We start from the raw sequence: 72,089 nt of genomic DNA, 5'->3' as shown, positions 1-72,089 counted from the left end.
AAGGTAAAATGGTAAGCTTAAAGTTAAATTATTTTCAAATATAGAAATGTGTCATTCTTTTTTTTGACAGACTAATAAGGAAAGTATATCATATAAATTGAAACGGAGGGAATAGTATTTTATCTCTAGTTCCCTTTTGGTACACACCATGAGGTCCCTGTTTGTATAGAAGATTGGGTGCCTTTCTTAGAGAGCCATATTTTTGTATTGATATACGGCTTGTATATGGAATTCCCCATCAATATAAAAAAAGTGCACCTAAATCCAATGTCAAAAGATAAAAGTTTTTGTAACACACATGTAAACTAACAAGAATCAAAAACAGAAAAAGTGGCAAAGCTACCACAAATACTACTGTTCTCGATGGACCTCATTGTTGATCATTCAGTTAATTTATTACTGAAGGTGTAAATCTTCCGGGAAAGAAACTATTCATGTAAAGGTTTCATTTTAGCATGTTTCAATCAGGGAAACGGCCCAAAAAAAAAAAGAAAGAAGAAGAAACAACTACAAAAGAACCATGTATTTTGAGCTCATAAGCTTATTGCAAGTTTATCTTGATACAATATTTGTATTGCCATAGCACCATCTTAGTGCTAAGCTTTTCTATAATATATACGTTCCTTGCCTGTTCCAACAAAAAAGAGCTTATTTGCTGGAAATGGCAGTTTGGGGAATGATGGCAAGTTCTTTATCCAGAAGGTCGTATTTGACAAGAAAACACAATTTTAGGGATGAAATTTCCTAGTACGTATGCCCAAGGGTTCTGGGTTTTGGTTGTACTAGTAAGAGCGCATCACGTGATATGTAGGTTAGATGCACATCACGGGTGCAAATAAAATTCTGGTATTTATGTGGAGAAGGGTAGAAGGGGCCCCATGTTGTACAGAGTTTCGAACCGGGAACCACTGGCCCTTGGAATTTTATCGATTATTTTAGAAAAAAAAAACCAAATCTTATTATTGTCTTGATTAACCAGAAAACTGGCACTGGAAACCAAAAGGTGCACCTTGTGGAAGAGAATGGAAAGATATATTGGTGAAGCAATATACCTACATGTGAATAAGAAAAAAGTGGTGAAATAGTGGGACTGCTAGTTGCATCTTGAAATTATAGTGGAGGTGGCAAGATTAAGATGAGGACTTCAAATGCCTTCCTTTTAGGACAAGGCACTAAATGAAGAAGATACTGATGCCCTCTTCTTCAGATGTGTCAATAGAAGTGCTGCAGAACACGAATGTTTTGAAAATACCCATGCCACTTCATTGAAGGACAAGCTTTCTATAAAAACCTTTACAAACTTGATCATCGAGCTAGAGCGAGCGCAAATAGATGTGCTGGATATAGAAGAGACGGTTAGGATAGGTTTTCTTCATTGACAATCACTCTTTGAAAGTTAATGACTTAAAAGCTTTGAAGCCAACTCTTCTAATGTAGCTCGAAAGTTGCAGCAAGGATTTATTCAGTTTAAATAATGATGTCGGCTAACTAAATATTACAATCATAAATTTTAAACTGCGTATTGATGTATTTCATGTTGCAAGAAATCAAATATGGGTAGCACGACTCCAGAAGAAACTTATATGATGAATCCCTCTTAAATATTTGTTCTGTTGGTTGAAGGTCTATTGTGGTTTGACTGGTATAAGTGCTAAAGTTGCAGCATGACTGCAGGAGTAACTTTCATATGTCGAACCATGCCTTTTAAATATTTATGTTGAGTTGTTTGCAGCTTTTTTTTTTTGTGTGTGTGATTTGACTAGCATAATTGCTAAGGTTGCCATGGTATTCTGGTAGCATACCCCTAGAATTCTTTCTGGACTCTGCTCTTTTTAGTATCTGATTGTTTTATTGTTCTTAAATTGGTTACCTGCTCCGTGGATGTGTGCTTCCTTTTCTGTATGGGTTGAGAAATAGCATTGCCTGTGTGGCTCTGCCTTGTTTTCCAAAATTTCGTTTTGCCTGGTTGGTACCACTGAATGTGGCTTGCATGAAATCTTTATTGCTTGTTTTTGGGGGAAGGTGTTGCTACTGATACTGGAAGAACGAGATAATGGCGATTAACATATCACCCCTGGGTTGTCTTAGCTTCTTGACCTTTCTTTTTAGAAGAGTGATGAATAGCTTTATGCTAAACTGAAATAGGTTATTATGCCTGCAGTAAGGAGAATAGGTAATCTGCATTTTGCTGGTGTCATTGCCTAAGACTTGTGCCATCATTCATAACTTGTCTAGGCTTTGTGGTCTCAGGTTTGTAGAATTGAACAATACACGATGTGTGTTCGGGAAACATTTGAAGTTCACTTATAATTTCTCTCAAGTTATTAGGGAAACTTACTTGAAAGTGCTCTCAGATTAACATGAATGAAACATTACAATAGCAGTGGTGTTACTCGTGTGCATCTCGAGTTCTCGACTATTCCATTGGGTACCTACATTTTTTCACCCATACAAGCATCAAATAAGTATATCTGGACCATCATTTGACCACTTCTATTTCGTTAGGTATATGTGTCTTATTAGTATTAGGGGTCGTTTGTAAGGTGTATAGGAATAGTATTGAATAAGGTATTAGTAAAATTGGAATTAGTTATGCTGAGATTATTTCTTATCGGTTCTTTTGGTTTGATGTATTAAAAATAACATGCATTGCATAATTTTTTTTAAAAAGTTGTTTGGTGACAAATAATCTCGACATGTGTTGGAAAGGATTTGGAAAAGGTTTTGAAAGAGCAATTCTGTCTTTATATATGCTTATTTGTTATGAATAGAATTCTATTTAGAGTGAATGTCTATCTTGTAGAGAGTTTTACTTTGTGACTAAGTCATTCTCCCCCCCCCTATAAATAGAGGGGTCCTACCCCATTGTAAATCATCCCAAAATTCAATAAGAATTTCCTCTCTCTTTCTCTGCAATATTGTTCTTTTACTTTTATTGTTTTATTACACGTTATCAGTACGAGACTCTACCGTCTCAAGAAGCTCTTTGAGAAGATTAAGGTAACTTTTCTCCTCTTTTTAATTATGACTGACATTATGAAAAGAAAGTTCATTGCCCTTGAAATTTCGGGCAAGAACTATATGACATGAGTGTTGGATGCTGAAATCCATTTAGATGCAATGGGTCTTGGAGACGCCATTAAAGACAAAACTAAAGCATCCACCCAAGACTGTGCTAAGGCCTTGATTTTCTTGCGCCATCACCTTGATGAAGGGTTGAAAATAGAATATCTCACAGTCAAAGATCCATTTGTTTTGTGGAATGACTTAAAGGAAAGATATGACAACTTAAAGTTGGTCACTCTTCCACAAGCACGATATGATTGGGCTCATCTGAGGCTCCAAGACTTTAAGTCTGTTTCTGAATATAATTCTGCAATGTTCAGAATTACTTCTAAATTGAAACTTTGTGGAGATACTATCACTGATTATGATATGCTTGAAAAAACGTTCACAACGTTTCATGCCTCCAATATAGTCTTGCAACAGCAATACAGAGAGAAATGTTTCAAGAAGTACTCTGAGTTGATTTCTCTTCTCCTTGTGGCTGAGCGAAATAACGACTTGCTCATGAGAAATCACGAAAATCGACCCACTGGGTCTACACTATTGCCTGAAGTGGATGAGGTGTATTCCCATTATACTAAGCGTGGAAAAGGCCGTGGCCCTATTCGTGGTCATGGTCATGGTCGTGGTCGTGGCCGTGGACAAGGAAGAAATTTTCCTGGTGTTAATCACCCCCCAAAGAAAAATAACCACCAAAAGTGGAAAGGGAAAGATGAGAAGCCAAAGGCAAATGGTTCAGAAACCGAATGTTATTGTTGCGGTGGAAAATGGCATTGGGCAAATATTTGTCGTGTACCAAGACATTTGGTTGAGCTTTATCAAGCATCTCTAAAGAACAAAGACCCTGAAGCTAATTTTGTCTCTGACAATGATTTTGACATCACCCACTTGGATGTGGCAGACTTCTTTGAGCGCCCTGAGGGGAAAATAGACTACTTGATCGGTGATGGATCCGTGGTTAAAGAAGATTAAGTAGTCTGATTTTATTTTATTTTGCTTATTCGTATTAGTTAGCAAATATACATCATGTAATTATCGTAGTTTACATGAGTAGTAGTTTTAATTAGTATGTAGAATTAGTATAATCTGTCATTGAATAAAGTTTGATAGTGGTCAAAATTTGTAGTCGGTATCAGTTGTAATTTATCAGTTGAAACTATTTGCTAAAGTTTTTAAATCAACTGACACTATACGAATTTTTAAGCCAGGCGTGAATCCATGTTTGCTACTGTAATGCAGCAACATAAGTTAGTCTTTTCATCTCTACTAATCAGTGCTAAACTACAAATAAAAACAACTATTATTCGTTAATTAAGAGCATAACGGTCTAACCTTCAACTCCCCCTTCAATTGTTTCAAGAGCATCATATCCGTAAAGTGCATGCCTTCTAAAACACACTCCGTACCAACATATATTGGTCCTTGTATACCATCTAAGCCTTTCATGTTAATCTGTAAAGAATTTCAAGAAATTTTGTTTTCTAATCAAGTTGTTCAATCAAAGATTGTGCCTTACAGAATTTTTTTTTTTATCTCTGAAAATACTAATATTTATTCGTATATTTCTTTTTGTATGTCAACCTATGAGAAGCAAATATGGATATTCCACAAAGCAAACTTGGATCAAAGTTCAATTGTAAAAATATTTGTTTAATTGATTTATGTACGACACATACAATATTCAAAGAGAAGAAATATTTCTCTCATTTAAATATGTGTAAGGCAGATGTTACTACAATTTCTGGTAGTAGTAAATTAATTGAAGGCTCTGGAAGAGCTACTATAACTCTGCCTAAGGGAACAATACTTATCATAGAGAATGCAATGTTCTCCTCCAAGTCCAAGAGGAACTTGTTGAGATTTAAAGATATCCGTCGAAATGGATATCATATTGAGACAATAGATGAGAATAATCTTGAATATCTCATCATTACCAAGAATTTCTCTGGCCAAAAGAGGGTTATTGAGAAGTTCCAATCTTTATCTTGTGGCCTGTATTGGACAAGAATTAGTGCAATTGAGGCACATTCTATCGTAAACCAAAAGGTTACTGATTCCAATACTTTTTTACTTTGGCATGATCGATTGGGACACCTTGGATCAATTATGATGAGACGAATTATAGAAAACTCAAATGGGCATTCATTAAAGAATTTAAAAATTCTTTTAAATAATGAATTTTCTTGCACTTCTTGTTATCAAGGCAAGTTAATTATTAGACCATCACCAACAAAGGTTGGAATTGAGTCCCCTGCGTTTTTGGAACGTATACAAGGGGACATTTGTGGACCTATTTACCCACCTAGTGGGTCGTTTAGATATTTTATGGTCTTAATAGACGCATCTTCTAGATGGTCTCATGTGTGCCTATTGTCATCTCGCAACCTCGCGTTTGCAAAATTAATGGCACAAATAATTCGACTACGGGCACAATTTCCCGATAATCCAATTAAGTCCTATTAGACTTGATAATGCTGCTGAGTTTTCATCCCAAGCATTTAACGATTATTGCTTATCAATTGGGATGAAAGTGAAACATCCTGTAGCTCATGTTCACACTCAAAATGGTCTTGCAGAGTCTTTAATTAAACGTCTGCAATTGATAGCAAGACCGTTACTCATGAAAACGAGGCTGCCCACTTCTGTTTGGGGTCACGCTATTCTGCATGCAGCAATGCTAGTTCGTCTCAGACCGACAAATTATCATAAATATTCCCCGTTGCAACTAGTTTTGGGTCATGAACCTAATATATCCCATTTAAGGATTTTTGGATGCGCAGTATATGTGCCTGTAGCACCGCCATATCGCACCAAAATGGTCCGCAAAGAAGGTTAGGAATATATGTTGAGTTTGAATCGCCCTCCATTATTCGCTATCTTGAAACATTAACGGGGGATTTATTCACTGCTCGATTTGCAGACTGTCGATTCGATGAGACACTTTTCCCAAAATTAGGGGGAGAAGTTAGTGAAACCAAACGGGAAATTTTGTGGAAAAATCCATCATTATCTCATCTTGATCCACGTGCCTCTATTTGTAAAAGAGAGGTGCAAAAGATTATCCATTTGCAGAGAATAGCAAATCAAATGCCAGATGCATTTACGGATTTGAAAAGGATAACAAAATCGCATATCCCTGCAGAGAATGTTCCAATCCGTATTGATGTCTCCGTTGGACAATCTTCTAGTGTCATAGCTAATGAGTCAAAAGCACGCCTAAAACGTGGTAGACCATTAGGTTCTAAGGATCGAAATCCTAGAAAAAGGAAAACAAATGATCAAAATGACACTACGAAAGAATCTTACGAAGAAATCCACGATTTAATAAATTCTAAGAATCATGAGGAAACCACTGAGCCCGAGACTCAAGAAAATAAGGAACTATCAATAAATCCAATCGATATTGAGACAAATTTGAATCGAGTGGATATAGTGGTGGATTATGTCTTTGCATATAATGTTGCATCTAGCATTATGCAAGAAAGTGAGGATCTTGAACCTCAATCTGTTGGAAAATGTCGACAAAGACTAGATTGGCCAAAATGGCAAGAAACAATCCAATCAGAGTTGAATTCACTTGCAAAACGTGAAGTTTTTGGGCCTGTAGTCCAAACACCTAATGGTGTTAAACCTGTTGGCTATAAATGGGTCTTTGTACACAAGAGAAATGAGAAAAATGAGGTACAAAGATATAAGGCACGCCTTATTGCACAAGGATTTTCACAAAGGCCTGGTGTCGATTATGAAGAGACATATTCACCTGTTATGGATGCTATAACTTTCCGTTATCTCATTAGTTTTGCTGTCCATAAAAGCTTGACATGCATTTAATGGATGTGGTTACCGCCTACCTTTATGGCTCACTTGATAATGAGATATACATGAAAGTTCCCAATGGATCTAAAATGCCAAACGCACATAATTCAAAGTCCCGAAAAATGTTTTCAATCAAATTGCAAAGATCGTTGTATGGTCTAAAACAATCAGGACGAATGTGGTATAATCGTCTTAGTGAGTATTTATTAAAGGAAGGCTATATAAATGATGTCATTTGCCCATGTGTTTTTATAAAGAAAACAACATCGGAATTTGTTGTACTTGCCGTATATGTTGATGATATAAACCTTATTGGAACTCCTATAGAACTCCAAAGGGCAATTGATTATTTAAAGAAGGAATTCGAGATGAAAGATCTCGGAAAGACAAAATTATGTCTTGATTTGCAAATCGAACATTTGGCAAACGGAATTTTTGTTCATCAATCTACCTACATAGAAAAGGTATTGAAACGGTTTTACATGGATGGAGCACATCCATTAAGTACTCTGATGGTTGTTCGATCACTTGATGTGAATAAGGATCCATTCCAACCTCAAGAAGAGAATGAAGAGCTACTTGGTCCTGAAGTACCATATCTTAGTGCAATTGGTGCACTAATGTATCTTGCCAATACTACAAGGCCTCACATTACTTTTTCAGTTAACGTCTTAGCAAGATATAGCTCTGCTCCCACAAGGAGACACTGGAATGGAATCAAACACATATTGCAGTATCTAAAAGGGACTACCGATATGGGCTTATTTTATGGCAATAATTGCAGTCCTGATCTTGTTGGTTATGCCGATGCTGGGTATTTATCCGATCCACACAAGACCCGATCTCAAACAGGTTATGTGTTTACCTGTGGAGGCACTGCCATATCTTGGCGATCGACTAAGCAATCAATTGTGGCTACTTCATCTAATCATGCCGAGATAATTGCTATTCATGAAGCAAGTCGAGAGTGTGTGTGGTTGAGGTCTATAATACATCTTATTCGAGACAAATGTGGTTTGAGATGTGACAAACTACCCACGATTTTGTATGAAGACAATGCAGCATGCATAGCTCAATTGAAGGGAGGATTCATAAAAGGAGATAGGACAAAGCACATTTCACCAAAATTATTTTTCACACATGATCTTCAAAAGAATGGTGATATCAATGTGCAGCAGATTCGTTCAAGTGATAATATGACTGATTTGTTCACAAAATCTCTACCGACGTCAACCTTCAAGAAGCTAGTGCACAAGATTGGGATGCGAAGGCTCAAGGATGTGAATTGATGCTCTCATCAGGGGGAGTTAATGCGCGTTGTACTCTTTTTTCCTTACAAGGTTTTGTCCCACTGGGTTTTCCTTGCAAGGTTTTTAACGAGGCAACCAAAAGGCGTATTATTAGATATGTGTACTCTTTTTCCTTTTCTAGATTTTTTTTCCCATTGGGTTTTATTTTAATTAAGGTTTTAATGAGGCACATTACTTATCGAGTAAGCATTCAAGGGGGAGTGTTATGAATAGAATTCTATTTAGAGTGAATGTCTATCTTGTAGAGAGTTTTACCTTGTGGCTAAGTCATTTTCTCCCCTATAAATAGAGGGGTCCTACCCCGTTGTAAATCATCCCAAAATTCAATAAGAATTTCCTCTCTCTCTTTCTCTGCAATATTGTTCTTCTACTTTTATTGTTTTATTATATTATTCATGTATTAAAAATTATGGTATTGTTAATGCCATAGTTTACGATGCATAAGAATAGTACTGAATAAAGTATATAACAAATAAATGTATTAGTTATGCATATATTGAAAAACACTACCTAATAAGGTGAAAAACACTACCAAATAAGGGATTAAATATACTGAAGCTAATACTTGTATTTCCTTAGCACATCTTACCAAATGACCCCTTAGTATCGAGTATCTCCATCTAGCCCATCTTGCGGAAACTTCGAAATTCAATCCGGTATTGCATCTTCTACAATATAAAAAATAAATGTCGGGTACCTTGTCTATTTGTTTTTTTTTCTTCCGGCCTCTAATGTGATTTTTTAACTAGTCCCATGTTCTTCAGTTCAACTTTATCGTTCGTTAAGCTACACTTTTTGATGCGATATAGTATACGATGATTTAAAATTGAAGATACACCCTCTTTGGTTCCGAAGTGACCCACAACATACCGAAAGAGAAGATGCACTTTATTTATTTACTATTTATATTATATTAGTTAATTTGACCTCGCTTCTCGCGGTTACAAAATATTATTATTTCATCACGAAATACTTTTTAGTACTCGAATATTACAAATAATTTAAATTGAGCTTTGCGAAAACTAAAAATATTTTTAATTTTGCTTTGAAAGATAGTCGAAGCATATAAGTTTTAAAGCTCCAATACTAAGGTACTTTTCGATATTTAATTTTTCAAAAGCTAAACCATAAGTCATATCAAAACAAAACCTCTAAAGTGAACACAAAAAGATAAAAGCCACGACGACACAACAATAGAAAGGCTAAAGTAACAGTGTCGTCGAACCTGTTCATGCTTTCGGGAAAATAGAATTGACTAATAATTTGATTACAATAAAAATTAAATATATTTAGGCCATAAATCTAAGATATAATAATTTTATCACCTTTCTGTGTGACTGAAGCTGACGCACACCTCGTCTAATTTTACTAATCAATTCCGATGGGTGAATAGCACCATGAGCCTTCCTTTCAACCAAATACTACTGTAAATTCTTGTGTTTTTATCATATATCAAACTTTTGACAAATATTATCAATCTTTTTATTTAATGTTAACTTGCATTACATCCTTGTAAGAATAGTAAATATATAAAAATCATTATGAGCGATAAAAATTTTGTATACAGATGTCTTTGTAATTCCCTTAGAGAGAAGGGACATGTACGCTGAATAACTCTGTTAATTTTCATAGAAGGACCAGTATAACTCAATATACTATATATACTTTTTTCCTTTTATATTTGATTCTCAAAAGCAACAGAAATCTCCAAAAGAGCGTTGAACGACTATATATCCAATATCAATTTCTGAGGCTACAATGAAAATCTAATATAGTTTAAACTTCATATCACTAAATTATATATAAGCAACATTTATAGATATTGTTGTCGAATGCTCGTTTTGGAGGAAGAGAAGTACCAGGAAGTTGAACTTCTATGCAATACCAAAATCCAAGTTTATAATAAGAATCTAATATGTTCTAAACTCCATAACACTAAACTATATGTAAACAACATTTATAGATATTGTTGTTGAAGGCGTGACCTCGTCTGCTAAAAGTGAAATGGTATTTTTCGTAGAGCTGCAACTAAATTAAACTCTAATAGTGTTGATGAACTGAAACTTTAAAATTTGGTTTGAAACGCTGTTGTTTTCGAGAAACGTGAAACAATGCTTTTAGTCCTTCATAGCTTAACTGTCAGAATTTAGTATAATTGAGTATCCTATTAAAATGAGAGGAGAAAACTCAAAACTGAGAAATTAAATAAATCATACAAAGACAATCACAATGTTCATCACACTTCACTTAATATGTCTACATTCCAAGTAGTGATTGGGTATAAAATTATCTTTGTTATCTATTTTTTCTGTTCACCCAAACAACTTTTTTAGACACGTATATTTTCTACCATCTCGTTTTTTAATAATTATTTATAGTTTTTTAAAGTATTATACTCAAAGACTTTTATTATTCTAGTTTAGATATATTTAATTTTTGCTCAATTAGAAATTATAAATTAAATAATTTCTAAATAAATTAAATAATTTCTGAAAATGGAAAGAGGAGAAAATACTATTAAAAAAAGTTCATTTTCTTATTTTAAAAATAGGTGAGTTACTTGAACTTGTTTTATATTTAAATACAATATTAGCTTCAATAGATAAATTTCAAATGGAAGCTAACATATAGAAAGGAGAGAGCCTCATGACACCAATTTCAGCCACTAATTTCAATTAACGAATGACTGATTTCAATTATGAAATAATCTCAACCGAGAAAATCAATATTACCGCTCATGAATAGTTCAAATTAGCACTATCAGGAGCCTACTCAAATACCATTTGTGAATATCTCTCTATTTAAATCTCAAGTTCTGAACACTACACTATTCCAAATAAATATGCACATTCTTTTGTATACATCCAGTGCATCTCCATCACTAAAGATCTTAACGAAAACTTACCTCTTTCCAAGATGATGTTACCTTCCTCATAATAACATATGTTACATATTCTAATGATTATTTGAAACTCAGCATAGAAAAAAAATCTTAACAAATAAAAATATCATCATTTTTAAGAAAAGTGAAGATGCCAATATAAACCTGGCCAATTGGGAAATGTAAAATTTACACTTGACTAACGTCCGCGCATAAGAGAAAGCCTTTCTAGATCAAAGCTACAATATCAAGGATCTCTCTGTCCTTGCGCCCAAATTTCAGGCTTCAAATCTTGTCTTCTGAACCTGAAAACAACCAAGTTTATGCAGGATATTTGTGAAATCAGTACAACTACAACTGCTATATTAACAAAAAATCCCAAAAATACTTATATTTTCTAGATATCAGATAGAGAGAAACAAAATATGTAGAAATCAAGATGTGGACTGGAAATATGCAAAACAGTAATCTACATAAGGTTGAAATTCAAACGCCGACATCCATTCAAATGGGATAAGTAAGTAAAGGAGTAAAAAAATGCATGTTTGAACGAAGGTAGGAGAACAAACTTTTTAAAAAGGGGAGAGGATGCATCCACTCAATAGAGATGGACAAAATGTTTGAAAGATGACCAATGAATTTTAAAGTCAAATATGAAAAATCTTTTCTGTTACGTACCATTTGCTATATAATTGCTACGGATCTTTTAAAATGTGGCCGTTGGGTTCTGGAGGAACGGTTGGTTATCAGTTGTAATGGCTTTTGGAATTCATTTTCAAGAGACATGACTTTTGGAATCCTACATTATTAAATTTTTTTTTTTTAAAAAAAGAATGGGTGGGAGAAATAAGAAAAAATGGAGAAAAAAGATAATTTGAAATCCAGGCTTAGAAGAGTGCCACGTCACCGGGCTAATGCCCCTCAATTATAGATATATATAGATTTGACAGGTATCAAGAAACACTGTGTATATAAAATGTCACTCAAGATTTCTAAGACAAATTAAATCGAACCATAATCTAATACTGCTCATCAGTCATCATTTTATTTCCCAAAAAAAAAAAAATGGTATTACTTATAATCAGTTAATAGCAAAAAAACAATTTAAGAAAAAAGGTTAGCGCCATTAGGAAATGATTGATTTTAGCACGAAGCAAAGCAAAGTGAGGCAACGTGGAGACATTTCAGCGAGAAGGCAATTTTGTGGTTGATAAACACCACACATAGTAGTAGCCTGCCTATTATTCCAAATAACAATTGTACGTTCCTACCTTCCCCTGCAATACAATGGAGGGAGTATTGAGGCCTGTGGTCTCAAAAATTTCAGATGCCAAACCAATGTTCAATCTTCAGGCCTTTCCCTTAAACAAACATTTTCTTCTTATGAAACGAAACAAGCAATTAAGGAAGCCGTCAATCAAAGCCTCCGCCACCGAAGAAATTACAGCACTTACTACTACTTCAGACCCAGATATCACTTGGCAAATTGTTGTTGGCTCTTTGGGTAATACAACTCTACTGTTTTTTTTGAATTTTGCGATTAAGCACTTTATTTATTTACTTACTATTTATAATTGCCTTTTTAGTTCTTATTCTACTTTATTGTTTTTCCTGGGATAACGAATTAGTGGATGACTTTTGCAGCCGGTGTGACACCTTTTGTGGTTGCGGGAATCGAGTTCAGCAAGAGAATTGTTAAGTGCCAGTTCTACGTTTCAATTGAATATGTGCTTCGTTTTCAAAAATCTGATTGCTTGTCCCTTTTTAATATGGCAGGTGAAACAAAGGAAATGTGAAGTATGTGGGGGCTCAGGACTTGTTCTCAAGAACAACAAGTTTTATAAGCGATGTCCTGATTGTGGTACTATATATCCTACTACTCTTACTCTGTTTTTCAAATCCAAATGAACATGCACTAGAACGAACATGTTTTCATTTGTTTTCTTTGATATGAATTAATTAAACAGGTGGATTTCTACCCTGGCAGTCTTGGAGAAGATTCTTCACTGGTTAAATCTTTGTGGAAGCTTCACGCCAAGTTTGATTATCCACTCTATACATGTACTATACTAGGAAAAAGAAAATTCTCGACATGGATCTTCTTGTACATCAAGCATAATTTGGCTTTGGTGTTCTTTCCAGTATACTGTTTGTATTCATTTACATATACAGTCAGTTACCAAGCTGCCTTAGAAACTGGAATAACACTACTAACTCTTCTTGATTAATAGTTTTAAAAAAAAGTAAGGAAATATGAATTAATAAATCCATGACCACCCCCACCTTTCTTTCAGCCATCCCTATGAGGTTATGCCCCGCTGATTGCTAAGTGCTAACGGGTAAAAATTAGGGAAATTACCAGCTATGTCCATTTATAAGTAGCTCATTACTAAAATTGGTCAATTGATAAAATATTACTAATATTAGCCAATTAGTTATTTGTAGCAAAAAAATATCAAATTTTTGCTTTGTTTTGAGTGAGTTCTATTAGAATAAATTGGACACAACTTAAGGAGCTTGAATGTCAGTTTTGAGATGATTTGGTGAAGTTTTGAGGTAGTTTGAATTAAAAATCGAAGTAAAAACTGAACATAAAAAAAATGATATGTGCATCACACTGTGTATCATTTGTGTATCATATTTGTATCAATTATGTATCACATGTATATCCATGTAACCTGTGTGTGAGATACATGCGTGATACATGTGTCGCAGAAGACTTTTTTGATACAAAACCAGTCCAAATCACCTCCAATCTTCCTCAAATTTTGTATATTGACTTATCTATATATTTTCAATGAATTTCAACTATACCCATTGAATAAGTTCCTTTTTTGTTTAGATTTTTGGAATATTGTATATATTTTTGTATTTCATCACCTTATTTGCTACCTCATTCATGAAATTTTCTTTCCGTTTTGTATCTAGTATTGCTAATCACGCTTAAAAATATGGAAGGTGATTTTTGCATGTGATTATTTGAGAGAAATAACCCTATTATTTGGTTTTTCAATTTTTGTTGGCCAGTTTTAAGTCTATGACTAATGGCTGGAGGTTGGTAAATTGAGATTTATTTGGGACATTTGTGTAAGTTTCCGTAAAAATTACCTTCACCAGGTATTTATACCAAATCATATTAATTTATCATGATTAAGTGATTAATTAAGGTGAGTGTGTGTATTAATTAACTATGATTTAGTAATAATTATAGTTGTGAAGACATATGTCGTGTATTTATTGGTTTGATATAAATTGTACACATGATTTTAAGCAAATGATGTCAGCCTATATTAGCAGGAGATTATCAGGTACCTAGGTTTGAACCCCCTATTTAAGGTATACCTGTTTTTCAAACGCTTTCGGGGAAAATACACACAAAGCCTTGCATGATCATATGCAAATAGTAAAACTTGCGCAAAACACTTAAACGAAAAAGGATGCAAAGATCAAACTTGAGTAAATGTTTAAACAAAAGTACGCAGAAAGGAAAACTTATACAATACTTGAGCAAAAAGTATTTTTATTTACAACGAATGTGCCAAATGGCACAAGTACAAAAGTTGGGAAAAGAAATCAAAAATTAAGCTGCTACATCTTTGGAACCTGGAGGGAGAGAAGCATCCGCGCCCCAAGGAGAAGTGGGTAGATCCGTCGTCGGCTCGATGTCTTGGCCTTCATCATTTTGGCCTTTAGCATCATCGCCTTTCGGTTCCTTTTCAGTTCCCGAGAATTCAGAACCTAAACTAGAAGAATCGGTAGCATCAGGCCTGGCCGGAAGACCCCTTTTAGCGGTTGACTCCAGCTCGCAAGTGTTAGCGATGTCGACATCAAAGCCAATGACACCTGCTTGATCACTTCCAAGTTTTTTCTCCTCATGCTGTACATAGCATATGTTTTTTCAACAACGAGGGAAACCGCTTGGTGCTTGAGATCTTTTTTAAGTTGGTCGACCTTGGCAGAAAGATTTTTCCGTGCGGATCTAACAGACCGGAGGCTGACATCGAGATCATGGACAATAGAGCTGAAAAGTCCATTATGCTCAATGGTCTTCTTATACTTCTCCAATTGGGCATACTTCACCCTGGCGACAACAAGCTCTTCAGTTTTGGAGTTCAAGGCTGCCTCCAAATTATTTAATATTTCAGCGAAGGCAGCCTCGTGATCGGATGCAGCAAGAACGACACTATGGACTCCAGCCCATTTGGCCCTAGCCTCTTCAAATTGAACCCTCAATGGAGCGATCTCTTGGCTAAGGATCTCTACTTCTTCTCGCTCTGCTGCAACCGAGCCTCCAACACAACAACCTCAACAGCTTTAACTTCAGATTCTGAGAGGTGAGCAGTAGTTTGGTCCCGCTCGGCCAAAAGTTGATCCCACTCGAAGGTAAGTTCCTCCTTATCTCGAATCAACCTTTGGAGGCCCTCGGAAGCAAGAAAATTGGCCTGCAAAAAAAAGTGCAAACTCAAAATTACTATTATAGCAAATATAGAAGAAATAGCGAAGGGAACGAAGAATATACCGTTGCGGCATTGTTCAACAAACACTCTCCCGAGAGAGCTTGTATCTTTTCCCAATCTTTTTCTAAAGCCAAAGGCTTCATACAGTTAGCAAGTTCCACTGGCAAGACAACATGGTGCATTCGGTAGAGATCGAGAGAGTAACACTCCTCATCTTTTGCGGATTTTCTTAGGGGGCGGCATAATTTTGCCCCAAGTTCCCATGAACTAGGAACTGGGGAGAGGGACATCCTCTTCTCAGACAGTTACGGCCGGTGGAGAAAATGTAGCAATTGCTGGTGAAAATGGTAGAGTTGGTGAAGAAGGAGATGAAGCTGATGACATTGAAGGATGAGAAGTAGCTGCGGCAAGAGCAATGCTGGTTGTTGGTTGCTCGTCAACCGAAGACGACAGGGACCTAATACTCGGCCTCACTGTATCGGGCATAACGACTAGGATCCGGAAGCTGGAGTTGGCATTTTGCACCATCTCAAACTTCCCCCAGAGGCATCGTCCTCGGTTTGTGTAACTAACTCAACAGATTGAGCAGTCTGTTGAACTGAGGAAGGTCTTCGTCTTCTATGTAGAGAATTCCCCTCCTTGCTAGATGCTCCATCATCATCAATCATCACGGTGCCTATGGTCAGCCCGGGCGGGGGGCTTGTCACCATAACTTTTGGAGACGACTCGGGAGCGACATTCTTCGCTCTCTTATTGTTTTCCTCGACCGCAAAAGAACATCTTCTCTTTAGTTGTTTGTTCTCCGGTTGGGGACTCCGGCAAGAAGCACTCGCACCAGAATCAGGCCCGGAGATACATGTCTGTGTAGGAGCCTCGCCGCATCAACATGATTAGACAAAACGTCCTTCTCGGGGACGATAACTGAGCCTTGGGGTAGACCTGAATTCAATAGGAGAGAAGGGTCAAACAACTTCCTTATATGAATAGGTAAAAACAAGATAAGTTCGACTTACCATAATTTTGGGCTTCCACCCGTATTTAAGGGAAAATTCTTTCCACGTGGGGGTTTCGGGCATGGTAACATCCAATTTTTTTTGGACCCATTGGTCCAAGCCTTCAACCCTAGGTGGAACCCACCGAGTCGCTGAAATAAGTAAAAGAAGAAGGGTCAATAATGATGTGGAATGATCTTTAGCAGAAGAAAAAAAATGATAGACTTGCAAGTGTGGTTCCATAATTCTGGAAAGGCTGGAGCTGTGGCCGGGATGATGTCACTGGTGGCAACTGAAATGAACCCTTCCATCCACCCATGGTCATTGTCATCATCCATGCTAGATAGCAGAGCATGGTTGTCGCACTTGCTGAAATTTATCATTCCCCCGCGGAAGATCTTGGGGGAATAGAGGTTCATCACTCGAGCTAGGGTTAGCTTTTCTTCCCTCTCCTAGCACAGGCGCCGAAGACAAGCGATTTTTCTCCACATAGAAGGACTTACTTATGTCAAGCACACTTGGTAGCGGAGGCAGAACTCCACGATGACGGAGTCAAGCTCTCCACTCAAAGAGAACTTTCCGAAGTGAAGGGATACGTGTAAAAATACATAAAACCCTTCTTGGGTAAGGTTATCCGTTTCGCCAGGTAGGGAGCAACAATTTCCAAATCTTGATAGTGGCAGTCTTCCTTCACAGCAGAGATACTGAAAGAAGGGTATACACTAATAGCTCGCGTACGAGGCTGAGCAAAATGATACTTCTCTTCAAAATCTTTGGTAGTGACTAGCTTCTTTGGGATGATGGTGCTCACCGTAGGAGGAGCAACATCATCAGCTTTCCCTTTGTTCTTTGAAGAACTAGGGTTTTTGGAAGAAAACTCCATTATTTATCAGAAGGAAGGTTTTCTCTCAAAGAAGAAAGTTAAAGAAAGGTTAAAGACGGAGTAAGAGTTGAGCAAAGAAAGTTTGAGAAAATTTAGAGTATTATGAAGTGTAAATGAAGGAGGTTGATGCGTATAAGTAAGGTATAGGCAGCTAAAATCGTGGCCATAATTACCTCGATAACTGGGAAAAGTGATGCTAAATCATGGGATGACGCATGTTCGGGGCATTAAATACGTAGAGACGTACGTCTAATCAACCGTCAGAAACTTTTCAGAGGGGGTTAGTGAATTTTCCGACAAAAAAGGTATTTCTACCAACTTCCCAATGACACAAAGTTATGCCACCGGAAAGCAGGGGGACTATCTGTATAGGATAATATATGTTTATATTAAATGATAGTATGAGGAAGTGACACGTGGAGCCGAAGATAGGTGAATCCGAAGGCAACGATCTTGTGTGTTACCCGAGAGAATGATACTCATAAAAATGAAATAAATGCCTGCCGCTCGATAGCATCTAATGAGGAATATTCTACATCATTAAATACGCGGCCCGTTACAAAGAATATGACATTCACTGCCTGCCGTTACACATTCTTCAATGGCCCTCATAATTGACATTAAAGAGGAGGTTGATCCTAGGACCTTGTTCCTTAGGTGCAATTATAAATAGTGAGCTCTATTATCATTGTAAAGGATACGAATTATGTGAGAAACATATGCTACACTTTATTCAAAGCTCAATATAATTTTATCTTCTTGTTTATTGATATCGGTTGCTACTGTCCCCAGAAGCCCTACTACCAGAATTACTTTTTTTACTATTTTGTCTCCATCCAAGACTAAGTATTATATTTTTGTCTCGTTCATCTATTATTTTAGGATCAAATTAATTCACTTATCTATAAACCACGTATAACCGTTTTACGGGTAAACAAAACTTTCCCTTTTTATTTTGCTCCTTGCGAACCTTGCTTAGCTTTTGTATTTTGAATTTTGGTTCATTATCGATAAGGCAAGATTCATGTGAAGAATAAAATTAGATGAAAGCACTAGACATGTCAGAGTTAAACTTCACATATGACAGTGCCAATCTTCAGATTTTTTTGTCTGAAGTTTGGCCTGATAGTCCCATTTCAAATATATTTGTCTGAAGTTTGGCATATTAATCCCGAACTTCAGATATATTTTGTTCGAAGGCTGGCATGGTTGTCGGAATTTTCTCTTTGGCAAGCCTAACTTTAGACCGTATATTTTGGAATTGGATGAATTGTTAAAATTCGAAGAACAGTTGAAGAACTTCATATTTGATTTTTGAAGTTGCATTGAAGAGATGAAGTACTTAAGATTCGAATTTCTGAAATTATATATGAAGGATAGAAGAACTTTCATATTTAATTTCTGAAGTTGCATTGAAAAGATTGAACAACTTCAGATCCGAGCGGGTACACTTTGCAAAATTCTGTGCAATGCGGTATAACTTTAGACCGTATATTTTGCAATGCGGTATATGAAAATGCCCCCCAAATTAGTAAGAAGGCGTTTGGCCATAAGTTTTGGAATTTTTTTTTCAAAAAAATAAATTAAATATATGTTTGTTTATAGAATTAATTTAATTTTTGAAAAATTTTGAAAACTAAAACTTCAAATCTCAAATTAGCATAAGACCTCTTTTTGGGCCAAATCATGACCATTTGAGATTTTCTAGTCGAAAAAAAGACTTTTTAAAATGTTAAAACTTGCCCCAAAATTTATGTTCAAATATATTTTAAAATTCATATCGAACTTGGTCCAAATCAGCTTTTTGAAAAATTATTTGGGAATTTATGTCCAAAATAGGTCGTAAGAGTCGGCTATTTGAATGTTTCAATCGTGCTCTATTCCGGTCCATTTTGGGAAAGTGTTTTACTGTAATAGGTGCATGTATTTTAGGTTGGTCATGGTAAAAGCCGTAGAATATCATTTTGTTTGTCACGACAATTTAAAAGCACCACCGTGGCAACATGGTGGTAATATGGTTCGAACGGAAAAGGCCTAAAAATGTCACTCAACTAACATAAATGGTCTATCTATGCCATCCGTTAAAAGGTCGCCATATTCATGCAACTAACGTTATACTTTTGGCCTATTTATGACACTAACGTTGGGCGAACGGCACAAATAGCCACTAAAAGCTGTGGTTTTTATTTTAAAGCCACTGTTTTCAATGTATTTAGACTTTAGCCACTCCTTTTAAAAAACTTATACCTGACTGGACGAAAATACCCTTCTGGTATAACTTATACCTACGCTATCAACACAAGCAGCAGTTACACAAAGAGAAGAAGCGAGCAACAGCAGCAGCGGCGATCAACTGAGGACGAACCACCATTTCTCTTCCCGATTTCAAAAATTCAACAATCTAATCCGAAAAAACAACATAGATAAACAGTAAGTTGTAATTTCATGTGTTTCTATCAATTTTTATTTCGCTATAGTTATACTTTTTTAGATCTGCATTGATTTGGTTATATATTAGATAAGAATTTGATTTTTTTTTGAATTTCTGGATTGATAAATTTATAGACACCGCCTCCTATGATAATTCTGTATTCCGGACATAGTGTCTTCATTTTGGAAATTGAATTCAAAAAAATAAGAACACTATGTCCTTAACTTTGATTCTACTGGCCTCATTTTGCAAATTGAATAAAAAAACTTAAGGACAAAATGTCCTTCACTTTGTTGTTGTTCTTCTGTATACAAAGTCCTGTAGCTTGAGTTTCAAATTGTATGTTTTAATTTCTGGTTCAAATGTTAAGGACTGACAGTCCTTAACTCTTAAATACATGTTTAAATGTTAAGGACTAGCAGTCCTTAACTTTTAATTCCATGTTTAAATGTTAAAGGACAGACAGTCCTTAGCTTTTAATTTCTGGTTCAAAAGTTAAGGACTGGTAGTCCTTAACTTTTAATTCCATGTTTAAAACTTAAGGACTGACAGTCCTTAACTTTTAATTTTAATTCCATGTTTAAATGTTAAAGGACAGACAGTCCTTAGCTTTTAATTTCTGGTTCAAAAGTTAAGGACTAGCAATCCTTAAGTTTTAATTCCATGTTTAAATGTTAAGGACTGACAGTCCTTAACTTTAATTACATGTTTAAATATTAAAGGACAGACAGTCCTTAGCTTTTCATTTCTTGTTCAAAAGTTATGGACTGACAGTCCTTAACTTTTAATTCCATGTTTAAATGTTAAAGGACAGACAGTCTGTCACGACCCAAAATCCCAACCCGGTCGTGATGGCGCCTCTCATGAGGACAAGGCCAGCCAATCAACAAAACAATACATCTCTTTATAATTACTTAGCAGGAATAAGTCTAAATCATGGGCAATATAATCTTCAATGCGAAATTAACGTGATAGAACAAAGAAAACCATCCCAACTCAGCCCGAAATCGGGGTGTCACAAGTCATGAGCTACTACAAAGTTTACTAATATTTTATAAAGTCTGGACTTATCATAAATAACAAAGATAAGGGAGAAAACGGGGCTGCGGACGTCAACAGCTACCTCGTTACTCCTAGTCACCGCCTGGTCTGGAAAGAATCAGCGCTCAGGAGCGAATTCAGCTCTGCCTGTATCTGCACACATGGTGCAGGGAGTAATGTGAGTACTCCGACCCAGTGAGTAATAAAAGTAACTACAGTCCGAAGATAAGAAAACCTAGTAAATACACAAAGTAAGCTAAAATCCAAATATACAGCAACATATGGAACTGAACAGCTAAACAACAGTATAGATACAAATACATGAATACAATGCAATGCATATGATGGTACATTCCAGTACCCACTGCGGCGTGCAGCCCGAGCCATCCATATTTATTTATCGTCGACGGCGCTCACTGGGGGTGTGTACAGACTCCGGAGGGGCTCCTACAGCCCAAGCTCAATATCTTGGTCAGTCATTGTTACCTGACCGGTCAGCCCATTGTTACCTGACCAATTTACATCATACAGTGTCATTGTTACCACTGTTTCAAGTATATCATACAATGTCATTGGACTCCGGAGGGGCTCCTACAGCCCAAGCGCAATATCTTGGTCAGTCATTGTTATCTGACCGGTCAGCCCATTGTTACCTGACCAATTTACATCATACAGTGCCATTGTTACCACTGTTTCACGTATATCATACAATGTCATTGTTACCACTGTTTCAAGTATATCATATAGTGTCATTGTTACCACTGTTTCAAGTCACTTTATAATCAGTCCAAAAAATAATATAATAAGCCCCTTGGGCATTTACAAAATAGAAGTTTCCAGCCCGAAATACATTTAAAATGTCATTTGAGTTTTCAACACTTAGAATTACGGCTAAGTTTGCAAAACAGTAATTAAAATCTTGGACTGAAATTAAATGATATGCAAATCATGCTAAGCAGTAATATTAATCCCCGAAGGATTTTACAAGTCGGCACAAGGCCCTCAAACGTGGAATTAAGCCCAAATTTCATCAATGCATGTGCGTATCAGTCGCCAACATATTATAAGTATCAATACAATGTGCGAATCAGTCGCCAATATACTATAATTATCACTCGGGATGGACCAAGTCACAATCCCCAATCATATACGACACCGCACCTGCCATGGGATGCGTGTCACGCCTCAATATAGCGTTACGATGTGAAAGTCCGGGGTTTCAAACCCTCAGAACAACAGTTGCATCAATTACTCACCTCTAGCTCGCTATGCCCTTGCCTCTCTAATTGGCCTCCTCGTGTGACGAATCTGCCAAAAATCACACAAACCTCGTTTGAAGTTCGATTTCTAAAAGACGGGGTTTTAACCATACATATCTGAAATTCGCCCCTTAATGATACTATAATGATCCCATACAGTTATGTAACTTCAATCTACAATATAACACTCAATATGGCCAATATTAGTACTAGATCCCATAAATTATGCCATTTAGGCATATTATCAAACATCTTGTAGGTATAAATATTTACACCTCTTAACTATAGCATTGGTTCCTCCAACTATCACAATTAACCAACAATTCATGACACTATTATTCTTTAACAATTTATACTCCTAACATCACATGTGTGATCAACCATTCACACCCAAACCAACAAAAATTCCATCAAATAAACACCTCTAAATCCCTACCATGTTCATGTATTTAAATAGGGAATTTATGGCTTCCAACCACCATACACTAAGTTGTAATACTTGACTCATACTCATATTTCCATAATATATCCATATATGTGAGTCTAAGGTGTAGGATTTACCTTTTGGAAGAAATCTTGCAAAACCCTTCTTTGAGTTCTTGAAGGAATTTCTTGAAATCTAAGAATTTTTAAGATCAATCCATGTTAATATAAGTGTTTGGGAGTAGTAATCAACTCAAAATACTCCAACAATCTTACCTTAGGATCATAGGGATGAAGTTTGGGACGAAACCCCCTTGAGAGAGCAAGCCTTAACCCCAAAAATGAGTTGGGAACTCTCTAGGCCGGTCTTGGGGTACTTAAAAACCTTCAGTCGCATAGTTCGCGCGTTGTTCGCGCGTTTGTTCGCGCGTTTTGCTGAGTATTCTGCCTCAGACGCGCGAAGTGCGCGACTTCGCGCGATACTTCGCGCGCTCTGACACCTGACCAGTGAAATGGTCATAACTTCCTGTATACACTTTCAAATGACGAACGGTTTGTTGCATTGGAAACTAGACTCAAAGAGCTTTAATTGGATAGGTTGTAACTCACACAACCCCTTATATAACGAGAGATATTATCGTTCAAAGTGAGGCCTTGTGCGCACTTATTTACAACTTTCGTCTATTATGAAATTTCCAACTTGTTCCCGTTAGCCATCCGAAATCATCCCGAGGTCCTCGGGACCTCAACCAAAAATACCAATACATCTTATAATATTATTCAAACTTGTTCCAATTATCAAAACACCTCGACTAATAACAAATTATCGAATTACACCGAATTCAAGTCTAAGTTCCTTTAAAACTTCCAAAATGCGCTTTCGATCAAAACTCGACCAAAATATATCCGAATGACTTGAAATTTTGCACACATATCCAAAATGGCATAACGAAGCTACAGAAATTCTCGGAACTCCATTCCGACCGTCGGATCAAAATTTCACCTATCAACCGGAAATCGCCAAAATACTAACTTCGCCAAAATGAGCTAATTTTTTCACCGGACCTCCAAAATTAATTCCGATTGCGCTCTTAGGCCTTAAATCATCCCCCGAAACTAATTGAATCATCGGAATTCAATTCTGAGCCCTCTAACTCACAAGTCAACGTCCGGTTGACTTTTCAAACTAATTCTTCCTTAAAGAGACTAATTGTCCCATTTCATACCAAACTCGATCCGAATTGACTCAAATTCACCAAGTACACATATTGAAATATGAATAAGCATTTAACGGGGAATACGAGACGAAAATACAGGAAACAACGTTTCGGGTCGTTACATTCTCCCCAACTAAAACAAACGTTCGTCCTCGAACGTGCCCAGACTTGTTCCAAAAGCCCAACAATTGCTGAATAACCTTACCATGTATAAATCCGGGGATGAACTCACGTCATCCTATCTCACGTAGGTCTGATAATACAATAAAATTGAAATTTCATAGCCATTTAGACCATAAACCGTAGACCCACATTGTACTTTCCGAAGTCATACCCAGAATTAACACGAACCAACTGTAATAACCCACAATCCAACACTCGGAACGATAGTCTCTATTCACAGCAGTTGCCCACAATACCCAAATACCGATAGGAAACCTCTTGTTAGCTAAAGTATTATTCCAACACATTCATATACTGCCAACTATAAATAAAACACGCGATAAAACGTAACCATTTCTCAGATCAACCATTTATAAAGTCATTTCCTCTTTTACTAATATCGCAACAGATCTCCGAGCCGAACCTCGATATTATCCTCCTAACAAGCCGAAATCGATTTTTGTTCGTATTCATCACTGCCCCTAATGATCACCTCGAATCCAACACACCACTCTGGTGTTATAACACCACAATACATGCCTAAGCCACAACTTGCATAATACGCGCACCCATAAGAAACGGTCCGAACATACTCAAATTATGAATATGACTCAACTGAGAGAGTTGTACCTCAAACTCTAGTGTTGCCACAACACAAGGCTGAGACCCGGTCTCACATCATAGAAATAGGACACACAATTTGACCAGCAAGGTCATGTTTCCACACATCTTTGCTGCAACGCGCGATCTTATCCAAATAATACTCCACATGAAACACCTCAAGTCACAATGCTTGAAATCGACAACCATGCTCAATTTATGGCTGGAGCCAGAGCAAATCATTACACCTACGGTGATACAAATAACACCTACTACACAAACCTGATAGAACATAATCCAGCTCACCTCGCCACTCAACCCGTGGCATTCCCGGCATAGCCCATGGCACAATAGTTCAGAATTGCCTGACGCTAAGACAACCAGTCTAAATTCTGATATCACATACAAAATCTAACATACCAGCAAGTAAAGATCTACTCGAACCTCCAAATTTTGATAGCCGTTAAATAGTACCGATGCACACGATCCACAACCACAATATAGCCTGTACATGAGAACTCCCAGTTTCCAACTCCATGTAGCACACACATCATCATACCTTACCCCAATACTATTGAAGTGCCATCAACTTAATCACATTGGCCTTTTTCTGAAACATGTAACCTCTACAAATCACTATGATTAGAAGTAAAATTTCCTTAATCATCTGAAAATCATTCACCCTAATCATCTGAAGCTCATTTCTCTAATCACCCAGAGTTGCCTGTACTGCCTAAGAATGTTATGAATTTCCATTCAGGACTGAACCATGACCTTACACACGCAATTCTCAATCCTTCACAACATATCACATATACCATATCATCCTAAGGTAACATGAGGACTTCACCTCCCCTTCCAAACCAGGAATGTTTACATACTCAATTAGTCAAGAACTTTCATTGATCCCCTCTAGAAGAAAAACCATTACACATCTCATGCTCTGCATGACACATATAGGTCTTGTTCAAATTCTTACAATACCGACACGACGGATAAAATCTGTATAAATTCATAACACCGCCGAATCAAATATTCATTGGGTCTACACTTCTGGCAAGAACTATCACCTCATTCTGAACCAAATAATGGTCTTAGCCCCTTAATTTACTTCATATACTCAGATTGCACTGATCTCGAATTCAATGATCTCGTCTCACCCATTACGAACTGCTCAGTCAATAAACATAATCAAAAGTCGCATATGATGCCTCAATATACCAATAGGATACCAATTCGAATGCGGTACAAAAGGAAAGCAAACTAGGGAAGGAATTACCAATCCCACGCACTACTACGGACTTTCCTTAGAAAACAGGAAGCAAGGCATACAAAATAGCATATAGAAAACTATACTCAAAATCATACTGTTGCGGCGTGCAACCCGATCCAGATAACATACCCATGGCGGCGTGCCACCCGATCCACACATAGATCTCACATAAGGAGATGCACATCGAGCCAAATTTGCTCATTACAACAAAATACCGAGTATCACTCATAAGCATGCTAAGTGCATAATAATATCTCTGAGGGACATATAGCGTTATAAGCTACAAAACTCAAGCACAACTGAGGTGCGATGTACAATCTGAATTTCAAAAGCCAAGATGCTCATATAACGTCATTCCTACGCGGATTCTCAACACATAGAAATTTCTCAAGTCGTCTCATAACTCACACAACGCAATGCATCACTGTGCGAAATATCTGACAGGAAGCATCAACCTAACTACTCCTCCATGAGGACCGCATTACAAAAAAATGAACACATCTGGCCTGATATAGAGCCATTATTCACATAAAATTCACTCACCGACTTCAAGTTGATTCTGATCACACTGAACTAGTCTGATAACCTTTCAAAGGTCCATAATAACTTCCATTTTCTTCATAAAAGACAAGAACAACCATCACAATCGGAGTAATCCTCCCCAGTTCACAACCCAATATGCCAAGTGCCCTTCAGGCATGAATCTTTAATTTAACGACACCATCACAAACTTCATACTTGGTTTACATCTTTAATCAATAAAGTGATCATATGCCACACTTATATAATCTTCCCGTGGGACACACTCCCACAACCTACCACAACAATATCTGGAGTGTACCTCCAAATCATCGGTCGCTCTAATGCTGAAGAACGATCAAGAATCATTAACCAGGACGCATGACCCTTTTTGCAAAACACCGATCTTAGGTGACGTTGAAGACAATACCAACTTACCGTAAACATCGAAACTCGAACCAATATAGCATATAATCGTGTAATCGACCTATTTAATAGCAAACTCCCCAACTTGGCTCAAAGCCATAGATCAAAACGCACTCAATAAATCACAACGCATGTATTCTAATACTGCTGTAATACCATAGTGAGATTAAACTCACTCCTTCATAAGCTCGTGGGAACACAAATCATCTGGAATTTTAACTCTTCTGCAATTTTTGCATTTACTCGCACAACAGTTAAGCCCACTCTCTAGGCGACCAAAATTTTTTTACTAAGTCCCAAATTTTTCAAAAATTTCGGCAGAGTCTCATTTGTAATTGGGCCTATCCACCTGCCAGAGAATCACCAAAACCATCCTAACAACACATCCACAACTTGACAAAGCATCACAATCCATATCAATTACATAAATCTCAATACTACATGTATTATACTATCAAAATTGATACATGGACATGCGTTGCACCTATTTGAATCATAACACATAGAAAATACCTTTCAACCCCCCATTATTGGGCTATTCAACCGAGTAAGAACATATTCTTTCTTTAAATGTTTTCGACCTTCAAGGTGGTCTCCTTGACTCAACTATTTCATCATAATACATTTACAAAAGCGATCCCAGCTCCCAGACTTATCTAACTAATATGACAAATAGATTTCCCTCATAAGCCAATTACCCATTAGCTTTACCATTAGTTACTCTTTTTGGTATACCTTCCACTACCATACACATTACTCATGACGTGGATATCCAACCGCCATTCCGGCTAATAAGGACAATAATGAACATATGAGTTCAAAGCACTTGCTCACAAAATCAGCACCTTGGTGCTCAAGCCATTGGCAAAGATTCGGCCTCAAGTCCTCCAGACTGACCTAACTTCAAACTCACAGAGATTACACTTTTCCCCTCGATCGGGGAATCAAAAGCCATCGAGGCACATCTGATACTGAGCGCTCATGCGTGCATGCGAACACGTGGAAGGAATTTCAAGAGTTACTCTTCAAGCTGAATCAATAACGCACGATAAGAATTCAAGAATGTGAAGTTTTCCTAAAGGTTCTGCAGCCTCTCGAGGATAAATACAGACGTCTCCGTACCGATCCGCGAGACTCTACTAAACCGGCTCATGACTCGTGAGACCAAGTAACCTAGGCTCTGATACCAACCTGTCACGACCCAAAATCCCAACCCGGTCGTGATGGCGCCTCTCATGAGGACAAGGCCAGCCAATCAACAAAACAGTACATCTCTTTATAATTACTTAGCAGGAATAAGTCTAAATCATGGGCAATATAATCTTAAATGCGAAATTAACGTGATAGAACAAAGAAAACCATCCCAACTCAGCCCGAAATCGGGGTGTCACAAGTCATGAGCTACTACAGAGTTTACTAATATTTTATAAAGTCTGGACTTATCATAAATAACAAAGATAAGGGAGAAAACGGGGCTGCGGACGTCAACAGCTACCTCGTTACTCCTAGTCACCGCCTGGTCTGGAAAGAATCAACGCTCAGGAGCGAATTCAGCTCTGCCAGTATCTGCACACATGGTGTAGGGAGTAATGTGAGTACTCCGACCCAGTGAGTAATAAAAGTAACTACAGTCCGAAGATAAGAAAACCTAGTAAATACACAAAGTAAGCTAAAATCCAAATATACAGCAACATATGGAACTGAACAGCTAAACAACAGTATAGATACAAATACATGAATACAATGCAATGCATATGATGGTACATTCCAGTACCCACTGCGGCGTGCAGCCCGAGCCATCCATATTTATTTATCGTCGACGGCGCTCACTGGGGGTGTGTACAGACTCCGGAGGGGCTCCTACAGCCCAAGCACAATATCTTGGTCAGTCATTGTTACCTGACCGGTCAACCCATTGTTACCTGACCAATTTACATCATACAGTGTCATTGTTACCACTGTTTCAAGTATATCATACAATGTCATTGGACTCCGGAGGGGCTCCTACAGCCCAAGCGCAATATCTTGGTCAGTCATTGTTACCTGACCGGTCAGCCCATTGTTACCTGACCAATTTACATCATACAATGCCATTGTTACTACTGTTTCACGTATATCATACAGTGTCATTGTTACTACTGTTTCAAGTATATCATACAGTGTCATTGTTACCACTGTTTCAAGTCACTTTATAATCAGTCCAGAAAATAATATAATAAGCCCCTTGGGCATTTACAAAATAGAAGTTTCCAGCCCGAAATACATTTAAAATGTCATTTGAGTTTTCAACACTTAGAATTACGGCTAAGTTTGCAAAACAGTAATTAAAATCTTGGACTGAAATTAAATGATATGCAAATCATGCTAAGCAGTAATATTAATCCCCGAAGGATTCTACAAGTCGGCACAAGGCCCCCAAACGTGGCATTAAGCCCAAATATCATCAATGCATGTGCGTATCAGTCGCCAACATATTATAAGTATCAATACAATGTGCGAATCAGTCGCCAATATACTATAATTATCACTCGGGATGGACCAAGTCACAATCCCCAATCATATACGACACCGCACCTGCCATGGGATGCGTGTCACGCCTCAATATAGCGTTACGATGTGAAAGTCCGGGGTTTCAAACCCTCAGAACAACAGTTGCATCAATTACTCACCTCTAGCTCGCTATGCCCTTGCCTCTCTAATTGGCCTCCTCATGTGACGAATCTGCCAAAAATCACACAAACCTCGTTGAAGTTCGATTTCTAAAAGACGGGGTTTTAACCATACATATCTGAAATTCGCCCCTTAATGATACTATAATGATCCCATACAGTTATGTAACTTCAATCTACAATATAACACTCAATATGGCCAATATTAGTACTAGATCCCATAAATTATGCCATTTAGGCATATTATCAAACATCTTGTAGGTATAAATATTTACACCTCTTAACTATAGCATTGGTTCCTCCAACTATCACAATTAACCAACAATTCATGACACTATTATTCTTTAACAATTTATACTCCTAACATCACATGTGTGATCAACCATTCACACCCAAACCAACAAAAATTCCATCAAATAAACACCTCTAAATCCCTACCATGTTCATGTATTTAAATAGGGAATTTATGGCTTCCAACCACCATACACTAAGTTGTAATACTTGACTCATACTCATATTTCCATAATATATCCATATATGTGAGTCTAAGGTGTAGGATTTACCTTTTGGAAGAAATCTTGCAAAACCCTTCTTTGAGTTCTTGAAGGAATTTCTTGAAATCTAAGAATTTTTAAGATCAATCCATGTTAATATAAGTGTTTGGGAGTAGTAATCAACTCAAAATACTCCAACAATCTTACCTTAGGATCATAGGGATGAAGTTTGGGACGAAACCCCCTTGAGAGAGCAAGCCTTAACCCCAAAAATGAGTTGGGAACTCTCTAGGCCGGTCTTGGGGTACTTAAAAACCATCAGTCGCATAGTTCGCGCGTTGTTCAGGCGTTTGTTCGCGCGTTTTGCTGAGTATTCTGCCTCAGATGCGCGAAGTGCGCGACTTCGCGCGATACTTCGCGCGCTCTGACACCTGACCAGTGAAATGGTCATAACTTCCTGTATACACTTTCAAATGACGAATGGTTTGTTGCATTGGAAACTAGACTCAAAGAGCTTTAATTGGATAGGTATTAACTCACACAAATCCTTATATAACGAGAGATATTATCGTTCAAAGGGAGGCCTTGTGCGCACTTATTTACAACTTTCGTCTATTATGAAATTTCCAACTTGAAAAGTTCCCGTTAGCCATCCGAAATCATCCCGAGGTCCTCGGGACCTCAACCAAAAATACCAATACATCTTATAATATTATTCAAACTTGTTCCAATTATCAAAACACCTCGACTAATAACAAATTATCGAATTACACCGAATTCAAGTCTAAGTTCCTTTAAAACTTCCAAAATGCGCTTTCGATCAAAACTCGACCAAAATATGTCCGAATGACTTGAAATTTTGCACACATATCCAAAATGGTATAACGAAGCTACAGAAATTCTCGGAACTCCATTCCGACCGTCGGATCAAAATTTTACCTATCAACCGGAAATCGCCAAAATACTAACTTCGCCAAAATGAGCTAATTTCTTCACCGGACCTCCAAAATTAATTCCGATTGCTCTCTTAGGCCTTAAATCATCCCCCGAAACTAATCGAATCATCTTAATTCAATTCTGAGCCCTCTAACTCACAAGTCAACGTCCGGTTGACTTTCAAACTAATTCTTCCTTAAAGAGACTAATTGTCCCATTTCATACCAAACTCGATCCGAATTGACTCAAATTCACCAAGTACACATATTGAAATATGAATAAGCATTTAATGGGGAATACGAGACGAAAATACAGGAAACAACATTTCGGGTCGTTACACAGTCCTTAGTATTTAATTTCTGGTTCAAAAGTTAAGGACTAGCAATCCTTAAGTTCTAATTCCATGTTTAAATGTTAAGGACTGACAGTCCTTAACTTTAATTACATGTTTAAATATTAAAGGACAGATAGTCCTTAGCTTTTCATTTCTTGTTCAAAAGTTAAGGACTGACAATCCTTAACTTTTAATTCCATGTTTAAATGTTAAAGGACAGACAGTCCTTAGCTTTTAATTTCTGGTTCAAAAGTTAAGGACTGACAGTCCTTAACTTTTAATTCCATGTTTAAATGTTAAGGACTGACAGTCCTTAACTTTTAATTCCATGTTTAAATGTTAAGGACTGGCAGTCCTTAGCTTTTAATTTCTTGTTCAAAAGTTAAGGACTGACAGTCCTTAACTTTTAATTCCATGTTTAAAACTTAAGGACTTGCAGTCCTTAACATTTAATTCCATGTTTAAATGTTAAGGACTGGCAGTTCTTAACTTTAATTACATGTTTAAATGTTAAAGGACTGGCAGTTCTTAACTTTAATTACATGTTTAAATGTTAAGGACTGACAGTCCTTAACTTTAATTACATGTTTAAATGTTAAGGACAGACAGTCCTTATCTTTGTCTTGCACTTACAGTACACCTGTTCTTAATTCTACAAGGATTGCTTTATAACATATGTCCTTTGTTTCCCATTCTCTTGACTTGTAGGATGGAAACAATATGCATAATAGTTGCTTTTAATGGTAGATGGACTGAAGACTATAAATATCTTGATCATCAAACAAAGCTTTTCCTAGCACCTGAGTCAATTCAGTTTGAAGATTTCGTTAAACAGATTTTTGAGCTTATTGAATTGGATAGAGAAAAGTTTGAAATAGTGATATGGTTTGATATCAACCTTGGAACAAGCAAAGGAATGCTTGTATCCAAAGATTTAGATCTTCACACATGTATAGAGTTGCTAAAAACTCATTCACTCTTCAAGAGCTGTCGTTTCATAGTTGATATTTCGGAAAGAGTTTTTGCATCAACAAGCAATGAACATGCCAACACAAAAACTCAACATGACAATCAAGAGCGATGCCAACAGATAGTTGAAGTAGATATGGTTGAAGCTCAACCATTAAATGAAGAGGTGCATCAAACATTTGATTCTATTCAAGTAGAAGGACAAAGCATTATAGAGATTGACAACGAACAAGCTTTGGGTATTCAAGTCTTAGAGAGTGCACCGGTAATCGAAGTAGTTGCTGACAAAACCTGCACTCAAATAACTAAACGAAGATCAAATTTGAAACAAAAAGAATCCCCAACTACGATATTAAGAGAAAATGCTTCTTTGGATCAAATAAAAGTCGGATCAGTATTTGACAAGAAGAAGAGCATAATTAATTGTTTTTCTAATGTAGCAATCAAAGGACATTTTGAATTCAAAGTTGTTAGATCAAGCTCAACAAGATATTCGTTGACATGCAATGATGATAGGTGTCGTTGGTGTGTGCGTGCTTTCAGAATTAAAGACTCAACATTATTCAAGATAGTAAAGCTTGAGAAAAAGCATGACTGCTCTGTTAACACTAGGAAAGCAGATCAAAGGCATGCTACTTCAAAGTTGATTAGTGGTTACATTATCGATAATCTTCGGGACCCAAGATTTGAAGTTACACCAGCTTTTGTCATGGCAGAGATGCAAAAATTGCATGGACTAGACATTGGATATCACAAGGCGTGGCGTGCTATTCAACATGCTTCCGCTTTAATAAGAGGAAGTCCCGAAGAAAATTATGAATTATTGTGTTCATACTTGTATATGATGACAAGTAAAAACCCGGGAACTTATACTAACATAAAGATAGACGACAACAACAGGTAAACAATTTAGGACATGCTGTCTTTAGCCTTGTTAACTTTTGAGTTATAACCAGAAGTTGAGGACTGCCTATCCTTAAGTTTTGAACTTGTAATTAAAAGTTAAGGACTTCCAGTCCTTAAGTTTTGAACTTTGAAATAAAAGTTAAGGACAACATGTCCTTAACTTTATAACTTGTAAATGTAAGTTAAGGACTGACTGTCCTAAACTTCGGGTATTTTAACCTTGTTTTATATTGTATTTTCAGGTTTCTTTATATGTTTTACGCATATGGATCATCGATAGCTGGTTGGAATCATTGTAGACCAGTGATTGCTATTGATGCGACTTTTTTGAAGTCAAAATATCGTGGTGTTTTAATGATTTCAGTTTCAAAAGATGCAAATAACCAAATTTTCCCATTAGCCTTTGGAATAGCAGAATCTGAAAACAACAATTCCTATGAGTGGTACTTTAGTCAGCTTCGCAATGCAATTGGGAGCCGTGAGAATTTGATTTTTTTATCAGACAGGCATCAAGCTATTGCAAATGGCATTGTAAAGGTATATCCTGAAAGCCATCATGGGATTTGCATCTATCATTTGGAGCAGAACCTAAAGCGAAGAAAGGTGAAAAGTGAGGTCATAAAACTTTTCCAAAGTGTTGCAAGAGTATACAAGCGTAAAGAATTTGACATATACATGTCAGATATTGCAAATGTAGATAAGAAAACTTATGACTACTTGATGGAAGAACCACCGGAAAGATGGTCACGTTCTTGTAGTCCACAACGAAGATATGACATGCTCATAAAAAACATAGTTGAGTCGATGAATTCAGTGCTATTAGAAGCAAGGGAGCTGCCTATACTAAGAATGATGGATTTCATTCAAGTGAAGCTACAACATTGGTTTTATGAAAGAAGAAATAAAGCAGAAGGAACATTTTATGATGTTTCTTGTTGGGTAGAGGAGGAATTGAAGAACAGAATAGATTTAGCATTTACTTTGAACGTAAGTATTATGTTTTATGTTTATATTATGATTTTGACATTTTTTAACATAATGTACTCACTTATAATTTTTCAACATTGAAGGTCTTCCCTGTTGATTCATGGCGTTCTAGAGTTGAAGAAGAAGGAATAACTTTCTTGGTGGACTTAAACAAAAGAACATGTGATTGTTTTCAATTTCAACTTGATGAATTACCATGCATACATGCAATTGCAGCTATCGAGAAGAGAAACATCAAGAAGTCTGACTTTTGTTCGCACTGGTACTTAAAGGAATCTTGGCTGAAAACATATGAAAGACAAATACATCCTGTAGGACATACTGATTCATGGATTGTACCAGAGAGTGTTAAGTCACAAATTGTTAAACCTCCAGATTTCAAAGTGCCACCAGGTAGAAGGCAAAAGAAAAGGCATATTCCTGCTACCGAGCCATCAAAAATAACATTCAAATGTGGTCGTTGCAGAAGAATTGGTCATAATAGAACAGCTTGTATATATTCTCCGGCACTCCATCCATTTTCAAGAAAGCATAGAGAAGAGTAGAAATATACACTTATGTTTATCGACTCTTTTAAGTTTTTGCTATAGATTGTATTCATTATTATTCTAATTTGAGCGGATGCCTAGATTTTCAATATTTATATCTTGTTACGTTCTTTTAATTTCTTTTGAGTTCAACAATTAAAAGTTATTAACAGGAGTCAGTAAGTTCAACTTGCAATTTTGAAAACGTAATGACTGTTTGTCCTTAACTTTGAATTTCAAGTTCAAAAGTTAAGGACATGATGTCCTTAAGTTATAGTCCCATATTAAAAACGTAATGACTGTCTGTCCTTAACTTTGAATTTCAAGTTCAAAAGTTAAGGACATGAGGTCCTTAAGTTATAGTCCCATGTTAAAAACTTAAGGACTGTCTATCCTTAACTTTGAATTTCAAGTTCAAAAGTTAAGGATATGAGGTCCTTAAGTTATAGTCCCATGTTAAAAACTTGAGGACTGTTTGTCATTAACTACAGGAGTCCTTAAGTTTGAAATACAAGTTAAAAACTTAAGGACTGTCTGTCCTTAACTTTAAATTTTAAGTTCAAACGTTAAGGACATGAGGTCCTTAAGTTATAGTCCCATGTTAAAAACTTGAGGACTGTCTGTCCTTAACTTTGAATTTTAAGTTCAAACGTTAAGGACATAGATCCTTAAGTTATAGTCCCATGTTAAAAACTTGAGGACTGTTTGTCATTAACTACATGAGTCCTTAAGTTTGAAATACAAGTTCAAAAGTTAAGGACATGAGGTCCTTAAGTTATAGTCCCATGTTCAAAACTTAAGGACTGTCGGTCCTTAACTTTGAATTTCAAGTTCAAAAGTTAAGGACATTTGGTCATTAACTTTGAATTTGAAGTTCACTTACATTTAGTCATGAACAAATACTAACAAACTCAATGGACAAATCAACAGTTGAGAGAAACAACGAAATAAATAACAAAATGCCTTGACATAACTTTTGAAATTGTAATTTTGCATAGCTGTTACAAAAAATTACGCTATGCCAACAAAACAAAATATAAGTGCCTTTTCACAAATTTACAGAATATTTCAGAACTATCCTAAACTGGCATAATTCAGATGTCACCTTTACAGCAATTTTATACAAAAATAACACCACAATTTCTTTACAACTCCTTTGGACAGAATGTTTCATTTTCACTCTCATAATCATCACCAACATTTTCTGGTGGAGTATCATAACCAGAATTTCTTTTCCATTCACCATGTGCCCAAAGATTTGCAGCAAGTTCTTTTCGAAAGTCTTTTATGTCTTCGGGTTGGAATTGCTGCACGTCCTTTCCAATCATCAGCAACTCGGCAAATTTGATCAGGAATGCACCACAATCAGTCCTAAGAGAAATGTAAGATATGCAGTGAATTAAACAATAAATCTTAAGTACATATAAATAATATAACAAATAATAACACGTACGATCCAGTTTGGTGTGGTGATCTTTGCCACTGTATATCAAATTTGTTGAAGACATTCCCAAAAGACTTGTGATTTTTGGCAAACTGTGAGAACTTTAGCAAATGGGGGATCATGCGTGCATACATTTGCATGTAGTTCATTCCTGCTTCATATGGCTTACTGTATATGGAATCATATACATCAATCTTTTTTTGATTCAAGTCCAATACTCCCAACAAAAAGTGTGTCACAGCTTCATCATCTTCTGAAGGAAGCCGACATAGATAAAAGATTTTGTCAACCTCAGTCCATGCAATTCCACATCTACGGCTGTCCCCCCACACATATGGTGTAAGAAATAACTGATTATCACCAGCACACAAAAACTCATCACTAGCATCTTCACTGAAATCTTTATACACAAGTGCCATATAATTATCAAAAAGAACATCAGTAGTTGTGCATCGAAATGGATGATCGCGAGAGTGGTAGCATTCCTTCTTTCTCAGATAATAGAGAGCAATGTCAATATGATTCATAAAAAAGCAAAAAATAAAACAAATCAATAACAAATCAGTCATAAAATAATGAAAAAATGATAAATTAATAATAGAAAAAATAAATGCCTTGTGAATTATCTAACCTTATCATCAAGAACAAATTTGCTATCTGAAAGCTCAAGGAAAAACATTTTGCTACTGATTTTTTGATGATACAATTTGTATGGTTTTTTCCTCAAACTATTATCATCAGCATATAAATCAATTTGTCCCCTGAAAATTTTGAAAATGTCAAGTTAGAATTTTGAAAACTTTAATCTATAACTTAAGGACCAAGTGTCCTTAGCTTTTGAATTTGATACTCAAACTTAAGGACTGCATGTCCTTAGCTTATGAATTTTGAATTCAAACTTAAGGACAAGAAGTCCTTAAGTTTTAAACTTGAATCTATAAGTTAAGGACAGTTAGTCCTAAAATTAGTCTTACAATCACAGAAGTTAAGGATGTAGTGAAACACATTAAGAGACTTACTCTTTTTTGCGACCTCTCCTTTTCTCCTTGCCCAACCACACAATGAATTTCTTCACTAATTTTTCATCTTCTTTGGCATAATGAAAAATACACCTACGAGTATAGGTTGATTTTATCCAACCTAAACTCTTCAGAGTATTTTGATTGTCTGCCTTGGAACTTACTGCTTTTCCTTCCTTATCAAAAGGAGATTTCAACTGCCAGCTTAACTTCTTGTTCCTTTTACCTCGACCAAGTTCTTCTTCAACATTTCCTTCACCCTCCATAGTCAAAGTCGCATCAATGTCCATTTGTATACTTGGAGGAGTAGGAGTAAGAAGAGAAAATGACGGACCATCATAACCAATACTGTCTCTCTTTCTTTTCCTTGTATATTGGTTAAGATCGTCATCATTGGTGTCCTCTTTGTTTTCCTCTGCTGGCGACACTATATATATATATATATATACATATTCATATTAGTTTTCTGCAACAGGTCAAATGAAGAGACAAAATTTCAATTATACATATAATAATTAGGGCACAATCAGTACCTGTCTTCTCCGCAGTACCTTCTTGTGTTTTTTCAAGAGACAACTCAGCTAAAATATTGCGTGCAACATTTTCTTTTTCTTGCAATTCCACATTTTCTTTATCTTGCAGTTGTTCACCATGATCTTTAGATGCTTGTTGACAAGATTCTGCAAAAATATTTACAACAGCTAACATGTTAATAATCTTTAATTAAAACAAACATATATAAAATTAAAAAAGCACTGCCTAACCATTTGCAATATCCAAGATCATTCCAGCTACATCATCATCATCACATGTTGCATCTATAGATTTGGAACCAATCTCACTTCTGCCTATGTCTTGAGATTGTAGTCCAGTTTTCTCTTGATACTGCACTCCAGCTTCTTCGCTTGCTGCTTCAAAAGATACAATATATAATGAAATAAAGATACAATATATAATGAAAATTTTATCTAACCTTGACAGGCACAAGTTTGAACTCCAAATTTTTCTTTGTATGACAACGGTGTAGAGAGATCATACGTTCCTTCTAAGCATTTGCATACAATCTCGCTGACACTTGTCCCCAATGGACTTGTTAAATCCTCATGTGATTGCAATCCACAAACTCTACAAATTTTCTCCGGCACTCCACAAACTTCTACATGCACATGTATAGTTTATATGTATTAATCTATTGAATATACATTTCAACGAAAATAAAAATCAAAATCTATAACTAACCTTCCCCAATATCAGTAACATTTTCAGTTTCATCATCTAGATGTGCATCTCTAAATTCTCTTTCATACTGACCCTCTGCATGCACATCCATATAATCACGTTCAACACCACCTGCATCTTGGTTGAATATGCCAGTACGCTCAGTAGCACGACAATGATCATCAACTCCATATTTTCTAATTGGAACACTAGATTCTCTATCTGTGTTCATCTGATCAGCTTTCCCAAACATGTTCATCAAAGTATCAAGCTTTGATCCTAGAGTTTTCTTTAAATCCTGAGAAAGCAACTAAGTTACAAAGAGAAGGACATGTTTAAAACTTAAGGACATGCAGTTCTTAAGTTTGAACTTAAAGTTCAAAACTTAAGGAAATGCAATCCTTAAGTTTGAACTCCAAGTTCAAAAGTTAAGGACAAGAAGTCTTTAACTTTGAATTCCAAGTTCAAAACTTAAGGACATGATGTCCTTAAGTTTCATTTCAAAGTTCAAAAGTTAAGGACAAGAAGTCCTTATCTTTCAATTCCAAGTTCAAAATTTAAGGACACAAAATCCTAAAGTTGGACTAACTGAAATTACCTTGATTTCGTTCTCAATCTTTTTTTCTGATACAACAATTTTCTGATTAACTCTGGTAACTTCTGCTTGCAAATCCTTCTTAAAACTCTCTGATAATCTCTGAATCAAAAAACATAATATAAAAAAAAGGTGTTCGTAAGCAAGAAATAATCAAATAAAAAACTAATACTATTCAAAGGCAGAAACACATACTCTAACAATTTCCTTAAGTACGCCTTCGTCAAATTGTGTGGAAGAAGACCTTGAGCCTCGATCTTGTGAAACTGGCTTCTCCACACAAAGAGGCTGTGTATCTTCTTCTTCCACGGGAATAAAGGGTGACACCTCAATCAACTTAAACACCTATTATATAAGAAAAACTAAACATAAGTATACATAACTAAAACAAATAAACAAAAAAAGAGATAGTAATTACATTAACTTACTTTTTTATTATGGAAATATTTTCTACAAAGAGCATCAAATTGTGGAGACTTCATTTCAGAATAACATAACATTCGAGGATAACCAACTTCTTTGAAGTTCACAAATTGTTTCTCTTGGAAAATAGGAAGTACTTCCATAATCCAGACACAAAACGCAAAAGGAAAGCCAACTAAAGTGTAGCTATCAATATCTTTTTCTTTCTCTTTCTCCTTCTGAACATCATTCTCATTTGATTTCAAGCAACTCTTCAATGATTTTAATAGCGTCTCATAAGCAAGAGAGCCCCAGTTGAAGGAAGCGCAAAGTGCATCATCGTCAACAATTTTCATTATTTGCTCCGACACATTCCTATTTTTCCTCTTGCCCATCAAAACCGACTCAACAAAATAGAGTGTTGCCAATTTCAAAGCATAATCATCACTGCCAGCAAATGATGAAGTTGTACCATGTGGGCGACTAGAACTAAAACTATACAAATCAGCCAACTCAATTTTGTCCTTTCCAGGGAAATAGACTCTTAAAAGCCTATTCTCTTTCTCATTTAAACCTTTCATGTCAAGCGACGAATAAGACTTCAAACCAGTAATAATATGGAATGCATCACGAGTAAACTTAATATCGCGGTCAAATACCTTGAAGGTCATCGAATCAGGTTCATTACTAACAATTTCAGAAAGCAATACACAGTGCATAAGTTTACCCGAGAACTTCACACTTTGTAATCTGAAGAAGTTGCCAAAAATACTTTCCCTCAATTTCTTCCATTGGCTATTCGACAGAAAACTTTTAATTGTTTCCTTATATTGAAAATCTCCTTTCCAATATACCAGAAAATTACGCCAATCGTCAAAATCAAAAAAATGATCGCCTTCCATTATAACACTAGAAAAGAAGGAAAAACAAACAAAGATTAGGACTTAACTTAAAATTTCAAGTTTAAAAGTTAAGCAAATACAATCCTTAACTTTAAATTTTAAGTGCAAACGTTAAAGAAATACAGTCCTTAACTTATACTTTCAACTTCCAAAGTTAAGGACACTTAGTCCTTAACTTCAAGTTTCATGTGCAAAAGTTAAGGACAATAAGTCCTTAACTTTAAATTGTAAATGCAAAGGTTAAGGAAATACAGTCCTTAACTTATACTTTCAACATCCAAAGTTAAGGACACTTAGTCCTTAACTTCAAGTTTCATGTGCAAAAGTTAAGGACAATCAGTCCTTAACTTTAAATTGTAAGTGCATAGGTTAAGGAAATACAGTCCTTAACATATACTTTCAACATCCAAAGTTAAGGACACTTTGTCCTTAACTTCAAGTTTCATGTGCAAAAGTTAAGGACAATCAGTCCTTAACTTTGAATTCCAACTACAAAATTTAATGTCGTTTCTTCTTTACATTTAATGAACACAGTTAACTGAAAATTCATAATCAGTAAGCTTATGAATTTCTACGACTATTTTTATGAAATATACCTACATAATCAAATATATTGAATCAACCACAAACACATTTCAAATTTCACACACTAAAAATTTATCAAAAACAGAATCACACAAAATATACTACACTGAATCAACATATAATGCTAATTTTTGAAATTTCACACATACTTCACACGGCATTGAACCAACATACAAATAAAGAAAAACGAAAATGCATAAAACAAATATATTACCAGTCGCGATTGACAGAAGATGACGGAGAAGATGAAGGAGCAGAAGTTTAACTGAGATTGCAGTTTGCATACGAGGAAGATGAAGAAGCGCAGAACTCTGAACGAATGAAATAAGGGTTTTCGTCGATTTTAGGATTATACAAGAAATAGAGAAAGGGTAATTGTGTCTTTTCCCCCTTAGTAGTGGCTATTTTTTATAAGCATTTTAAATAGTGGATAAAAATTAAATACACCCTTATTTAGTGGCTACTACACGCCATTTTCACCACTAACGTTATACTTTTGGCCTATTTATGCCATTGTTGACTAACAATTCTATTTTCTGATTTTTAAATAATAAGAATTAATTTTTCGACCCCATCTTTTCCACGTGTCTTGATATTACTGGTTCTTCTTTACTTGACCCTACATTTCTTTTGACCCTGATTATGTATAATTAACCATGCCCAACCCGATAAAATTCAACTATCTTTTAACCCAACCCCTAATTCCTTGTCACGACCCGATAAGTCTAAAATATCATACGATCAAAACACCAAAATAACATCTAGAACTACGAATTAGACATCAAAACGCATGAAATTCAAAAGAAAATTCAAGAACCTTTAGAATCAGAACCAAACGTCCGAATCCTATCAAACCAACTCCGAATTGCACCATATTTTGCAGACAAGTTTCAAATAGAAAACAGACATATTCCAAATCCTAAAACCAAAATCCGAACCCGATAACCATAAAGTCAACGTACGGTCAAATCTAGGAAATTTTCAAACATTCAAATTGCTAACTTTTGGTAAAATAAGTTAAATCAACCTAGGAACCTCCCAATTCAATTCCGGACATACTCCCAAGTCCAAAATTATCGATTCGGGGCCGTTTACCTAAAATATTGATCGTGGTCAACTCTAGCCTCATTTTTAGTCAAAGTTCTCATTTTCTTCAAAACTTCACATAAAAGCTTTTCGAAAAGCGACACGGACCACACGCAAATCAAAAAATATTAAATGAAGCTACGGTAGGTCTTTGATCATGAAAATTAAGGCTAGAACTCAAAACGATCTATCAGGTCGTCACATTAATAAATTGTGAACACCTCCCCCCCACCCCCACCCCACATCCAACACCTTTCTCTCAGTCATCCCTATGAGGTTATGCCCCACTAAGTGATGACGATTAAAACTTATTTTTATCGGGTATTTACACAAAATCATACTAATTTATTATGATTAAGTGATAAATTAAGGTGAGCATGTATATTAATTAATTAATTATGATATAGTGATAACTGTGTTAGTGAAGAAGACGTATGTCTTGTATTTTATTGGTACCATGTAAATATATCCGTATAAATATTTACTCCACTGACTTGCCTCCGGAGTCCGGCGGCTGTGCAGCGGTGTACGCATGATTGTAAGCAAATGATGTTAGCCTATATTTTTATTGAGCTAGTACACGGGGTTGGGTATGAGGTTAGGATTTTAATGAGTGTCACACCTCCTTTTTGCGCGCCGGCCCCGAAGGGCGAAATGCGCGAGGGAGTTTTTCCAATTTAAGTGACAATATTCGAAATGAGATTATTTATTTATTTCAGAGTCGCCACTTGGGAAAGGTTTGGCTTTTGGTGTCCCAAGTCACCGGTTTATCTTGAATCCCAAATCGAGGAAAATATTCGACTTTCCAAATGAAGTCTGCGAACCAGAAATTCTAAGTAAGGAATTCTGTTGACCCGAGGGAAGGTGTTAGGCACCCTCGAATCCCGTGGTTCTAGCACGGTCGCTTAAATTGTTATAATGGCTAAATATCTGATTTAAATACATGTTGTGACTTATGTGCTTTTATTAAGTTTAAACCGCTTTTATTATTATCATTTATTTTTATAGAATTGCAACGTCGTGAAAATGCATCTCGAACCACGTCACAATCAATGCACCCGTGGTCGTCGACACATTTTGACTCCGTTGAGATTCGGATTTGGGTCACATCAATGTGCACCCGTGTTTAAGAAGGTTAAATTATTAAAGGTGCGCCTAAAGCAACTAGCGTATTGTTATTTTGGGAAGGCCGTAAAATTCGCTAAACGGCCTGTCCCGAATTCTAAGTATTTTAATATATACATTTAGAGGGCCCCGCAGCTTGTGCATTTTTGTTTGTCGAGGCTCGTCTCATTTTTATTTAAAAGGATAAACCTACAGTGACTATATTTTCCTATTAAGTTCGTCTCTAAAATAAAAGAAAATCTCTTAATTAATTACATGCTAAAAACGTAACTTATTAATTATTAGTTTACGGCTAATGCGAATGGAAAATTGCGACCGAGTTTGTACAAAGAAAAACTGCTTTCATTCTATATTCGAACGTGATTAACTATCCTATAGCTAAATTACACTCCTCCTAATTGTATAAACAAACGAATAATTGTTCACAACTATTAGCGCTGAAATTAACCTTAATTATTAACGCTTATTCGGGAGTTTATTAGATCCAAGCGTCGCACCATCTTATTGAAACTCAAGCCTATTAGATTAGTGTTCTTAAAATTGCTGCGTTGTTTCGTGCTTCAAAATATGTAAAACCTGCCGACCTTATTAATACCCACTTCATTTAAATGATGGGCCGATGCCAATATTAATTATTAATCTGCCTCATTAAAACTATGTTGAAACGAGGAGTCCAACAAGAGGGTTGGCATACATGGCTAAATTGTTGGTACTAACATAACACAATATGAAAATTTGTTTGGAATACATTTTCTGGAAATCAAATTAGACCGGATATAACGAGTTTGATAGTTCAAAGATCCCAACAGGAGTACACACAGACGCTTGCCATGATTCAGTTATACTATTATCACCAAATCAGACTAAATTGTTATATATATAGAGATACATCTGATTTAAACAGCATACTATTTAACAGTCCATGTCAATTAGAGTACATTCCAATTCATACGGAATAAATGTAGTTGGAATGAGCTTAAACAAATACGGGTTAACTATCATTCAAACTATTTGCTATATTTTGAACACGAGTACTGTGAAGCAAACTACATTCATTTCTTCATTTTTTACTTCAGCTTCAAGCTTTCAACAAACATAGTTTCAGAAATGTGTACCTGGAAATGCTTACAATTGAAGAAAAAGAAAGGTCAGTAGAGTGAACAGTAATTCGAAACAGCAACATCAAACACCACAGCAACAACCAGCCAATACAAGAATGATTCAAACCCAACTAAAACTCCAAGATTTTGACAAAGAACCAACAACAATAGCAAATGAACCAAAATAACTCGGGTAACAGCACAATAACTCGAAAATCACCCAAGTGCCTTCAAAACTGAACTTAAATGCTTTGGAAAATTCACCAAGGTAAACTTAAACAGAAAATCAACTCAAACAAAACCCAACTCTATTCATTTTTTTTTGTTTTCTAATGTTTTTTGTTTTGGATTTTGAATATCAAACTTCAATCTGGAAATCAGAAAGAAAGAGCTGTTTAGAAGAAGTTTTGATGGCTGAAATTTCTTGTTCCCCTCCTTTTCAGGGGTCTCCTCCTTTCTTTTATAGCCACCCACAGCCCCCTTTTCCCCCAGCTGTTAGTCCACTAAAATACTGAACCCCTCCCATGTGAACCTTCTATCTTTCCACCCAAAACTTAAAAGAAAGGTATCCCCACGAGATTCCCCTGACAACCTCCCTTTTTATTGCTAAAGTGGCCTGTCCCTTATTCTAATTAGCAAGTATGGGCAGCCTGAATATGCCCTGACAGCACATGCTGTCAAATTTGCTTTAATTCAATAAAGAACTATAATGCACATGCTGTCCAAGATCTAAAATGAGTGAACATGCCATCAATTCAAACTAAACTCTGAAATCCATATTAAACTGCAGCGATAAACCAATCCTTAAATGATTTCTGATTCAACTAACAGACCACGAGCAGTTAAAATAAATTCTTAGCTAACTCAAACAATGCCTTAGTAAAATTAAACAACATGAGTCAGATTACTATCATCCCAAGCTGAGACTAATTGACAACATGTATCGAATCGACTATACTAATTATAACATAGAACAAACAGTCGATCAAACAAACAACACAAATAGGGCATCAACTGTCTTTGACAATTTTGCACGACACAGGAAAAACACAGGCATTATCGATTCGACGATATTAATCAAATTGAAATATGTATATCACTATACGTATTCAACCATAAACAAAATAACAATCGACCGAATAAAAGGTCTTATGGAGATGGAGAACAACTGACAGCAAAATCCCAGAAATAAGCAAACAAGTTAATTAACCATGCCGATAAACTAAACTAAACTAAAACAAACAACAAAAAAGGAAAAGTGACCTTACTCTGAAAAGCTTAAACACAGACGACCCAGGCCCGAGCTGGATTTGCCCATTTGAGGTCGAACAGATCTTAATCGAGGTGTTCTCAATCGAGAACACTTCGATTAAGGTCTATTAGACCCCAACCTTCCGTTTAATCTAACCGGATTCCAAAAATTCTTGTGTTCTAGGGTTCGAACAGTCAGATTTGGGGTTTTGGGATTTGTGGGTAGATTCGGACCAAACCAAGCTTGGTTTGGTCACAAGTGAGGCTAGGGTAATGACTGGTGTGAATCTGAGGTGGGTCGGTGTAGATCGGGGTTTTGCTCGAACCTTCAAACGAAGATTCGAGGCGATGGGGAATGATTCGAGGCAAGGGGTAACAGATCCGTGTTCAGGGTGGTGAGGTGCATTAGGGGTGTTACTTTGGTGGTCACCAGCGTCGTTGCCGCCGGGTTTACGGTGAGAGTGCACAGGGGCAGCTAGGGTTTGGGAGGTCTGGGTTTGGGTTTGGGACGATGAAGGGGGTGTTCGGATGGGGGCGTGGGGTTAGGTTTTGGGCTTATATAGTTAGGGGGAAAATTAATCTAGGCCGTTACATCATCAACAATCGATGGCCTGGATTAACCAACTTAAATGGAAATGACGCCGTATGGGTTTAGGTGAGACCGGTGGGTCTCTGGGTGAGACGGGTCGGGTTTAAACGTGGGTATGGAGATGTGATCTTGGCCATTGATCATTCTGAGATCAACGGCCCAGATCAAGCATGATCAAGACGACGTCGTTTGGATGTCCCTGAGGCCAACTGATCTGGACCGGGCAAAGCAGTGCTTTTGGGCCTGATTTTGGGTCCAATTTAAATGGCCCAATTCCGATTTAACTCATTTCTTTTCCTTCTTTTAATTTTTGATTTAAATAAAATTCCTAACTAAATTGTAAAATCAAATAAAACCATACAAATATTAATTAATACTCAAACAACAATTATCACTCATATTAAACATTTAATTAAAATAAAATCACTCAATGACAACAAATAGAATAAAAGATGCATATTTTTGTGATTTTTCCTTTTTAAAGCCAAATTATGGTTTGATTAATTCCTAATAGTAGAACGATATCCTAAACTCACATGCGACATATATTTTTTGTATTTTGTTCGACAAAACTAAACAATCACAAAAAAAACAACAAATAACTGCCAAAAATGCCACGTAAACTCCAAAATTGTACAACAAAACCATTTGTTTTATTTTTTTGATTTCTTTTGGAGTAATTGTCGTGTAAACAAAAATCACGTGCTCACAGCTGCCCCTCTTTGTTCGAAAACATGCGAGGTTTTAGTGCAAAGATAAAGTGAGCGGATATGAGTGATTTTTGCCCGTTGGATTACTCCGTGTGAAGCACATTTTTGAAAGATTTGACCGAATCTTTGCTTCAAAGATCTCCTACATATCCTGGGCTAAACAGGAATCAGGTCAATGTAGTTTGGGAAACTTTGGTAGCTGAGACTACCATGGGATTGCAATGCTTGCTGTTACTGCTGTTGCTGTTGCTACTGCTGCTTTACTGACCGCTTTATTACAACCAAAGGAGAATTAAAACTGAACTAACTACTTATGCCTGTCGACCGCTAGTTACAAGATTCCTATCTATAATTCTTTTGCAACTTGATCTTGGGTCTTAGCTGATTCTGCTTGTAGACTTCGATCCGAATCTTGATGCTGGCAAGTTGTAGGCGCTTGTTTATTTCTGCAGTATTGAGTGAAACGGGATTGGCGGAGCTCGGGAATTTTGATCAAATTTTGAGCAACCTGCCCTTTGTTTGTTTCGATATTTGGGAACATCTTCTTTTTGTTCTTTTCTTCTTTTCTTTATTCTAGATTGAGACTCAAACCATAGGTCATCTCGATCCATGTGCCTCGAGGTCAGACCTGCTGAGACAACAAAACAAACGAACGAAATTTTTTGCCCCAGTTTCACTAGGAAAATTTCGTGAGTTAATTGCCATAAAAATCTACAGGATTGATGAGGGGATTGGAAACCTCTAGTCTAAAAGGCGCAACTCAGGGATTGGAGCCCTAATGTCGCAAAAGGTAAAAATGCGCAACTCAAGGATTGGAGCCCTGATGTCGGCTTAAAGAAAATTTGCTCAACTCAGGGATTGGAGCCCTAATGTCGGCTAAAAATAAATTGCTCAACTCAGGGATTGGAGCCCCAAATTGGGAGGATTGCCAGGTTACGCCGGAAACTGTCCGGGTTATGTCGGGAGAAAAATGAAAAAGGGCTCCTGGGTTATGCCAAGGAGGTGCACGGGTTATGCCGTGAAGACAAAAGAGGTCCCCGGGTTATGCCGGGGAGGAGAGAAAAAGGGGCTCTGGGTTATGCCGAAAAGGGAAAGAGTCCTCGGTTTATGCCGGTAAAGTCATCGGGTTATGCCGAAAAAGGTCCACGGGTTATGCCGGGAAGATTCATCGGGTTATGCCGGAAAAGGGAAAGAGTTCTCGGGTTATGCCAGTAAAGTCATCGGGTTATGCCGGAAAAGGTCCACGGGTTATACCGGGAAGATTCATCGGGTTATGCCGGAAAAGGGAAAGAGTCCTCGGGTTATGCCGGTAAAGTCATCGGGTTATGCCGAAAAAGGTCCGCGGGTCATGCCGGGAAGATTCATCGGGTTATGCCGAAAAAGAGAAAGAATTCTCGGGTTATGCCGAGGAAGTCATCGGGTTATGCCGAAAAAGGTCCACGGGTTATGCCGGGAAGGTTCATCGGGTTATGCCGGTAAGATTTATCGGGTTATGCCGAAAAAGAGAAAGAATTCTCGGGTTATGCCGGGAAGGTTCATCAGGTTATGCCGGAAAAGGGCAAGAGTCCTCGGGTTATGCCGGGGAAGTCATCGGGTTATGCCAAAAAAGGTCCACGGGTTATGCCGGGATTTTGATAGAAAAAGCTCTTTGGGTTATGCCAAGGAGATCCGCTGTTTATACCGGGATAGTTGAGGAATGAGGTCCTATGCTACCATGATTTGTTTTTCTTTTGGGGATTTTCATTTTTCTTTCTTGTCTTCTTTCTTTTCTTTGGTTTTCCTTTTATATTTCTTTTTATTTATCAAAATGCATGAAAGAATTCTGGGGAAACTTCCCTTTGGTCGTTTTCCTGCTGCAAAGCTGGTTCAACGCTCGCGCATTTCATTTCTTTTGGGCTATACCTGCTTCTTGCACGGTTGCTTTGATTAAAACCTGTTTTCAACAAAGAACAATTTATTAGTTGGAACGGTGGTTGGTTTTGTGGCCTTGATCGTCTCCATTGCTTGATCCCGTCCCCCTTTCCATTGAGAACTGTGCCGCTTGTTGGCCTTGAGGGTGAATCTCTTTCGCACTGACCAGGTTCAACCTTAGGATTACATGATGACTCGCCCGTGTGGGCTCTTTCCTTTGCTTTATTCCGCCCTTAGGAACTTTGCCTTTGAATTTCTTTCCTTTCGAACGTCTTTACTTTGGAAGCAATCAACCACCATGGTCAGTCGGGATTGGACTGACGCACTCCTAAGGCTGTGTATTTTCTTTGACTCTTGCCAGGCGGGGCCCTGTGAAACCGGTCCTGCCACCTTTTCTTTGTAATTGTTACGGAATCAGAGTTAGACCGAAAGGGATTCAAAGAAAACTATGCAAAAGGAAAACATATGAGTTTAAAGAGAAGCGTCCCTTTCGGGGGAAAAAAAGGACTTATCTGGAGTGCATGCTGGCTTCAAACTGACATGACATGCTTCTTGGACTGGATGCCCGATCCGCGTCAAACTCCAACTTCTCATGAACCTATTGATCCGTGTTTCCAAACCAGAGAACCTTTCCAGGACTTTTAGTGATGAAGTACCCTCTTTTCGGCCGACAACACCCTTTGCGGGTTTTCGCTAATCGACCTCTCTCATTTTTGATTTCTCTACTCTTGTCGCCTCATGGTGCCCGAAGGTTTTCACCGATAAGACTCTCTCATTTTATTTCTTTCAATTTGACTTCTATCAGATTCCAACAATGACGTTTTCCACTTTCCTGTCTTTGCCAATTGATCAGAAGGATATGGACAAGGTCTTTGGGGTAAAAATGATTTTGGGTGGAACTACAACTTTGGAACCCTTTCGGCGGTCTCATGGTCGAACCATTATAACTTCTGCCCCAGTTTTACTTTGGGGAATTTCTTAGACTTTATTTTTGGTGTGACTGAACCCCAGGGAGAGGCTGTCTACGTATCCTTTCGGAATCAAGTCAGACGTAGTTCATGCCACTTTTGTTTTTTTGTTTTTTTTGTTTTGTTTTTTGGATTTTTTTTTCATTTTTCTGATTCGCTTTGTTTTTCAACTTCCCTTCCCTTTTTCATTTTCATTGTTTTTTTGTATATTTTTCTTCTTTTTTTTTATTTTATTTTCAATAATATTTTCGAGTTCCAAAGAGGGTAATCAAAGAAGAGTAACCAGATCAAATGGGTTTGCAAAGGTTTGATAGTGTTTGGGTAGCGAAAATGAAAGCCTTCGTCATCTCAAACTGTGCAAAGACATCGCCGGAGCGATTTAGACATAGTACTGCATCTGCATTCATAGCGGTGTCGGGGTCATTTCTTTCGATGTCGCCCAGATACAAATGCTCCTCTTGGCAATATTTTCCAATGATGTATGGACCCTTCCGATTACGAGCAAACTTTCCTTGTGCTTCCTGGTGATGAGGAAGAATACGCCTTAACACCAGTTGCCCTGCTTCAAAATATAGGCGCGGGTCATTCTTTGTTGGTACAATTGCTCGTGACAAACTGCAGTCATTAAGGTCAACGTTCCATACGAGTCTAGACCCACTCACTGACCTCAAACTCTGCTTCAGTGACGGACATTTCCCAAACCATGAACCAATTTTCTTTAGTTGTTCCCATTTAATTTTCTCTATATTTCAAATTTTGACTCATTATTTGAAGTCTGACGGAGTTCTTGGGATCTGGGCATGAAGTCCGCAAGCATGTCATGTTATTTAAAGCTGCATTATCAGAATTGAAGAGAACTAAAAGAAAATATAGCGAAACTTTGAAAAAATAAATAAAGTGAATGATGAAATATGATTTCATTTCTTGGAATTGGGAAGACAACAGGGTCAACATTCAGGTAATTAAAAACAGGAAACTAAAGAAAGCATCTGAGTTACACCCTGGGATAGCTCGCGATGCAGAAAAAGTGGCAGGGCAGGTCTACTAGGACTCCCGCTTGATCAGGAATGGCGTAGCCTTCCAGTTTTGAAGCTCGGTGCTGGGTCCCATGTATGATACCTCGGCGGTGCTAGTGCCCTCTCCTGGCTGGACCATGTGTGTTTCGCATAGCATTTTCCTCATTGCCTTACATATTTCCTCACTTTCTTCAACCGTGAACACCTCATCATCTTCCTCTTTACTGTACTTTGGCTTCTGTGGTATGCATCCAATAACCACTGGCTCATTCAACCGAGGTGGTTTGATCGTCCCCCATACAACATAGGCCTGCTTGGATACGTCAATTTTCTTTGCCGGTTCAGCCTCGGTGATTTTATTCTTCTTCTTCTTCTCTTTCTCTTGCTTCGGGGTTGCCTTAGGCTTCCTTTCTGTATTAGCAATAGCAATTATGGCCTTAAGCGCCAGATTAAATTCTTTGTCTTCAGAAATCATCCCAATTATCGGCCCGTTGTTGTGGGCGGGCAGCGGATTATTGGTCACATTTGGGACATCCTCGTCTTTCAACACAATTTTCCCTTGCTCTAACAAATTCTCTATTGCTTGTTTCAATGTCCAACAGTTGTTTGTATCATGCCCTTCTACCCCTGAATGGTATGCACACCTGACACCCCGCTGATATGATGGTGATTCCGGGTTTTGCCTGTTTGGTGGTATGGGCTACAACAAATTCATCTGGACAAGCTTAGGGAATAGGGTGGAGTAGGGTTCACCGATTGGTGTATAGTTAGGTCTCCTGGGTGGTTCCCGAGGACGGAAGTTATTCTGGGAAGGTCGAGGATTGTAGCGGTTTCAGTAAGGAGGTTGACTTCTAGGAAGTGGAGCTTGGCCTCGATTGACTTGCTACGGCGGCTGGACATAAGGCTGGGTATTCATGACCATGTAGGGCTGAGGAGCATAGGTCACATTTTGGTGGGGGTAATAATGTTGCGGGGTTCTTTCTGAAAAACAGGGCCTGGGGTTACGATATTCTCCTACTTATGATGTTGCCATGGACGTCTCTTCCTTTTTCTTCCCTCTTGCCATTACTCCGGACCCGCTTTGGATGGCTTGGGAGGTTGCCCTTATGGCTTCCTGACTCAAAATTCTACCCGTTTTGAAACCATTCTCCACCATCTCCCCGATCTTAATTGCTTCCACGAAAGGGTTTCCTATGGCTGACATCATGTTTTGGAAGTAGTCTGATTCTTGAGCCTGGAGGAAAGTAGTGACCATTTCTATATCGTCCATGGGAGGTTTTACCCTTGACGCCTGCTCGCGCCATTTAATAGCATATTCTCTGAAACTTTCCGAGGGTTTCTTCTTCAAGTTTGACAAAGCATTTCTGTCCGGTGCGATGTCAATATTATATTGAAATTGTATTACAAAATCTCTGGCGAGATCATCCCATATATGCCATCGAGATATGTCTTGGTACATATACCACTCTGAGGCTATTCCCACCAGACTTTCCCCGAAGTATGCCATCAACAATTCTTCTTTGCCGCCGGCTCCCCGCAATTGGTTGCAATACTTCTTGAGGTGAGCAATGGGATCGCCATGCCCATCATATTTCTCAAACTTTGGGGTTTTGAAACCCACGGGTAGGTGCATGTGAGGGAATATGCATAGATCGGTATAGGAAACACTCTTCTGCCCGCTTAAACCTTGCATGTTTTTCAAACTCTGCTCGAGGCTCCTCATTCTTTTTGCCATTTCATCTTGTTCAGCAGCTTTAGGGTTCTGATCTTGCCCAGGTACAAACTCGTATTGAGGTTGTTGAGGATGACTGCTGGTGGTGAACCGAGTTGGTTCCAATGAGAAGGATGGGGCTTGGAATGTGAATGAGGAAGAGTCAAAATTGGGCCTGTGTGTAGTGGGTTGTGCCACGATTGGACAGGGCGGTGCAGTGAATATGCTTGTAGCTACATCCGTCGTTGACATTCAGGGGCAAGACTCAGAGGGTGATCCAGCAGAGTGGGCTGAAATGGCCGGGTACCCGAATGGGGTAGTTGGATAGCTTATGGGGATGTTGGGAGTCCCACTTGTCCTGGAGAACAACTCAGGGAACTCAGGGATTACACTCGGTGGCTCTTTTCCGTTATTCCAGTCATCCAACATCTCCAACATGCGGAGCCGCAGGATTCTGTTTTCCTCAGCAGTTGCTGACTCGGGAGTCGGGACGACCGAGATTGAACTCTCCTCGGAGACGGGAATTGTCGGCAAAGGAATTTCCGAAGACATCTCTACACTTCCGTTTGATCTTGTGAAGTAAGTGTGAATACTCCCTCTCGACTTAACAACGGGTAACTGAACACTCCCTTTCGACCTCGTGAAGTATGAATGTGAGGCCAGACCTCCATCAAACCAAACCACCTTTTCTAAAAACCTGAAGGACTCAGCGGCCAACAAACGGTTAGTTCGAAACAAACAACAGATAGGTAATCTCACGTTGGGGCATGATGCACCTATACAGTTAAGTGAATTTCTACATGTTTGCAACGAAGACATGCGTCATTCCGACTTCTCTTTTAGGCTTCCTTTTTTTTATTTCCTATTATTATTGTTTTCATTATTTGCAGTTAAAAATGTGACCGGATCCGATGAGGATTGCCTACGTATCACGATGTCGCGTGAATCAGATCTTGCGTAGTTCGGGACATTTGCAGTTAAAAAGTGTTCATTTTGCATTGTGCCCATCCTGCACATTTATTAAGGTGATTTAAGCAAAAATGATTTGACTATATTTTAGAAAGAAAGATCCGATTTTTGAACACGGCCTTTCAGCACTTCGGGGATGAAGATTTTAAGGCTGTGAGGGTCAATCGATCAAAACTTTAAAAGATGATCGAAAGTGGCCGTTTATGCAAGGTCAGCCTTCCGCCGTCCCTTTTGGGAACATTTGGCTGTTTTTGACAACAACAACATCACTTAATTTATTTATGACTCTTTTTTCAGAATGGTGACCCGACATTGGGAATATGGCCTCGCAGAGCCTCGGGGACGAGGATCCTAAGGCCATTGGGCAATTTGGTCAAAATTTAAAAAATGACCAAAAATGGCTGTTTATGCAAAGTCAGCCTTCCGGCGTCCCTTTCGGGAACATTCGGCTATTCTTGACAAAACGACATCACTTGACTCATAAATTAAAATTCTGACATTTTGGCTATTTCTAAAAAAGGGGAGGTTGGACCCGATGAGGGTTGCCTACGTATCTCATACCCTGTGAGAATCAAACCGGCGTAGTTCGGGCTGATCAGGCATAGAGTAAACTAAACCCCTTCTGAATACAATCTTTTAAAGGAAAGGAGAAAAATATTTTTCTGGATTTTTATATTTTGTTTTGTTTTTTTTTTATTTTTGAAAAGAGATGAATACTAAAGAAATATTTTTTTCTTTGAACTTTTTTTTACCCTTTTTTTTTAAAAAAAATTTCGAAAAATCTTTTAAGGAAGTATTTGGACTATTAGTCTGAATTTATAAAAGAGATACTACAAATGAAACAACATTTTTTTTTGAATTTTGATTTTTTTTTTTTTTACTTTTAAATAAATATATATATATATTTTTTGGATTTTGAAAGTGATTAAAAGGAATTTTTTTATATATATATCAAACTAAAAGACAAACTTTGTTTTCATTTTTTCTTCTTTTTTTTTAAAGAAAATTCCGGCGAGGTTTTGACATTACTTGGACATTGGTTTTATTTTTCCAAAAATAAGTAATTATCTCCCTACACTGCTATTTTATTTTCCTTTTTTTTAAAGTTTTTTTAGAAACCGGTCAACATGCAGAACTGAAGCAAATAAATGCGCAAAACAAACGGGATGCAGCAGGATGGTCATTTCATTTCAGGTTGCCTGTCCTAGACGGACCCAACCTCTGTGTTGAGTCCCCTATGTCAAATGCAACATGATGCAAATAAGCGTTCCTACTAGGGATCCGACATGAAGTTTTGTTATACTAGGTTTATAACCTGGGTATTTGTTCTAGACTGTGTACCCGAGCGGACAACTCGGGTCGAGGAGGGGGCTACGTACCGGGGACCCGCGAGATCGTCCGGCTTTGTAACTTATCCGGCCTCTTTCTTATTTCAGGTATTGACACTAACAAAATAGGGAGTCTCGACGAGCGAGCTTCTCCCCGGAGGTAAGAAGAGAAGGGTTTCGGCACAGTTTATATACAGTTCAGCTAATATCAAAGCGGTAAAAGACAACATTTAGCACGTTATGCCAAAACATGCAATAAAGATCAGATAATAAAGCCAAATATAACAATTATTCTAAGCTCGAATTCTTAAACCCTGAACCAGAGGTTCTAGGTTGAGATCCCCAGCAGAGTCGCCAGAGTTGTCACACCTCCTTTTTGCGCGCCGGCCCCGAAGGGCGAAATGCGCGAGGGAGTTTTTCCAATTTAAGTGACAATATTCGAAATGGGATTATTTATTTATTTCAGAGTCGCCACTTGGGAAAGGTTTGGCTTTTGGTGTCCCAAGTCACCGGTTTATCTTGAATCCCAAATCGAGAAAAATATTCGACTTTCCAAATGAAGTTTGCGAACCAGAAATTCTAAGTAAGGAATTCTGTTGACCCGAGGGAAGGTGTTACGCACCCTCGAATCCTGTGGTTCTAGCACGGTCGCTTAAATTGTTAAAATGGCTAAATATCTGATTTAATACATATTATTACTTATGTGCTTTTATTAAGTTTAAACCGCTTTTATTATTAGTATTTTCTTTATAGAATTGCAACGTTGTGAAAATGCATCTTGAACCACGTCACAATCAATGCACCCGTGGTCGTCAATACATTCTGACTTCGTCGAGATTTGAATTTGGGTCACATAAATGCGCACCCGAATTTAAGAATGTAATTTAGTTAAGTCGCGCCTAAAGAGTCTAAACGCATTATTATCTTTGGGGAAGGCAGTGACATTCGCTAAACAGTCCATCCCAAGTTCTAAGTATTTATTATGACCAATTTGTGAGGGCCCCGCAATTTGCATTTTTATATGGCGAGGCTCGTCTCATTATTTTTAAAAGGGTAAACCTACAGCGACTACATTTTCTATTATGTTCGTCTCTAAAATGAAAGAGAGAAAATCCTAACTCGTTACGAGCTTAAAAGAGGCGTACCATATTAAACGCTAGATTGAGACGAAGATTAACTGAAAGGAACATTACTAGAAATTATAAACAAAATTGAGAACGATAAAATAATATATTCGAACGTGATTAACTATCCTATAGCTAAATTACACTCCTCCTAATTGTATAAACAAATGAATAATTGTTCACGACTATTAGCGCTGAAATTAACCTTAATTATTAACGCTTATTCGGGAGTTTATTAGATCCAAGCGGCGCACCATCTTATTGAAACTCATGCCTATTAGATTAGTGTTCTTAAAATTGTTGCGTTGTTTCGTGCTTCAAAATATGTAAAACCTGACGACCTTATTAATACCCACTTCATTTAAATGATGGGCCGATGCCAATATTAATTATTAATCTGCCTCATTAAAACTATGTTGAAACGAGGAGTCCAACAAGAGGGTTGGCATACATGGCTAAATTGTTGGTACTAACATAACACAATATGAAAATTTATTTGGAATACATTTTCTGGAAATCAAATTAGACCGGATATAACGAGTTTGATAGTTCAAAGATCCCAACAGGAGTACACACAGACGCTTGCCATGATTCAGTTATACTATCATCACCAAATCAGACTAAATTGTTATATATATGGAGATACATCTGATTTAAACAGCATACTATTTAACAGTCCATGTCAATTAGAGTACATTCCAATTCATACGGAATAAATGTAGTTGGAATGAGCTTAAACAAATACGGGTTAACTATCATTCAAACTATTTGCTATATTTTGAACACGAGTACTGTGAAGCAAACTACATTCATTTCTTCATTTTTTACTTCAGCTTCAAGCTTTCAACAAACATAGTTTCAGAAATGTGTACCTGGAAATGCTTACAATTGAAGAAGAAGAAAGGTCAGTAGAGCGAGCAGTAATTCGAAACAGCAACAGCAAACACCACAGCAACAACCAGCCAATACAAGAATGATTCAAACCCAACCAAAACTCCAAGATTTCGACAAAGAACCAACAACAATAGCAAATGAACCAAAATAACTCGGGTAACAACACAATAACTCGAAAATCACCCAAATGCCTTTAAAACTGAACTTAAATGCTTTGGAAAATTCACCAAGGTAAACTTAAACAGAAAATAAACTCAAACAGAACCCAACTCTATTCATTTTTTTTTGTTTTCTAATGTTTTTTGTTTTGAATTTTGAATATCAAACTTCAATCTGGAAATCAGAAAGAAAGAGCTGTTTAGAAGAAGTTTTGATGGCTGAAATTTCTTGTTCCCCTCCTTTTCAGGGGTCTCCTCCTTTCTTTTATAGCCACCCACAGCCCCCTTTTCCCCCAGCTGTTAGTCCACTAAAATACTGAACCCCTCCCATGTAAACCTTCTATCTTTCCACCCAAAACTTAAAAGAAAGGTATCCCCATGAGATTTCCCTGACAACCTCCCTTTTTTATTGGTAAAGTGGACTGTCCCTTATTCTAATTAGCAAGTATGGGTAGCCTGAATATGCCCTGACAGCACATGCTGTCAAATTTGCTTTAATTCAATAAAGAACTACAATGCACATGATGTCCAAGATCTAAAATGAGTGAACATGCCATCAATTCAAACTAAACTCTGAAATCCATATTAAACTGCAACTATAAACCAATCCTTAAATGATTTCTGATTCAACTAATAGACCACAAATAGTTAAAATCAATTCTTAGCTAACTCAAACAATGCCTTAGTAAAATTAAACAGCATGAGTCAGATTACTATCATCCCAAGCTGAGACTAATTGACGACATGTATCGAATCGACTATACTAATTATAACATAGAACAAACAGTCGATCAAACAAACAACACAAATAGGGCATCAACTGTCTTTGACAATTTTGCACGACACAGGGAAAACACAGGCATTATCGATTCGACGATATTAATCAAATTGAAATATGTATATCACTATACGTATTCAACCATAAATAGAATAACAATCGACCAAATAAAAGGTCTTATGGAGATGGAGAACAACTGACAGCAAAATCCCAGAAATAAGCAAACAAGCTAATTAACCATGCCGATAAACTAAACTAAACTAAAATAAACAACAAAAAAGGAAAAGTGACCTTACTCTGAAAAGCTTAAACACAGACGACCCAGGCCCGAGCTGGATTTTCCCATTTGAGGTCGAACAGATCTTAATCGAGGTGTTCTCGACCGAGAACACTTCGATTAAGGTCTATTAGACCCCAACCTTCCGTTTAATCTAACCGGATTCCAAAAATTCTTGTGTTCTAGGGTTCGAACAGTCAGATTTGGGGTTTTGGGATTTGTGGGTAGATTCGGACCAAACCAAGCTTGGTTTGGTCACGAGTGAGGCTAGGGTAATGGCTGGTGTGAATCTGAGGTGGATCGGTGTAGATCGAGGTTTTGCTCGAACCTTCAAACGAAGATTCGAGGCGATGGGGAATGATTCGAGGCAAGGGGTAACAGATCCGTGTTCAGGGTGGTGAGGTGCATCAGGGGTGTTACTTTGGTGGTCACCAGCGTCGTTGCCGCCGGGTTTACGGTGAGAGTGCACAGGGGCGGCTAGGGTTTGGGAGGTCTGGGTTTGGGTTTGGGACGATGAAGGGGGTGTTCGGATGGGGGCGTGGGGTTAGGTTTTGGCTTATATAGTTAGGGGGAAAATTAATCTAGGCCGTTACATCATCAACAATCGATGGCCTGGATTAACCAACTTAAATGGAAACGACGCCGTATGGGTTTAGGTGAGACCGGTGGGTCTCTGGGTGAGACGGGTCGGGTTTAAACGTGGGTATGGAGATGTGATCTTGGCCATTGATCATTCTGAGATCAACGGCCTAGATCAAGCATGATCAAGACGACGTCGTTTGGATGTCCCTGAGGCCAACTGATCTGGACCGAGCAAAGCAGTGCTTTTGGGCCTGATTTTGGGTCCAATTTAAATGGCCCAATTCCAATTTAACTCATTTCTTTTCCTTCTTTTAATTTTTGATTTAAATAAAATTCCTAACTAAATTGTAAAATCAAAATAAAACCATACAAATATTAATTAATACTCAAACAACAATTATCACTCACATTAAACATTTAATTAAAATAAAATCACTCAATGACAACAAATAGAATAAAAGATGCATATTTTTGTGATTTTTCCTTTTTAAAACCAAATTATGGTTTGATTAATTCCTAATAGTAGAACTATATCCTAAACTCACATGCGACATATATTTTCTGTATTTTGTTCGACAAAACTAAACAATCACAAAAAAAACAACAAATAACTGCCAAAAATGCCACGTAAACTGCAAAATTGTACAACAAAACCATTTGTTTTATTTTTTTGATTTCTTTTGGAGTAATTGTCGTGTAAACAAAAATCACGTGCTCACAATGAGTATTTACATCTATTCCATATACATGTTTAAACTACATTATTTTCAAGCGCTGTCGTATTAATATGAAATAGTTTTTTTGAAAGTTTTTTTTGCATATATACTCTTGATAATAATTTTTTTTTTGCAAAGGTATAGTTTGGTCACAGAAATGTGCTTTAATTTCAGACGAAAATGATAAAAATTGGGGCTTGGAGAACTTTATGTTCAATGTAGTAAAACAGATGTAGGCATGCTGGAATTGGTCTTGGAAGTTATCAAAATCTGAAAACTCTGTTTTGCAACTCGTCATCATCATATTGATTCATTTATGTTCTATCGTGTAAAGAGAAATTTTGTTTACTCAATGTGGTTCAAGGAAAATGTGAAGTACACACAAATCATGAAGCCTTTATTCAACTCATTCAATTGGACCCAATATTTTTAACACTGACCTAGCTAGATACATATATATGTGTGAAAAACAACTAAAACTTTTAACAAATATTAAATTCTAAACCGTACGATTCAGAAGCACAATGAGTTGAGTGGTAAAAACCTTGAAAGCTGAGGCTATCAAGTTTAAATCGTAAAGTATATATTCAATTTAAAACTATGACGAAGCAGGGGAGAACAGCACTTGAATCTTTTACAATCAAGCACTGTGAGCTGAGATGAAGTCCACTTGCAACTGAATCATACTCTTCCCCAAGGTTGATATTATCCTTATTTACTACTCTACCAGCAATTATCCTGCAAACTATGACAGCTCTCTTGACATTCTTTCTGTTGGAGAAGCGACTCGCGCGCTCGCACGGGGCATCACTGCTTGTGCTTAGTTGAATTCCATCTCTTGAATTTCTGAAACCGGATTGAAGTAGCCTGCAGACACAGCAGCTGGGATCTTTGCAAATCTCAGAAATTATTTTCTTTTTACCACTGTAACAAGTCATTGTTGTGACATGGAACTGCAACAATTCATTTCCATCAACTATGCTTCTTGGGTGCATATTATTATTATACTTGTGCTCAAAGGACCTTCTCTTCACAGTTTCTCTATATTTCTCGAATTTCTCTAAGATATCTACTGTATTATTCACTCTTAGAACTTTCTTTATTTTCCGACTTTGCTTTGATGGATTTGTTGAGGCTGCTCTGAAAATCTTCTCAATAACATTCCTAGATGGATCTCCAATCTCCAGTTCTGTTTAGCCACAAACATAACATTACATCACAAGTAAAGAAAGCATAGTGTCTCCAACTATAATACTAGTACAGACACCTAAAGTTTGGTCAAAAGGTTTTGGAACATATTGGAAGACAAGAAAATAACAATACTCTAGATTCTGTTCGGGTTTTAAAAACCTAAAATTTGCTCCATGTTTGATACGACGGAACTTATTTTTCAGGAATTTTTTTTTCTCGTAAGTCATTATTTGGTATTTGATTACCAGAAATTGTCCCAAAGAGTCCTTCTTTACCACTTTTCAGATAGAGGGGGCGAGGGGGTTACTGCGAAGCTATAGTTAAGGTGCACGGATCTTACTGTCTAGTCGTTGGTACTCCGCATCTTCACGGAAAATTCAATTTCATCGGGTCCATATCGGAGACAGCGGGGCAGCCATTACACCATTCGTGCACCTTGAACTTTAATTTTATATTACTTGCTCCAACGAGCGTTTAGACATTATTATTATTAACCTTTAGTACTAAAAACTTTCATCAAGCACAGTTGAGTTTTGTAAAATTATTATATTAATTTTTGATATATATTTTCAAAAAATATTTTTTCACTCACTAGCTAACCCACCATAAAATATTTTTTAAGAAAATATTCTCCTGGAAAGAAAATTTTCAGGAAAACATTATTTATGGAAAATGACTTCTGTCATCTCATATACACACACTCTTAGTCTAATAAAATGACCCCAAAAAAGAAAAAAGAGGAGGAAAGAAGTAATGGAATGTAAAATGGATGTGTGAAACTCTCCAACATCTCATGCATGATCCATAAAACCAAACATTAATCTTGAGATAGGGAATTCTTTAATCACATTCCTTACATCCAGCCTTGAGTAATAGTTGTGCAAGTAGGAATTGAAATGCACCTTTGTGTTTATGGTCTTTATTTCTGAGGAGACAAGTGCACCCTCTATAATCCAGTTTACAAACGACGCAAGAAATGGAACGGCAAATTAAACAAAAGAAGAAATTAGAGGGAATGAATTGTGAAACATAAGTTTAAATTCTATGCATTAATTTACGATAAATTTTTTGCACAATCAGATCACTTATTTGGTAATTACAAGTAAATTAAATCTTTTGATAAGCATTAATTGAAAATATGGGAAAAGATTTTACGTAATATTATCACTGGTTAAAATTGTTAAGTGAATATAATTAAAATCTTAGAAACTTTACCGTAAAACCATCTCCGCCGGGGGTACTTGTGCTGAAATGTGGAGTTGATTGCTGGATTTTCTCTAGGAGTGACCTCATAATAATGTGTCTTCTTCTCAAAACTTGTGCGATTGCACTTGCGCTTGACTGGTTTCTGTTGTTGTGGCCAAACATCTATCAGTTTACCACCACATTTGATAGTTTCCGTCACTGACATCCACATAGCATGCATTCTATTTATATCTTCCTATCAATTTTTCCAGTTACTATAATTAAGTAGAATAAAAAAAGAAGCACGTTTAGAGCTTCATGCATGCATGCTTAACTTAGTCATAGTATTTTGTTCATAGAGCTTAAAAATAAGGTAGTACTGTAGAAGAATACATGTAGAAACTAGTATCCAATGAACTTTGTCAAGGATGAAGTATGAGGGTAGCAGTTTAGTGGAAATAGTACATACCACGTTACTAACGGATTCATCCAATTGAATTTAAGGGTTTTGTACTTATGCATTAAAAGCTCCAATTGGAAGTATTCTTCCTTTCCACTTTCAAACAAATAACATGAGGAATTTACTGGCTAGGCTGGGGTATAAACTTTGTTGTCACTTGATTTTGATAGGAAGTGGTCCATGACCCAATTTCAATCTCCTTATAGATTATATCTGGTATCTTCTGATGGGTTTAAATTGAGTATACTAGTGAAACCGAGTTGTCTCTAATGTCACTTCTTTTAGGAATGACTGCTTTGGTTCAGCGAATGCATTTATTGTTGAGTTTCTTTTTAATATAGAAATGTATTAAAAAGAGGGTGAATAGGAAATGGAGGGAAATGAAAATTTTAAGTTTTCTTCTCCTTTTAATGAGACATTGTCCCTCATTGGTAGAGGAAAAGGAGTTTGGTGGGTTTATATACAAATACACTTCATGTAGCTCTTAAAGAGTTAGGAAGAAGGCAAGCCTCGCGCCGTCGTCGCTCGTTTGGTCAAATGATCGATTGATTGATTAATTTTTTGGACCAAATTTATTTGTTAATAGTAAATATTAACGTAATAATATCCGTGTTTGTAACGGATATGTTCCAATCCGTGGATTTGTGCGTCTCCCACCATTGCCAAATGCTTGCTCCATAATAGCAAGTGATTGCTCCATTAGTTAGCAACCTGGTGCTTCGTCCACCATGGCCAAGTGCTCCACTAAATGAGTGGCAGCGGGTCCGTGTTTAGCAGCTAACTGCACTATAAATAGATGGTGCAAGCAGCTTGTTGAAGACACACCAAAAACAGAATTGAGAGCTATTGATCTTCTCTTCACCGAAAACTCAACGTTGGCTATAATTTGCATTCCTTCCTCTCAGAATTTTCATTTGACTTCTGAGTTTTCCTCCCTTGTTCTACATTGTTTTAAACTACAAACAAAACATCCGTAAGTGTGATTTGCTGCCGAACTTTGTATTCGCTGAAACACTGGGGTTTGAAGTACCACTACACTAGTGTGTAATTCGTTCTATCCTGGGAGGAAATAATCCATAACCTTGGGTACTAGGAGGGGATTAAATTCCTTAAGGAAACACTGTGAATTCAGTGGGCTCGAATTAATTTCTGTTTTATTTATATTTACGTTTATAAGCTAACGTTCTAATTTCCAGAGTCATTATTTACAAATACAGGCATAATAATAACAAGCTTAAGGAATTTAATAATTTTAATTTCTGTATTTGTGTTACTTTTATTATTTTGGAAACTATAACCTTTGTGGTTTTTGTGTACTTCCGTTTGGAGAGTAAAGCCTTCGTAGCGGTTTGTTGGAGATTAAAATCTATGTGATTTTTACTCCAGTTTTAAAGCCTTCGTGGCGTTTTGTTGGAGATTAAAATCTACGTGATTTTTTACTCCAGTTTTAAACGTTTGTTTGTGTCATTTTTTTCCCAGAAAAAATGGCGAATGACAACGGAAATCAAGCTGTTCCAATGGTGACTGCCAACGCATCGACAAGCCGAACACCGGCTTTAGCACCGGCAGAAAAACCCGGAAAATTTTCCGGAATTGATTTCAAGCGCTGGCAGCAGAAGATGTTCTTCTACCTGACTACGTTATGTCTATAGAAGTTCATCAAGGAAGATGTTCCTGATCTTCCAGATGAAACTTCAGAGAATGAAAGCTTTCTCGTGATTGAGGCGTGGAAGTATTCTGATTTTTTGTGCAAGAATTATATTCTTAGCGGACTGGATGATAATCTGTATAATGTATACAATGGCGTGGAGACGTCAAAAGAATTGTGGAATGCGCTTGAAAAGAAATACAAAACTGAAGATGTCGGGATGAAGAAATTCGTCGCTGCAAAATTTTTGGACTACAAAATGGTAGATAGCAAGTCTGTTATTACCCAAGTCCAGGAATTGCAAGTAATTATTCATGATCTACTTGCTGAAGGTCTTGTCATCAATGAAGTATTTCAAGTAGCAGCAATAATTGAGAAGTTGCCTCCATTGTGGAAGGACTTCAAAAATTATTTTAAACACAAACGAAAGGAAATGTCGCTTGAAGATCTCATTGTTCGATTGAGAATCGAAGAGGACAATAAAGCTGCTGAAAGGAGAGGCCATGAAAATTCAACAATAATGAGAGCAAATATTGTTGAAGATAACAAAAAGAGAAAGAAGGCTTCTGGTCCGAAATACAACCCAAGCAAGAAGCGGTTCAGTGGAAACTGCTACAACTGTGGGAAAATCGGACACAAATTTACAGAGTGTCGTGCTCGGAAGAAAGACAAGAAAAGGGGTCAAGCAAACATGGTAGAAGAGCATGATGATGTTAATGACTTGTGTGCCATGCTTTCTGAATGCAACCTGGTAGGAAATCCTAAGGAGTGGTGGATTGATTCTGGAGCCACTCCCCATGTTTGTGCTGTGAGGGAAGCATTTTCTACCTATGCTTCTGCTGGACCCGAAGAGATGCTTTCTATGGGAAATGCTGCTACAACAAAAATTGAAGGATATGGGAAGATATTTCTCAAGATGACTTCTGGCAAGGTCATGACTTTGAACAACGTCCTTCATGTTCCAGAAATTAGGAAGAATTTAGTCTCTACTGGACTTCTTGTAAAGCACGGTTTCAAGTGCGTTTTTGTATCCGACAAGGTTGTAATAAGTAAGAATGAAATGTTTGTAGGAAAAGGTTACCTCACCGAGGGCCTTTTCAAGCTCAATGTAATAGTTGTTGACAATAATAATAAGACTTCAGCTTCTTCTTACTTACTTGAGTCAAATGATTTATGGCATGTACGTTTGGGTCATGTCAATTATATAACGTTGCGGAAAATGATTAACTTGGAAATATTGCCTAAGTTTGAATGCGAAAAATCAAAATGTCAAATATGTGTGGAATCTAAGTATGTTAAACATCCTTATAAGTCGGTTGAAAGGAATTCAAATCCTTTAGACTTAATTCACACAGATATTTGTGACATGAAGTCAATACCATCTCGCGGTGGAAAGAAGTATTTCATAACTTTTATTGACGATAGTACTCGATATTGCTATGTTTACTTACTTAATAGTAAAGATGAAGCAATAGACGCATTCAAGCAATACAAAAATGAAGTTGAAACGCAACTTAACAAGAAAATCAAAATGATAAGAAGTGATAGGGGTGGTGAATATGAATCTCCTTTTGAACAAATATGTTTAGAATATGGAATTATTCATCAAACAACAGCCCCTTACACTCCCCAATCCAATGGGATTGCGGAAAGAAAGAATCGTTCATTAAAGGAGATGATGAACGCATTGTTGATAAGTTCTGGTTTGCCACAGAACTTGTGGGGGGAAGCCATTCTTACGGCCAGCCGAATACTAAATCGAGTACCCCATAGCAAAACACAATCCATTCCATATAAAAAATAGAAAGGAAGGAAACCCAACTTGAATTATTTTAAAGTGTGGGGGTGTTTGGCAAAAGAACAAGTTCCTAAACCCAAAAGGGTAAAAATAGGACCGAAAACAGTTGATTGTGTTTTCATAGGATATGCGACCAATAGTAAATCATATCGATTTCTAGTTCATAAATCAGAAAATCCTGACATTCATAATAATACGGTTATAGAATCAGATAATGCTGAGTTCTTTGAAAATATATATCCGTATAAAAAGGAATGTGAGTTGTTTGGTGAAGGATCTAAACGACCTCGGGAAGAAACAAAAGAAAGTACATTTTATCAGGAGGATCCAAGACGTAGTAAACGTCAAAGAACGTCTACTTCGTTTGGACCAGATTTTGTGACTTTCTTATTGGAAAATGAGCCTCGAACATTTAAAGAAGCTATGTCTTCTTCGGAATCATTGTTCTGGAAAGAGGCAGTCAATAGTGAAATAGAATCCATATTGAACAACCATACATGGGAATTGGTTGATCTTCCTCCTGGAAATAAACCTTTGGGTTCTAAATGGATTTTTAAGAGAAAAATGAAAGATGATGGCACTATTGATAAATTTAAAGTAAGACTTGCTGTCAAAGGGTATAGACAACGAGAAGGTCTTGACTACTTTGATACATATTCTCCAGTGACGAGAATTACGTCCATACGAATGCTAGTAGCTTTAGCTGCAGTTTATGGTCTTGAAATTCATCAAATGGACGTAAAGATAGCCTTCTTAAATGGAGATTTGGAGGAAGAAATTTACATGGAACAACCTGAAGGGTTTGTAGTTCCAAGTAAAGAAAAGAAGGTATGTAGACTTGTTAAGTCCCTCTACGGACTAAAACAAGCACCCAAACAATGGCATGCGAAATTTGACCAAACAATGTTGTCAAATGGTTTTAAGATAAATGAATGTGATAAATGTGTGTACATTAAAAATGTTCCAAATCACATAGTCATTGTTTGCCTATATGTGGATGATATGCTGATAATGAGTAATGACATTGCCAATATAAATGCGACTAAGCGTATGCTAACTAGCAAGTTTGATATGAAGGACTTGGGAGTTGCAGATTTAATTCTGGGGATTAAGATCCAAAAGACTCCTCAAGGTCTGGCATTGTCACAATCTCATTATATTAAGACAGTACTTGAAAAATTCAAGCACTTAGGCTTTAAAGTTGCAAAGACTCCAATTGACGTGAATCTTGCATTAGCAAAGAACAAAGGCCAAAGCATATCACAATTGGATTATGCTTGTGTGTTGGGATGCTTAATGTACATCATGAATTGTACACGACAAGATATAGCTTGTGCTATAAGTAAACTGAGTCGATACACGAGCAATCCAGGTCAATCTCATTGGATGGCAATGAAACGAGTTTTGAGATATTTAGAACATACCCAAAACTTTGATTTGCACTACAGTAAATATCCTGCGGTGATTGACGGATATTGTGATGCAAATTGGATCACCGGTTCAACTGATTCGAAGTTCACAATTGGATATGTATTCAATATTGGTGGAGGAGCGGTATCTTGGAAGTCGTCCAAACAAACATGTATTGCCCGCTCTACAATGGAGGCTGAGTTCATAACCTTAGATAAAGCCGGTGAAGAAGATGAATGGCTCTGGAATTTCTTGGAAGACATTCCATTTTGGCCTAAATCGTTGGCACCAATATGCATACATTGTGATAGCCAAGCAGCAATTGGAAGGGCTGGGAGTGTTATGTATATCGGTAAATCTCGTCATATACGACGAAGACATAAAATCGTTAGGCAACTACTCTCCAGAGGAATTATCACGATTGACTATGTAAGGTCAAGTGATAATGTGTCGGATCCACTTACAAAAGGCCTAACTAGAGAGGTAGTTGAGAAATCATCAAGGGGAATGAGACTATAGCCGAGAACAAGTCATTGTGGCGGTAACTCTACCTAGAAGACTGGAGATCCCAAGATATAGGTTCAAGGAGATCAAACAAAGTCATTAATGACGGTTCAACATTGTCAACAAAAAAAAAATTTGGTCCATTCTCGTGATGAGACAATGTTCAGTACCAAGGATAAAACATTAAGGCGTTTTAATGATTTCTAAATTTGATACAGGGTATATCAAATAGTGTATCTACGAGATGACACGTTTAGGAATCACTTATGTAAGTGTGAAGTGTTAGCCGCTTCAAGGAGAATTTTGCAAGGCCAATTCTCTACACACTTATGAAATCAGGCAGTGTTCATGGCTGAAACGAACACAACAATGAGAACCAAAGACGGTTTAGGGATTGATTGTGTGACTTATGGCTGTCTAGGTATACACTAAAGTTCGACGGTTCAAAGATATCAAATCTACCGATTGACCAAGTATATCCGACATAAGTTTACTACGGAAAGTTCAAAGGGAAACCTACTTATCCAGATGCAATTAATCCTTGCTTGCAAATCACACAAGTTTTTCATGCATACTTTCGTGATATAGCCATTCCCCATTCATGTGGGGGATTGTTGAGTTTCTTTTTAATATAGAAAGGTATTAAAAAGAGGGTGAATGAGAAATGGAGGGAAATAAAAATTTTGAGTAAAATTTTAAGTTTCCCTTTTCTTTTAATGAGATATTGTCCCTCATTGGTAGAGGAAAAGGAGTTTGGTGGGTTTATATTCAAATGCACTTCATGTAGCTCTTAAAGAGTTAGGAAGAAGGCAAGCCTCGCGCCGTCATCGTCGCTCGCTCGGCTCGGTTTCGGCTTCGGCTTCGGCTTCGGATTTGGCTTTGGATTTGGTCAAATGATCGATTGATTGATTAATTTTTTGGACCAAATTTATTTGTTAATAGTAAATATTAACGTAATAATATCCGTGTTTGTAACGGATATGTTCCAATCCGTGGATTTGTGCGTCTCCCACTATTGCCAAATGCTTGCTCCATAATAGCAAGTGATTGCTCCATTAGTTAGCAGCCTGGTGCTCCGTCCACCATGGCCAAGTGCTCCACTAAATGAGTGGCGGCGGGTCCGTGTTTAGCAGCTAACTGCACTATAAATAGATGGTGCAAGCAGCTTGTTGAAGACACACCAAAAACAGAATTGAGAGCTATTGATCTTCTCTTCACCGAAAACTCAACGTTGGCTATAATTTGCATTCCTTCCTCTCAGAATTTCTATTCGACTTCTGAATTTTCCTCCCTTGTTCTGCATTGTTTAAACTACAAACAAAGCATCCGTAAGTGTGATTTGCTGCCGAACTTTGTATTCGCTGAAACACTGGGGTCTGAAGTACCGCTACACCAGTGTGTAATTCGTTCTATCCTGGGAGAAAATAATCCATAACCTTGGGTACTAGGAGGGGATTAAATTCCTTAAGGAAGCACTGTGAATTCAGTGGGCTCAAATTAATTTCTGTTTTATTTATATTTACGTTTATAAGCTAACGTTCTAATTTCCAGAATCATTATTTACAAATACAGGCATAATAATTACATTTATATCCATAAAAAACTTTTCAACATTGTAGTGAGATAACGCACAACACTCATATTTCATCCTAGTCGACACAATTTTTACACTATAGAATCACCTAAAAAGTAATTACAGCTTCGTCCTAGTCGAGACCATTTTTAAACTATAGAATCACCTAAAAAGTAATTACAGCTTCGTCCTAGTCGAGACTATTTTTAAACTATAGAATCACCTAAAAAGTAATTACAGTTAATTGTTCATAATAAATCAAATTAGTAACGTAAGATATAAGACAACAAATTAAATTACTCCACTGGTTAAAAGAATTTACACTATCCGTGTATATATAAGTTAAAATTATGTGAATTTACCAGAAACATTGCATGGGATTGTGCTGAGCAATTACTTACGGGTCCTGCAATCATTACAAATAATGACGTACAAGAGCAACAACGGAGAAGTACAAAATTTCATTTCCATCCTATCTTTACCTCATTATATTGGGAAAATACATTTGTCACGTGTCTAATTTCATATTACGTAAAATACAACATATTCAACTATTTTATAATAGAGATTTTTACAGTCCTATACCATATAGGAAACCTTATTACCTTCAATGTTTAAGGTCTGATATAATTACATTTAGTATACTAAATTACCAATTTTATACCATAGTGTATTTTAAGAGGTACAATTAATGCAGCGTATATCCCTCCTTAATTCAAGGTATCGTATATTCAAAATCTTTTGTCACAACCCATTCTATTTTATTTTATGTTTTAAGATAAGGACCTTTTATCTAAAGCATAGATCTTCAAAATTCACAAAAGCGACAACCAAAAGGAACAAATCAGAAGGAAAAAAATTTATGCCAAGATAAAGACCGAAAATAGGTTCGAAAATATTAATCACCAAGATAAACTCCGGCCAAAAGTAAACAAGAAATAAGAACATCTACCAAAACAGTACAGATAAATTATGAGCAGATCCACACTATTGATAAGGCATATCTTAGCACCCACTACTTTCAACTAGTGCTACATATTCGTATAAGGTGAAAATTACCAAATCTACTAACTCTAAAACCTGAATCCAAGCTAAGCACAATATTAGTTAATTGTTCATCAGATAAAAACCGTAGATCTGCTTCATTCCTCAAATAGAACCATAAATTTCCATTCAATTGTAGCTTAATTGGTATTTTCGATATAATTGGGTTTTTTGCAGAAGATTTTGTAGAAGTTTTAGTCGTTTTGAATTTGTGAAAACAGAAAATATCTACAATCATAATACAAATAATCTACAATTCATCTACAAAATATCTACAAACTGGGTATATTGAATTTTAATATCCCAATTCTCATTCGATTGTAGTTTAATTGGGATTTTCGACATAATTGCGTTTGTTGCAGAAGATTTGTAGAAGTTTTAGTCGTTTTTGATTTGTGAAAACAGAAAACAAAGCATATACAATTAGAATACAAATAATCTATAATTTATCTACAAAATATCTACAAACTGGGTACATTGAATTTTTATATCCCAATTCCCATTCAATTGTAGCATAATTGGAATTTTTGACATAATTGCGTTTTTTCAAAAGTTTTGTAGAAGTTTTAGCCGTTTTTTATTTGTGAAAATAGAAAATAAAGCATCTACAATCAAAATACAAATAATCTACAATTTATCTACAATTTCTGCAATATGTCTTCTTCTTCTTCAAGTTTCAATCTGAAATTCAGTCAAAACCAAGTCTAATCTTCACCAAAACCCCTCAAAATTGAGATATAAACTCCAAACCATATTCCCGATTATTTTCAACAACACCCAATCCAAACAAATAATGATTTTTGAAAATCCAAATTTGAATTCAAAGCTTTCAAGCTTTTTAATGGCTGTCAATGGTGGAATTGCTGCTCTCTTTTCATTTGCTTTGTATTACTGAAATTTGCGATTGAGAAATAGAGAGAGATGTAGAGAGAATATCGACGAACTGAGCTTTTGCAGAACTGATTTCTACAATTTGATTCGAATTTGTTAACGATTTTTTCTTTTTTTGATTTGTGGCTTAAGGAAAAATATCGAAGAAGAGAGTTTTTGCAGAAAAGAGTCTATGTAATTTGATTTTAAATTGAAGATATAGGATTTGCGTTTCAAATTTGATCTGAAGGTCGCTAAATCAATTAGAATATTCTGTTCCTGATTTGTAGCGCGCCTAATTAGGAAGGAATCAGCTCCTAATAATTAGTATTTAATGAATGGTATAATAATTGTTGAAAAACTGTGAACATAGCGGGTAAATATGAAACTATGCACATTTTTGGTAATAAGGTTTCATATATGGTATATGAACGTGTCTAATTCCATATTACATAAAATACAACATATTCAACTATTTTATAATATCACTAAACGAAGCCCATTACTTCCCCATTCCTCGTCAAAATGGCATGGCGTAGCCATTTTTACGATTGGCTATTGAAAAATAGCCACCGATCTAAATGTAATCGATTTCTAGCCATTTTAAGTTAAAATATATTGGTAAATGAAATAATTGCCCTTGACCTTTTTAACATACTGTTTAGTTACTTTTTATCGCCTTTCTTTGTTTTTACAGCAGTGTACGGATTTCGCTTCCTCGAGAGAGCACTTTTCTTCGAATCTTGTCTGGGTTAAGTCCAATTTTCTTCAAAATTATATGGGTGAGTTTTGTTTTTACGATAATGTGTTTGAATTTTCGTTTTTATTGTTGGTTCTTTAGGTTTAAGTTTGATTTCCGTACCGTTAGGGTTTAAATATTTATTTTATTTTAACTTTTACGATTTTTTCTCTATTCATTAGTTTGTCTTATTTCTGGTAATTTTATCACTTTGTTATTAGTTTTATGTTGTAATGCTGTAATCGTTGTGTAATTTCTCTAGTTCTTGTTAAATATGGTGTTATACGGAAAATCTGTATTTTGAAGGCTTGTTTCCCAGTTTTTTATATTGTGTGATTTTTGATTATGTTTTTTGTTTATTAAATTTAGTAAAATTTTGTCCAGTATATTATACTGGAAGTCTGTCATGTGAATGTTTGTCTTCCAGTATGTTAGACTGGATTAATATTATAATATAGTTTGAGTTTTATTTCATTCCAGTATATTTTACGGGACGTCTGCTGTGTGTAAGCTTATTCTCCAGTATATTATATTGGATGAGTTCTGTTTAGACTAAAATTTTATTTTATTTGTGATTACTTTTTTGAATGACTATTTGTCTTTTTTTTTAATTATGCTCTTTGATCCAGTA

The 72,089-nt window shown here is 36.8% G+C and overlaps 5 protein-coding genes and 2 long non-coding RNA genes across 7 annotated transcripts; 3 read left to right on the top strand and 4 right to left on the bottom strand.

Moving 5' to 3' along the window:
* Positions 1–12,315: 12,315 nt before the first annotated feature.
* On the top strand, positions 12,316–13,256 carry LOC104226745 (uncharacterized). The gene is made up of 4 exons (XM_009778806.2): positions 12,316–12,577; positions 12,718–12,767; positions 12,850–12,934; positions 13,041–13,256. Exons 1-4 carry the CDS (start codon positions 12,361–12,363, stop codon positions 13,085–13,087), a joined length of 399 nt encoding a protein of 132 aa, XP_009777108.1. The 5' UTR covers positions 12,316–12,360; the 3' UTR covers positions 13,088–13,256.
* An 18,642-nt stretch (positions 13,257–31,898) lies between these two features.
* Positions 31,899–33,761, top strand: LOC138870595 (uncharacterized). The gene is made up of 3 exons (XM_070148418.1): positions 31,899–33,058; positions 33,307–33,601; positions 33,747–33,761. Exons 1-3 carry the CDS (start codon positions 31,899–31,901, stop codon positions 33,759–33,761), a joined length of 1,470 nt encoding a protein of 489 aa, XP_070004519.1.
* Positions 33,762–33,878: 117 nt separating this feature from the next.
* LOC138870010 (uncharacterized) lies at positions 33,879–34,688 on the top strand. The gene is made up of 2 exons (XR_011400172.1): positions 33,879–34,051; positions 34,135–34,688. It is a non-coding gene; the product is annotated as an uncharacterized lncRNA (long non-coding RNA).
* An 835-nt stretch (positions 34,689–35,523) lies between these two features.
* LOC104231598 (uncharacterized) lies at positions 35,524–36,108 on the bottom strand. Its single transcript, XR_011400639.1, has 2 exons — positions 36,032–36,108; positions 35,524–35,949 (listed from the first exon to the last, which is right to left on the bottom strand). It is a non-coding gene; the product is annotated as an uncharacterized lncRNA (long non-coding RNA).
* Positions 36,109–36,257: 149 nt separating this feature from the next.
* LOC138868187 (uncharacterized) lies at positions 36,258–38,187 on the bottom strand. Its single transcript, XM_070148417.1, has 5 exons — positions 37,806–38,187; positions 37,575–37,721; positions 37,042–37,468; positions 36,654–36,783; positions 36,258–36,422 (listed from the first exon to the last, which is right to left on the bottom strand). The coding sequence occupies exons 1-5, from the start codon at positions 37,825–37,827 to the stop codon at positions 36,258–36,260; spliced, it is 891 nt and encodes a 296-aa protein (XP_070004518.1). The 5' UTR covers positions 37,828–38,187.
* LOC138870594 (uncharacterized) lies at positions 37,890–39,119 on the bottom strand. The gene is made up of 5 exons (XM_070148416.1): positions 39,050–39,119; positions 38,858–38,956; positions 38,281–38,557; positions 38,103–38,197; positions 37,890–37,949 (listed from the first exon to the last, which is right to left on the bottom strand). The coding sequence occupies exons 3-5, from the start codon at positions 38,516–38,518 to the stop codon at positions 37,890–37,892; spliced, it is 393 nt and encodes a 130-aa protein (XP_070004517.1). The 5' UTR covers positions 38,519–38,557; positions 38,858–38,956; positions 39,050–39,119.
* Positions 39,120–59,623: 20,504 nt separating this feature from the next.
* LOC104227009 (uncharacterized) lies at positions 59,624–61,653 on the bottom strand. Its single transcript, XM_009779137.1, has 2 exons — positions 61,443–61,653; positions 59,624–60,225 (listed from the first exon to the last, which is right to left on the bottom strand). The coding sequence occupies exons 1-2, from the start codon at positions 61,651–61,653 to the stop codon at positions 59,624–59,626; spliced, it is 813 nt and encodes a 270-aa protein (XP_009777439.1).
* Between the last annotated feature and the right edge of the window lie 10,436 nt (positions 61,654–72,089).

The sequence above is a fragment of the Nicotiana sylvestris genome, chromosome 6 (assembly GCF_000393655.2).
Source record: "Nicotiana sylvestris chromosome 6, ASM39365v2, whole genome shotgun sequence".
Lineage (NCBI taxonomy): Eukaryota > Viridiplantae > Streptophyta > Magnoliopsida > Solanales > Solanaceae > Nicotiana > Nicotiana sylvestris.
The sequence above is the reverse complement of the archived record's forward strand: the minus strand, read 5'-3'. Positions and strand labels throughout refer to the sequence as shown.

Excerpts from the sequence above, each read along its gene's own strand:
- LOC104226745 (XM_009778806.2), top strand. The coding sequence starts at position 12,361 with ATGGAGGGAGTATTGAGGCCTGTGGTCTCAAAAATTTCAGATGCCAAA. Across the intron at positions 12,768-12,849 it reads TCGAGTTCAGCAAGAGAATT|GTGAAACAAAGGAAATGTGA; the intron begins GTTAAGTGCCAG and ends TTAATATGGCAG. Across the intron at positions 12,935-13,040 it reads TAAGCGATGTCCTGATTGTG|GTGGATTTCTACCCTGGCAG; the intron begins GTACTATATATC and ends TTAATTAAACAG.
- LOC138870595 (XM_070148418.1), top strand. The coding sequence starts at position 31,899 with ATGGAAACAATATGCATAATAGTTGCTTTTAATGGTAGATGGACTGAA. Across the intron at positions 33,059-33,306 it reads AAGATAGACGACAACAACAG|GTTTCTTTATATGTTTTACG; the intron begins GTAAACAATTTA and ends TTGTATTTTCAG.
- LOC138868187 (XM_070148417.1), bottom strand. The coding sequence starts at position 37,827 with ATGATCTTGGATATTGCAAATG. Across the intron at positions 37,722-37,805 it reads GATCTTGGATATTGCAAATG|AATCTTGTCAACAAGCATCT; the intron begins GTTAGGCAGTGC and ends ATATTTTTGCAG. Across the intron at positions 36,423-36,653 it reads AATTTGTTCTTGATGATAAG|ATTTCAGTGAAGATGCTAGT; the intron begins GTTAGATAATTC and ends TTGTGTATAAAG.
- LOC138870594 (XM_070148416.1), bottom strand. The coding sequence starts at position 38,518 with ATGAACATGTTTGGGAAAGCTGATCAGATGAACACAGATAGAGAATCT. Across the intron at positions 38,198-38,280 it reads TGTTACTGATATTGGGGAAG|AAGTTTGTGGAGTGCCGGAG; the intron begins GTTAGTTATAGA and ends ATGTGCATGTAG. Across the intron at positions 37,950-38,102 it reads GGACAAGTGTCAGCGAGATT|CAAGCGAAGAAGCTGGAGTG; the intron begins GTATGCAAATGC and ends CTTTTGAAGCAG.
- LOC104227009 (XM_009779137.1), bottom strand. The coding sequence starts at position 61,653 with ATGCATGCTATGTGGATGTCAGTGACGGAAACTATCAAATGTGGTGGT. Across the intron at positions 60,226-61,442 it reads CCGGCGGAGATGGTTTTACG|AACTGGAGATTGGAGATCCA; the intron begins GTAAAGTTTCTA and ends GTGGCTAAACAG.